This window comes from Sinohyriopsis cumingii, unplaced genomic scaffold (genome assembly GCF_028554795.1).
Source record: "Sinohyriopsis cumingii isolate HCF-2022 unplaced genomic scaffold, ASM2855479v2 utg000348l, whole genome shotgun sequence".
Classification (NCBI taxonomy): domain Eukaryota; kingdom Metazoa; phylum Mollusca; class Bivalvia; order Unionida; family Unionidae; genus Sinohyriopsis; species Sinohyriopsis cumingii.
Genome location: NW_028315888.1, coordinates 990805 through 1062893, shown reverse-complemented (window position 1 = coordinate 1062893; position 72089 = coordinate 990805). Strand labels below are relative to the sequence as shown.

The window sequence follows — 72089 nt, the reverse complement described above, 5'->3', positions numbered from 1 at the left end:
GATGTTTTTGATTTGTGTTGGGGAAATCATTTCTGCCAAAGCCACTTGCCAATGAGCTTCGTGATCTAATTGGATGGCCTGAGATAATTTGGCCGTGTAACAGCAGAAAGTGTTGTTGGGAAACACCTCCATAGAACTGTCACTGGGTAAGGTTAAATAAAATTGGTTGTTATTGTTCATAATTCCAGAGTTCTGTGGAAGTCCGAGGGGTTACTGGAAGTCAGACGTGTGTCTCCGCCCAAAATGGGGTTATTGTTGTTGGAGTGGTGACTGGCACTAGGACTGGACACAAGCTTCCCGTTGTTCCCGTTCGAGGAGAATTTGAGGGAGGGATTGGGAAGAAGGTAACCGATGCAACTGCTCAATGCAATGGTACAAAATTGTTTGTCTCCTTGTTGCAAACTCAGATTGGCAATGGCTGCACCGATGACACAATACATCACAAAGATTTGGCAGAAAAAGACGATTTGCGTTTTAGGCACACGTTCTCCACACCAAACCGACAAGGGTTGTTTCTGTTAATCTTGCAGAGAAGAACTGGGTGAAGGAGTGGTCGCCGTAGCTGCGTATGTGTGAAAGGGCATGATGGTCACTTCTTTTTATAGTCGACGACTTGCGAAGCTTCTATCCAAGGATCGAAATTGGGTGGATATCCTTTCGAAAGTACTTTGACTTCTTGGACACGTCGTTTGCCCACTTTACGGGTTCTGCGTTCGAGAATTCTTTCGGTGTCGTACGCGTCGTCTTCTTTGATGGTGACACGTTGTAACTCGGGCTAATATAACGTTCCTTTGAGCACATCTCCGTTCACGTATTCCAATTAATAGACGGCAGGATGACGGCCATGCACTCGTCCAGTGACACGAAACAATTCGATCGTCCAGTTAGGAAGTAACCTTTGTCGAAAGTGCGTTTGGTTTTGCCAATGCGCACCCAATCTCCTACGGCCAGCACTACACTTTTCCTGGGGACAGCCCTCGTTTTGGACGTACCAAACAGGGGATCAGACACCAGCACTTCGTTCTCGGGAGTCACCTCTTGCGGGGCACGTCCGATGCTTCGATGGTAAGATTGGTTGTACGCTTGCACCAGGTGCGGTAAGATGTCGATGTACTTCAGAGTGTGACGATGCGTAAAATATTTCCACATGCGTTATTTCAAAGTGCGTTGAAAACGTTCCACGATATTGGCTTTGGTTTCAGGATTCTCGGTGTTAAAAAATGAATGTCACGTTTCTTTAATTCTTTTTGGAAAGCTTGGTTCAGAAATTCGGTGCCTTTGTCCGTTTGTCATCGAAGAGGGTGACGACCGCTTTGTTTCTACACCGTTGCAGGGCTCGCACTAACTCGCTGCTCGATTTGGAAGTCAAGGGCACGACCCAGGCAAATTTGGAAAAGACGTCGATGACACAAAACAAATATTTGTAGCCATGATTGTAGCTGGCCAAATGAGAGACATTGGCTAAATCGGCTTGCCATTGATGATCGATGCCTTCCACTCGGGTGCGACTTCTGGCAAACTTGCGTCGAATGGGCTTGTGTAAAGTGTAAGTAGCTTGTTCTTTTAACCATCGTGGCACTTGAGGTAAACGCAGACTTTTCAGTCAAGTTTTGGCAGCAGGATACAATTTTTGAACTCCTGCGTAACCTGCAGGATGGGAGGGATCGTAGTAAATGCTGGCTAACACCTTTTCCATTTTTGTTTGTTTGTTTGTTTGTTAATAAGGCACCCACTCTTGGAGGATCCTACTCTTTTTCTCGTGGGGTGTTTTCTTGGATTGTGATGCTTCACGTGTGCGACCAACGATAGGTGTCAAAGAGGAGGATGTCTGAACAGGGGATATCGGTTCTTGTTTCACTTCTGTTTTCACCTTCTTTTTCTCTTATGATGAAGAAGGGATGGTCATCATCTTTTTAATCCATTCAATTCTGGAGGTAGGTGGTGTTGTTAACTTGCGTACTTTTTCTGGAGGAGTTTGAAACCCTTTCTCTTCTTTTTCTCCTTTTTCTGTCATGGTCACTGACAGTAGTGGTGGTGGTAGTGATGATGGTGCTGGACTTTTCATCAGGGTCTTAAAATATTACCGAGTGGGAAGACCTGTTTCGTCTAAAGCTTTTTGGTGAAAGAGTTGCGGTCGTTGCAAGAGTTGACCGTACGTTTGCGATTTTTCTGTTTCGGACAAATCTTGGCGATCCATCAAGGACTGCAATTCGTGTTGAGACTGGGACATCTTGCTCAAACTGGGACTGGGAGGTAAATGCGGGGTGCGTTGTTCTTGCCAACGATAGTATTTCATCCATCGTTTGTAAGGCACTAAAGCTAGTTTTCGTCTTTCCATGAGATGTCAGGAGTCAATTCTGAAATCTTGGGACCCCAAAGGGCCTTTTTATCTTGCTCCCACCAGTCCTCCGAACACGGTTCCCAAGACTCCTTTCAGTAATGGGCCTAACAAGAGGGGTAAAATTCCTTCTCGTTGGACCAACATCTTCTTTTAACGAATGGGGATTTTCTTTTGAACCATTTGGCGAAGAACGTGAAGATGTTTGCCTAAGCATTGTTTCTGCTGTTTGGACAAAGGGATCGTGCCTTTCAAAACGTTCAAACAACATTCACACACGGTATCGATGACCTCTTTGGAGGCTGTTTGAATGAGGTTTTTTTTGTAGGGGTGGAGAAGCTTTGGACAGGACAGATAACATGTCCCCATGTTTGACTAAACTTGGAGGCAGTCCTTTCCTTTTGTTTCCTTGGGGTTTAGAAGAGGAATGTTTTCTGGAAGGTGACATCTTTGCTTGTGGGATCCGGGACATTCACCAAACATACACTAACGTCGGTGTCTTAATACATGTCCTTTTATCTTTTTTTTTTTGACTATTGGTGACAATGTTTTTTCCAAAATGCCATGGAATCCTCTCCTTTGTTGACGCTTCTTTTTCTTTGAAAGACTGTATCTTTTCTTAGGGTAACGTCGATGCTTGGCTAAGAGCTTTGTCGGATGACGAGTCTGTCTTTATCTCTTTATTTTGTGACGATAGTGACGGTGTGCACTTCTTGGGGTGACATCTTTTGGAAGTTCACTGATACCCCTACTTTGCCGCAGGCCTTTTTATACTGGAACGCGTCGCCACTGATTGTCCTTACGTCGTATTAACTTGAGGGCAGGCATTACACGTCGTGCAGGGGTACGCAACGGACTAAATCGAGCCAGTTCTTGCTTGGACAAATCCAGCAAACTTTGTAACATGCCCGATCTCTCTTTGACTTTGATTTTGGGAGAAGGTACTTTGTGAGCAGCGGCCACTGCCGCTAAAGAGCAGGGTCCTGCCACTGGAGAAATTTTTGGTGTCATCAATGGAGAAGTTCTTGGTGTTATCAACGTCTCCAAGTACTTCTCAGTTCTTGGTGTCATCAACGGAGAAGTGAATGAACCTGAGGCTACCGGAGACGTGGTCACCGTCCTTGCAGGTCGTGGTTTGCGAGTGCAAGGTTGCGTCCTGGCCGAAGTGCCTCTCTTGCGACTAGTTTTCTGTGGGCTTTTCGTTTTCTGGGGACTTTTCCTCTGCTTTTTTTTCTGGGTGCTTTTCTTTTTCCGTGCTGGTGAGCGGTAAGAGGACGGTCCCGCCACTGGAGAAGTTCTTGGAGACACGGGTCTCTTTGGAGACCTGGTCTTGCCACCGTGGCTCTTTTTCGTCTTCTTGGAGCTTCGTTTGGCTTTTTCTTGGGGAGAACTTTGGGAGCATTGGGATCTCATCTTAAGAGAGAGCGAATGATGACACCTCCTAGAGTACCGCCTCATCCAGGTTTCAAAATGATTTGTTTTTTGGTCTGAGTGTCGATGCGGAGATCGGCTAGTTGGGTCAAAGCGACTTTGTGTCGATCAAAATATCATTTGATTTGATGAGGAATCTGAATGATCCCTTGTAGTAATTGACGTGCTGTCACCGTGAACCATCGTAAAACTTCTTTGAGACTGGCTTCTAAGACACGAGCCCGTATTTGTGGATGTTTTTCTCAACTGATGCGATATAAGGCACGAATCAATTTGACGGGAAGATGCGACTGAAGGGACGTCATGTTCAAGCTGTGCGAGACAGGCGAAAAGTGTCTAAGGTTTTTATAGATTTTGTGTGGGGTTAAGTCGAGGACGGAAACGTGTACAGGACAAGTCCTCCGTCTTGGCACCATTGGTGAAACAATTTTGTACGAAATCGCAAATCATCGTGGTGGTAGGTTTCAAATCGACGATTAAATAAGCGTGTGGAGTTTGAGTGACATCGTCGTACGCCTGAGTGAGCCAAGGCGTTCCTAACTGTTTGGCTAAGACTTTTAAACAAGACTACGTAATGAGCATTGAGACTGATGGTACGATGGGTTTTACTTTGTTGAAACAAATTTTGAGTGATGTAAACGACACTGGCATTACGATGATCCCTTTGCGTGGAAAGCAAAGTTTAATTTCTTCTTCTTCTCCTAACATGTGGTCGAAAATGACGAAATGGGTTTGACGGGAGTCAGAGACGAGTCCGTCGTCTTCTTTAGGAATGCCTTCCACAAACACGATGTAATCGCCTTGACATTCTCGCAAGAAGCTGTACGCAGATTGCCACTCTTTGTAACACCACACGATGCGTTGAGGTGTACGATCGATCAAATGATGTTTATGTTCGATCAAACGTTTGACAAATTCTGTTTTGCCTGAACCGCTAGGTAAAGCAATGAGCATGTTAAAGGGATGGCGAAGTACAATACCTCCCAACTGGTACGATCTAAGTGTTCGTTGATGACTTTGACAGTTGAGGAAGAGGGAGCAGAGGTAGCCATAGTGATAGGAATGTCATTTGTGACACGAAAACAGACAAGACAAGAGTTTATATACTTTTTCAGGACACGTTTATTGAATGTTTTAAACATGAACACGAAAGACAAAAATACACAAAAAGCCAATGGCGTAAGTACAACAATAAAAGGCACATGAAAACGATCAACGTGGAATAGAAACAAGTTTCTGTACAACATGTTTTGGGTAATGTTCTGACCAGTTCTATAGGGGGTAAGGCCACACACGTGTCCTCCCGAAAGGGTCTTTCAGGAATGTCCACGACAGTTCTGTCTGAGTGACGAGTTCTTCTTCTGTTACTGTCACTAACACAGGTTGAAAAGTGACTTATTTTGTTGGACGTTGAAAGGAAGGATCACAAATCTCGAGCATACTGGGCCACTTCTTGGGTCGAAGCCTCAAAACCCCCTTTTTTCCAGGCACGTACATCTGTCCAGTGGGGGTGTAAGTCTCAAGCTACACACATATACATCGTCATACACGTCTTCGGTAGCTAAAAGTTGACGAATCTTTTTTCCTGTAGAGGTCGAGAAGTATCCAGGCCATTTGGGTTGTAAGTACTGTTCGTAAAGAGTCCACCAGCAATCGGCTGGTAAACGAATTCCCGGAAAACAAGTCACTAAGACACACACCACTTGTCGACCCAAATTGATTGGATACAGTTCTTGTAATAATTGATGGTAATGATTCACTGTTTGAATATGGTCATTGAGTTCCTTCCATGGAATCTGTTCAATCACATGTGATAAAAGTCGTGGCATGACAGCCTATTTTTATACTCTCTTTGTTTCGGAAACAATACACGTACTTTCTAGCCAGAGATCTTCGTTCTCCAGTTGGAAATTAAAATGCTCCAAACTGTAACCTAAAATTCAAACCTCGTTTACATAAAAATATTTCAAATCTAAATTCAAACCTTTTGTCTTCCGCTAAGCAGATTCCAAGTAATAGACCTTTGTAATCCTTTCACTCGTCTTCCTCAATGCGTTGCTCTAAGTGAATCTCGAAGTAGCCAAAATGATGAACATTTCGATCATTCACAAACTCAAAGTGTTGAACAAAGTCTGACCACTGAAACAATTTCTGACGAATCAGTTCTCCTATATCATTCAGGTACCAGTGGTTCAAGCACCTGTGACGTAACGGATGCAATTGTTCTTTACCATTCACTTGTGTTTTGACCAGTTCTCGGTAAATGCGTTCTCTCAATTCCACAGGCAAGTTTCGAATGTTCTCTAACAAAGTATCCATGAATAGGTCATACTAAATCCTCTTTTGTCTGACACAATAAATGTACCGTTTGCACAGACATGGTTTTACTTCAGTGTCGAATTTAAATCGTTTAGTCACTTATTTACACATTACAATTCGTACAGAAGTTTCCTCTATCACTAAGTTGACATTGTGTAAAAGATGTTGGTAAGTCTTTAACTCTTCCTCTGGAATTCGATGCAGTAAGTTTACAATGTAGTACATAGAATCATCAATAGCAAACCAAACCTTTTTTACACCATAGGGTCGTTCATGAATATCTGTCCTATGGAACACTTTCAACTGAATCAGTCCTTGTAGAGCATTAAGGTACCAATGATTTAAAAATTGGTGACGTAACGGATGCAATTGTTCTTTACGTTTCACTTGTACTTTGACAGTTCTCGGTAAATGCGTTCTCTCAACTCCACAGGCAAAGCACGAATGTTCTCTTGTAAAGTATCCATGAATAGGTCAATCCGTACAATTCACAATCTTCTCCTACAGCAATAGTAATCCACATAACGAGTAATTTCTGGCCACTGCCACTCAGGGTAACGTCCAAGAATGCCATGGAAATATTTTTATGTAAACGGTCTAAAGCGATATAATAGGACGAATGCACACTTGACCCAGAGAAATCTAACAAAATGGTTGACTTTTTTTTCACTTTCATCTTGTGAATTTCTCGACACAAAAGTTATACAGTTACCCATTGAGATTTCACTCTGGCAAGCCCCTGCCAAACTTCCTTGTAAATCTTCTCTTGCAGTAATTTAGGTAATGATTCAATATCATTGTTGAAATGAAGTTTGAATACTGGTCTCGGTGATGTCCAACATTTGACTCCTAGCCCATCTGGTTTCTTCTTCTTCTTCAACGACATGGTAAGTTACTTCAATGTCTCGTTCCCACCAAGGGTAAGTAATGACAATTCGGCCGAATCTTGTGGTTCCCAGTTGTGAAGTGACACACCGCAACTGAAGCACTTGACTTTATCCCCTTCGCCTAAATAGAAAAATCCGGCTCTGGCTAATTCTTCAGGGGTTGGTCCTCGCAGATACTTAGGCCATTTTCCTTTGAACGATTGAAGATGATTTTCAAAGTCGCAGTATCCAGATAAACGCACAGGGAACGAATATTCGTCTTTAACAGGTTCGTTCCGATGAGGGAAGGGTGACATGGACAGGAGTTTGCTCAAGGCTGGATGACAACCGTCGGGAGGTAGACATGAAGGTTGACATCCACATTGACCATGAAACCCAATACAGTGCCCACGATGACCAGGGACATCGATTTTGCATCCCTCAGGCTTGTCACGTACAGCATCACTTTCCATGATAGGGATAGTGACACTAAAGTTCCCATGATGCTTTACGGCATCGCTAAGGTCACAACGTATAGCATCTCTCCCATCGCAAGGCTCACAATCGCATTCTACTTCAGAGGCCCCAAACTTGAATTGTGCCTGTCTGAACTTGTTTTGTATTTCTCTGAAAGTATTCATCTTTTTCACTTGGTCTTGGTAGTCACAAGGAACTATCGATCTTACCTAGGGTTCCTTTTTATATACAGACCAATACCGACGTGTCCATACGGTAGCGAAAAAATGATTGGGAAGTCGCACTCGCTTCTGGTACACGATTTGATAGACTTTTTCCAAGAGTCGACTGACGATTTGGTGAGTGGGTAAACGTACAATCTTGCTGGGCTGATAGGTGGTCACTTTAAAGAGTTCATCTTTTCCAGACTGCAAGGCTTCTTTCAATACGCCAAAGTTCACCATTCGACTTGTACGATAATTCGGAGTCAATCATTTCACTTTACACTTCGTGTTCACTTCTCCTTGTTTGTCCCGGTATTCGTAGCCGTAATTGTTAGGACCGCCACTTGCGAAACTTAGAATCTTGTCGTCATGGCGCTCGTCTGTCGAGGGTCCTAAACGGTCTCCTTCGATGCCAGGGTGCTGTTGACTTGGTGATCGATGTAAATGCAACTGTCCGGGTCAAAGTACAGGACACGTTCCCCTAACAGTTCTAAAGCTTCGTACAATTTTAAGCGAGCATGAGCTGTCACGTAAGCCGCAATGATGACATTTCCAAAGGGGTCAGCTTCTACAAAGTCCAGATCTTCTTCGTCATTCACTAAGATCAAATCCTCACGAACGACGTCCACGTGTTTGATTAATTTGGTTTTGTCGTGAATCATCTGGAAGTAGCGTGAAGGTTCTGTCAAATATTCCGTCTTGGGTAAACACGGTCGTTTTGCCATTTTACCCCACAAGCAATTTAACATCACTTTGGCAAACGATCGCTTGCCTTCGTTTTTTCTCGACGTGGTCCAAAGGGATGCCTTCTTGTTCCCAGTATTTCTCTTTGAATTGAATTTGGTCTTCGGGAGTGTGACACCAGGACGGATAGCCACTGGCTTCTTGCTTCAGTTTGAAATAAGGCATCCATGTAGTCTGCGAAAATGCCTTTCTGAGTGGGATCACCCTTGTGGTATTGTTGTGTCTTGGGAAAATGGCAAATATCGTACACTTCTAACAGTTGGTATCCCATGTCCATAGCTTTAAACAATTCTGCGCTGACCCAGTTTCCCGTCAAGGCGCGTTCTTCCTGGGTGTAATGACAAGGTTGGTCTTGGTTGCACGTTTCGGCACATGTACGACACAACGGAAACATCAGTTTGCCTTGACAATGGTGAGGTAAGACGGGATGCTACAAGTCGGTGGGAGGCAAAACTTTGCACTTGATCAAGCCTTCGTATTGTCGAATGTTGGTCAGGTCGATGTGTTCTGTCAACAATTGTTGGTGCCCTGCAGGAAAGCGACAATATTTGCACACGTAGGGATACAGCGAACACACGTCTAAGTATTTCATTTCTTCTCCTTTCTCTTCGTCGGCTTCATACAGCAAACAGGTGGCATTGGTTCTTCCTCCGTACAAACTATCCCTCGGATTCAGGGAGTCCATGAACTGGTAGCTTTACACAAGCCGTTTAAACTCGGGATCGATTTTCAAACGGTGATCGTACTCGTGTTCCCACATTTCCTCCACTTGGTATCCTTGCTGTTCTAACTTTAGGCGTCGCTGACAAGTGGCCTGGTACAAGTCTTCCATGGTTCGATGTAAAAACTGATTTTTAGTGCCACGGTTAGGGTAACAGACGGGACATCCGTGAAATAAGCAACCGTTAAACTCGTACACGATCTTGGGGTTTTCTAAGTCCCAGCCATCGACCGAATACGTTCCTATGGTCTTTTCGCCACCTCCGTTGCGGGCATGCTGAATCCATTTGTCTTCTTTGTCGCACAAGTAATGTAACCAGTGTAGGGCTTTGACCGAGTACTGACGTTTGACATAGTTGGTCGATGAGGACTGATGACAGCCACGGTGTTTTCAGGCATGAATCATTGTCTGTACACTAAGGAACATGCTTTGGCAATGGTGCAAGCTTCTTTCAAAGGATCGACCCCTCCGTGTTCCATGAACAGTTCTCGAAATTTTCCACAGCAACCTCGTAAAATGTCCACGTTGGAACGACAATACTTTAACATTTCTTCCTGAAAGTCAAAAGGGTCCGAGGCATGGGTCTGGTACCAAGCATATAAAGCTTCTCGTCATTCGGTACGCATGTTGTCGGGGTCATAATAGTTAACCTCAGGCAAGTGGGGTAGAATGGCATGTTGATTGGCTTCGGTATTGAAAAAGTGTGGAAAATACCCTTTAGTCATTTCTGTCATTCCAAACGTTTTAGGCATTCGACTCAAAGGCATGGCTAAATAGTTCATCGAATCTTTAAACTGTACTTTTCCCACTTGCATGAAAATGAGTTTGGCTCCGTTCAAAGTGACTTTAGGACGTTCGGTGCCTTGTTCCGTATAGTATCTGAGAAGAAACTGTCCATCGTATCCCGAGAAATTATGAGCCATCACCGTGGCATGACGATGACAATCTCCGTAACGTTTGATGTCCTCTTGGCTCCATGTCTTGTCAATGGGGTCTACGACCCATTGGGCAAATTCTAACATCTTATTAAACGTGTGCTTCCGGGATAATAATGCTATTAGAGTTCACATTGAGTAACTTGTTATCACTGTTTTTTTGGGTAGTTCTTTGCAAGAAGATAATTGGTTCTCAAGAATGGTGTCCTATACCAACATCGTGTAGTTTGGTCGTTTTGTAATTGGCACGACACCGGAATGTCTCTCTAAAAGACTGTGTCTGACGGAGTGTATAGATGATTTTGACGATTCGAAAGTTATATAGCCGTTGAAATTTATTTTCATCTTTGGTTCCGAGCCAGGCCTAACTATTTGCGGTAGAAAGACCAATGATTTTGAGCAGTGATATGAACTTAACGACATTTTAAGGATTCACTGCATGTTCAGATATTTAATCGCGCGGGTTTTGGAAAGGATTATATATGATTGGCCAATGGTAGACTAAATGCAGGTATATACCCTAATGTATCTTAATAGGTGTGATTCATGGCGGGAACGTAACTACAATACGTGTAAATAATGTGGAATTGAGACTGCCGTTCACATTCGGATCGTTGTCATTGTACTCTAATGGGATCATGAGTTATCATATAGCACACATATTTGTCGGATAATGACGAAGATGATGATGACTATCAGTACCTGTAATGTTATCATTCCAATGATGTATATTAAAGTTTGACACGCGTGAAGGTGTATCTTTTGTACATCCTTCTGTGATGCTAGTAATATTAAAACTTATAGATCAATCAAGTATCAATAGAAATTTTCTTGTAAAGGGATGTCAGTTTTGGCAGATAGAAACCAACGGATCCACGACTGTTTCAGGTGAATGGATGATATTACCCACCCCGTCATTCCATATTTTCCAGTGTGAAACGATTTAACAGTTTTCCCTATTTCCCTTTCCCATTCGTGCCTCGAGTTCACGTCTGTTCTATTGTTTGTGTCCAATTATTATGAAGACATGACGGCAAGTACTGCAAGATAATATACCAATTTTTAAAATATTTGACACCTTGAATTTAGTTTCTTACATACCATGAATATTGAAAAGAGATTGAAGTATTCCGTGAATGTTAAATATTCCTCTCCAAACACGTCAAGCGCAATTATGTTGTGACCTGCTCTTTTGAAATCATTGCTATATAAATCCAGGCAATGAATGTAAAGCCTAAATAATGTATCCGCTTTGAAAGCTTTGACAATATTACAATATTCTATTTTTATTCTAGATGTTCAGCCCGCTATACACTTTAATAGATCAAAGAAATGTGTCACCCTAAGATGCATAAGTTAATTTTATGCAATTCGGTGATTGGCGTCTTTCTATTTGATTATGACACAAAAGTGAAAACAGTCCTCTGGGCTATTTTTATAAATGCAAACTGGATAGAAGATTCAGTTTAAATGTAGTTGTTTGTAACGCAATGCGAACTAATTAAAAATTTGAATCTACAGTTTGGTGTTTCAGCTATATAACCAACTTTATCTATGCACTGAAAAAAGCATTAAAAGAGATCAAATACCGCTGTTGTTAAAATAGTTTATTGCTGAGAAGAAACTGTTAAGAGATTTTATTATTTATTCCAGCTGAAAGTCGATATATTTCAGAGATTAATTCGTGTCTGACAAACAATCACATTATTCACACACATTATAGCTATCTCGTCATGCTGAACCAAGCTTATAAACAGACATTAGCGTCTACCTTCATTTAGCCAACCTTTTCCCCAATAAGATTTAATCCTTTACAAAAACAACGCGAACGAACACTAAGCCTGTTAAAACGCTTTTAAGTTTATATAACTGCCCAAAAGTCATTATGTCCTTTGGCAGAATAAAAGATGGCCGAGCTCAGAACTCAAGTCGAAAATGGGCATAAACAACTATATACATCTTGAAACTACAGAATCATCTGTGTATTCCATCAGACACTAGCTTTCAGAAAAACATTTCAGTGTATTTTAAAATTACAGCCTGACCATACGTTGCAGATGTGTGCCCCCTCCAAATGTTTGGGGTTTTTTTTTTGTTTTATTTGGAGGTGGGGGGTATTTTGTTGTTGGTGGTGTGGTTTGTTTGAAGATCAGAGCGGGGTTGTTATACCAAATCATCTTTAGGACAAATGTTATGTAATCTTCCCAACATTCGCACTAACCCTGAAAATGTTATGTTCCGTCATATCGCTCTCATTCGAATACAGCCCTAAATCAAATATTGACGGTCCGTAAGTATACAATTAGCGTGTAATTAGTTGTAACACCCCGCCCAAGCAGTTACTTCTCTGTTGTTGATATATTGGTTGAAGACAAAATTACGACTTGTATTTTACAAGTGTTTCTGACCGGGGCAAACACAGGAATAGCTTATATATTCAAAACATTATTTTTGTATTTTCGGTATGTAGTAGCAGCCGTTCAACAGCAATGACTTCAAAAGTCACACATTCTTGGTCATATTTAAAAAATAATGTACATCCAGTTGATAAAGATTTTGACGAGGCAATACCGCACTGTTCAGGATAAATGTATCAGATAAAAATGTATTTATCGGCCAAATAAACAAAACAAAATTCAAATTCGATGAACGCATGAAGAAGATACGCATGAAACAGACCCATTACCTTATTTGTCATGAGACTGGTTAGTAGTCAACTTGATTTTATTTCATATATGTCAGGTATAGATCTGTTTGATTATGTTTTCCGTTATTCAATTTTAAAAAAACTTTATTTGCCTTTCAAATGATACAGAATATTACTTAGTTCCATACAGAATGTGAATGTGCTAATATTGCAGTTTTATTCAACACCAGTGTCATAGAGTAGAATTTATTTACTTAAAAGGTAATATTTTTGCAAACGTTTCGAAGACAAATACTCTCCTTAAGTAGTAATGGAGATATTTAAACGTTATTCAGTCTACAGACAATTTAGAGAGTTCCCAAAGCACTAAATATAATATTTGATTTGTCAAAGCCTGACGATATTCGCACCACAACAATATATCACAGCTTCGCTCACAGCTACGTTCAAGAATATGTATGCAGATGTTTACTATGTGTTTCGGCAGTTAAATTAAAATTAGCGTTTCCATATACAATTATCGGAACATTTATTTACCTTCTAACTCTTCCTATACTATATGTGACTCAATATCATGGACGATTATAAAGTAGATAAAATAGTTCGTTACTATATATATATATATATATATATATATATATATATATATATATATATATATATATATATATATATATATATATATAAAGAGATAGATATAGAGACAGAGATAGATAGATAGATATACAGATATATAGATAGATAGATAGATAGATAGATAGATAGATATATGTGTGTGATTTGGATTTTAAACGTAGCTTTAAAAAATCTTCAGTCATACCGTTACCATGTCTGCAGTGGAACGGTTTATAGTGATGTCCAGCACTGGGGCACGATGCCGCAGCCATGTAGCATGATGTCCCACCCAGTCACATTATCCTGACACCAGGCCGACCAGTCCTAACACTAACCTCTTATTGCTGAGCGCCAAGCGAAGCAGCTGTTATTACCATTTTGGCAAGTCTCTAGTATGACTCCTGCCGGGGATCGAACCCACGACGTACCGCATCTAACCACTAGGCCACCGGAGCTAAAGAATCTGATCGTAAATGCTCGTTTATAAAATAGTCCACTTAAGCATTACAGTAGCTAGTCAAATATATTTAAGTATAGAAGGTGTATCTCAGTCTCACATATGAAATGATCCGGTTAGAAATAAATAAAATTCTCATTGTAATGGACAATGTTTTGAAACAACATACAGAATATAAAGTGTTTTTATGGACATTAAATAACCCAAACTATATACTCAATTGAAACTGCTTGAGATAGGATGGTCAATTTTATGAAAATATGAAATTGAACATAAACTTACTTTCTAAAATAGCAAACACGTGTTAATATGGGCTGATTTAAGTGAATGATACTTTTTCTTAAGGATGATTTAAATAACATAAAAATGATCATTTGAGTTAATAAATGTTAATAAATTACTGAGTCCTTCTGATGTTAGTGAGGGGTCCCCGAGTGGCCGAGTGGTGCCATCTCACCTCCGTCTGCGTGGGTTCGAGTCCAAGGCTCGGCTAGCGTGGGTACGTGGGAAAGCCTGCCAGTAGGTTCTCGTGGGTCGGTGGCTCTTCCCTGGGGTTTCCAGGGTTCTTCCTGCACCAGTTATACTGGCCGCCATGTATAGCCTATCTTGTGCTGACAAATGGCGTTAAAAACTAAAACAGCAACAACAATGATGATAGTGAATAAAATATTTTCATAAAGATACCCACTTATTGTTATATAATTAAATTAATATATATTTTTTTTAAAATGTTGTAATTAGCATGTCCGTCATTGGCCAGATAACAATGCAGCTGGGATCTAGTCTTGAAGCTTCTTGTTCTCTGTTGATGATAAGACACGATAATGATAAACAATCTCACAAAACAAATTATTGATACGCATACTAAACGTAAAAAACATATGTTACATAAAATAAACATATTAGAGTTAAGAAACATGACACGTACATTAGTTGTTTGGGGTTTTTACAACATAAAAAATTGTTGTACGTTTCTATCCGTATAACCTACCTCTCTTTTGGATTTTAGACAATATTTTCTTCAAAATGTTTTGTATTCAACCACGTTTAATGTCAGACGCATAATCACCATTATTTTTTTAATTATTTTATTGTCATTAATTTTGCTTTTTAAAACAATACAGTGAAAATTCTACTGCACATTCATCTTTAAATTTAAACATTTTTCCACTGTCCATCGTCAACTGTAATGGATGATAGTTTGAGTCCTTAGATCTATCAAACCCCAAATCGAAATCTCTGTATCATTTGTCATATCATCATATAAATCTTCTGCCAATATACCCGTAATCAAGTTACAAGTTGTCGGTGTACCATACTCTATTAGAATGATTTGAAATCCCATTATCGCCTGTTATAAAACAACAAAAGATTTAAATGTATGAATATTCGTCTGTGTCGTTTGCTTATCGCCCTAATCGTCTTTCTTATGGCATCCTCATGTCACCTTTTCGACACTTTGTACAATCTAACATTCTCAGTTTTGTATTATTAGTTTTGATTGTCGTTCTGCCGTATAATAATGTGACTAAGTCATATTATGTGTGGTCAGAAAACACAATACTCAGAACGTACAGGGAGTAGCATATCTTCAAATATTTCTAAGCCAACATGAATAAACATGACCAAATCTTGCTCATAGTACATTGGCACGTGACCATAGTCTCTGTGCTTCTTCCACATATATATTATATATTGTAGCACTTGATGCTGAATGTTTTGTTATTTCAAGGCTATATATTACAATGTGGGTAACATATATTTGTCAAAGCAACGCGATAGAACAACCCCTTTATACGGAATGTGTGGAATCACAAGCAGAGCTTAAGTCAAATCTATGAAATCGCACAATATAACCCGTGTCTTCGAAAAACAGGAATAAGTCCACACAGGAGCATTATACTTGAACTAAAACTGTTCATTTCATCAGAAAACTTTCCCATAAATAGTAACAAATCTCAAATTCTTAACACGCTTGACATAAAATAATTGATACAAGAAACAATGGAAAAAGTTTTTAAACAGTAAATGATAATTAAAAAGCTACAACAACCTTCAGTCAACAGTCCATGTCTGTTAGGGAAAGGGATAACATAATAAATGCATTTGCAATTACGAAAATGAAAATATCACCATGGACTATTCTTAAAGAAGCAATCATTCGTTACTTCACTAGAATCAGAATATCAAACAAGTACCAATTTAATTCAAGTGGTATTCCAAATAAATTCTGATATTAAATGTTTTGATTTGTTTGTATTTTCTAACGTGCTAATGTGCAAATGGCACAAAATGTGGGTATGTGTTACGCCTTTGAAATATCAAAATAATATAATCCAAACAGTCCTTGTCTGCATTCACTATAATTTCAAATAAATGTTTTAGCTATTGAATATTATTAAGCATTTTGTTACTGCAGTGAACAAGAATTTGAAGAAAAGCTCTAACCAAATTAAAAACTGAATACAACAATAACAATATTCACATTGCAACCTTTCGGCGATATCATATGTTCCATGTATATCGGTTTTAAACGTGAGTATATGTGCAGGAATATGGTAGATCTTCAAATATATTTTTTCTATCAAAACCGTTATGACATATAACCGTCCATAAAAATAGTGCGAAATACCATAACCTTAGATCTTGAAGGTAGAGAGTTAAAGTTGGGCCAACTTCGAAGTTAAGTAGCTTGTGATCATGATCAGTATGATTTAATAGTTAATGAGAGGTTCACCACTGGATCAGGATCAGACAGCCGCTCTCTTTAATGAGAATTATGCCTCGCCAAAACCTGTCCTCCCCTTTAATCAATCAGATAGAGGGTGTCCGATTAACAGAACCATTGTCTCATGAACCGAACGTCCTTATGTTCTCCGGATGATTTACACCAGAGTCAACATTGACTTAAACATTGTTAATGTTCTTTGTCAGGTTCATAATCAATTTAATCATTGAAAAGTACCCTAAATGTGGATAACATTTCAATCTAGAAACGTGTGTTATTTTATATCTTGCCCAATCTGTTCGCTAAACAGTATAATACACTAGTGAAATATATCTCCTCTTTTCATTAGTAATGTTCGTATTAATAATAATGTATAAATGGAGTGGTACGGTTTTATTTTTTCAAAGCAGTAGAGTTACAAAATAAGTCTCGCCAACTCTTGTTTCTTTGGTAACTGTTGGCCCATTCAAGCCTTCGAAATTATGGATATATTTATGTATTTGCTCAGTGAAGTCATTCATTAGACTTAAATGTGAAAAGATATTACTATGTGATCCATCTAAATTTCCATGTTTGCAGATATATTCACTTCTTATTTAAGACAAAAATGTATCTTAAAATATACACAATAACAAATACAGGAATCTTATTTTAATAATTATATATTTTTTAACACTACACATACTTATGCACAATCCTGACATGCTTCATGCAAATGAAGACCTAAAGATAACGCGTGTGTGTGTGTGTGTGTTTTGGATTTTTAACGTAGCTTTAACAATTTTCCAGTCATATCGCTACTATATCTGCAGTGTGACAGTTTATAGTGATACCTAGCACCGGGGCATCATTCCGAAGACATGTATCATGATGTCCCACCCAGTCACATTAGCCTGACACCAGGCTCACCAGTCCTTACACTAACTTCTTAATGCTGAGTGCCAAGCGAGGCAGATGTTAGTACCATTTCTGTAAGTCTTTGGTATGACTCGACTGGGGATTGAACCCATGAACTCCCGCATCCGAGGCTGAGGCTCTAACCACTAGGCCACCAGAGTGGTCCATAAGGAAAGTAGCGAGAATCATTCTTGATGAAAATTTTTTCGTCCACCAAACATCAGCGACTAATTAAAATGCGTCTAAATCAGCAGATACATTAGTAGGAGATGTACACACATATTAGCTCATTATCCTTGGGTGAAAAATATACCCAGTTTGTAACAACATGACAATGTCTTTTTAAGAACACGTTTATTATTATTATTATTATTATTATTATTATTATTATTATTAATACAGATGTAATAATCATACGCGAAATGCAGTAATGGTGAGTTGTCGATCGTAGACTATATTTTTTGACTGAATCTGTATTGGATTTTACAATGCGTGCTTGCTCGAGCACATGTGAATGTGAAGAAAGATATTGAAATCGAAGCAAAGATAAAGAGAGAAAAATGTAAATTAGTTTATCTTCCCATCTTGTGCGTTCGCGCTAGTGGGTCAAGTGTGAGCGAGGCTCAGAGAGAACACTATACTGAGAGTGAGATTAAAATAACAGTAAGTTGATATTTCGAGTGTGCATGTCTGTTTACTCATCAATATTGTGAAGTCTCATAATATGAGTTGTGTACACCCCAACTTTGAGATGAGAGTAGTAAACATGTTATTCCTCATTTATAAAAAAATACCGTACAATCTTAGAATTTTTTTAACAGTTTATCCTAATATTGGCATGTAAACATGTGGGAAACATACACTCAACTCAGTCATTTAGACATATCAAAGTTGATACGTGAATACGATATATACTTGGACATATCAGCGTCGTTGGGTACTTATGACATCGAGGACCTTTTGATGATGTTGCGTCAGTAAGTTACCTTTGATACAATTGCATACAGAGGATAGAAAATCAGTGATGTTGTTTGACAGGGCGGTTGCTTTCATTTCATAGTAAGACCTACTTAAAATATAATGATTTCTGTGTTTGAACTTTGAACTTTTTGGTCATTGTTGACATGAACTTAAGTCCTAAATCTAGATATTTCCTTTCATCAATACTCGTCAAGACATTACTAAAATATTTACTAAATCGTTACCCTGAATGTATGTACTATTTTGAGATATCAGATACTTTTTTAAAAGTAAGCATGAAGTTATGATTGTTGACATGATTGGATCACACTGAAATATTAAAATGGTATTAACATGTTTTTAGTAATCATCATAAATGTTTCAGTGCCGTGTTGACTTATACAAGGTTTAGAGAATAATTTAGGTGTAAATATGAGAAGACAAGTCTGTTAAGTTGGTTCAGTTACTTAATACTTTATAGTCATAGAATATCATGATCCAGAAATGTTCTTTAAATATGACATTCTTGAGGACATCATACAAAATATCTAATAAATCTCAGTAGCGTCTCTTTGTCAAAATTAATTGCGTTTTTATTTTATATCAATATTTATGATTGCCTTTCAAATTGTATAAGCGAGGGAATTTCGATATTAATCTTCTCTTTCGTGCTATAGGGGCAATTAAATTAATGTATAATCTATTTAACATTTCGATGAAATAAATATCTTCATCTACAACTATATCACATTGTTATCTTGAATGTACATGATGACAGTAATTTGCAAAGGTTTGTTAGAAATAAAAACATGGCTCAAGATGCGCGTGCATTGAAGAATGGGTATTTGCGCACATAATCGTGGCGTGTGTGAAAAAAACTCGTAATTTAGTATAATCCTTTCCCGTTATATCTTTTGTACCGTTCTTTGTTGGACTTTGTTCCTACACACGAATGCATATAACACCGCTTGAGTGACATCATTTAGGTCATGTGAAATTAGTCGTGAGGGAATATGGCCTCGTGTTTGCAGGCAAGGCGATGAGTGACGTTTACCCGCGAACCTGTGTTCGAATCTCCATACATTACGAATAAAAAAAGTCCCCAACCTTTATGATAGTATTATTTGTATTAAAAAACATATGTGAATGTATGGTATGTATGTATGGTAGGTATCTGTGGTATGTATGCATTGCATGTATAGTATGCATGGTATGTATGGTATGCATGATATGTATGGTATGTATGAATGGCATGTATGGTATGCATGGTATGTATGGTATGCATGATATGTATGGTATGTATGTATGCTATGTATGATATGTATGGCATGTATGGTATGCATGGTATGTATGTTATGCATGATATGTATGGTATTTATGTATGGTATGTATGTATGGCATGTATGATATGTATGGTATGTATGTATGGCATTGTAAGTATAGTATGCATGGTATGTGGTGTGATGTGATGCGATTTTTATTTTTAACGTAGCTTTAACAATTTTTCAGTCATATCGCTACGATGTCTGCAATGTGGCAGTTTGTAGTGATTTATAGTTATTTCTAGCACTGGGGCATCATGCCGCAGACATGTAGCATGATGTCCCACCCAGTCACATTATACTGACACCAGGCCTACCAGTCCTAACACTAACCTCTTAATGCTGAACGCCAAGCGAGGCAGCTGTTAGTACCATTTTTTAAGTCTCTGGTATGACTCGGCCGGGGATTGAACCCACGACCTCCCGCATCTGAGGCGGACACTCTAACCACTAGGCCACCGGAGCGGTGCATGGTATGTATGGTATGTTGGTATGTATGTATGATATGGTATGTATTCATGGTAGGTATATATGGTATGGATGTATGGCATGTATGGTATGTATGGTATGTATGTATGGTATTGTAAGTATAGTATTATGGTATGTTGGTATGTATGTATAGTATGGCATGGTATGTATGTATGGTATGGCATGGTATGGTATGTATGTATGTATGTATGTATGTATGTATGTATGTATGTATGTATGTATGTGTGTATGTATGGTATTGTATGTATGGTATTGTATGTATGATATGCATGGTATGTATGTGTGGTATGTATGGTATATATGTACCGTATGTATGTATGGTATGTATGTATGGTATTTATGGTATGGTATGCTTGGTATGTATGGTATGTGTGCTATGTAAATTATGTATATATGGTACGTATGGTACGTATGGTATGTATGTATGGTATGTATGTATGTATGTATGGTGTGTATGTATGGTATGTATGTATGGTATGCATGGTATGGTATGGTATGCATGGTATGTATGGTATGTATGGTATGTATGTATGGTATGTATATAAGTATGTATGTATGGTACGTATCCATAGTATGCATGGCATGTTGGTATTTATGGCATGTATGTATGGTATGTATGCATGGTATGCATGGTATGATGGTATGTATGGTATGTATGTATGGGTATGTATGTATGTAGGTATGCATGAATGCTAGTATGTATGATATGTATGTATGGCATGTATGTATGTATGGTCGGTATCAATGGTATGTATGTTATGTATGGTATTTATGTATGGTATGTATATATATTGGTATGTATGAATGTTGGTATGTATGGTATGTATGGTATGGTGTGCATGATATATATATATATATATATATATGGTTTGTATGGCATGGTATGCATTTATGGTATGCATGGTATGAATGGTATGTATGTTATGTATGGTATTTTTATATGGTATGTATATATGTTGGTATGTATGTATGTTGGTATGTATGGTATGGTATGCATGGTATGTATGTATGTATGTATGTATGCATGTATGCAGATCAGTGTGTATGTTGTTCATTATGATTAACATTGTGTTAACCTTCATGTGGCTGTGCATTATGAGACAGCAGATCAATACCTAACCAAATTTGGTATGATGTGTGTACATGGGTGGTACATGGGTGGGACAGCACACACATAAGCACACATATGCACATACACATACACACACACGTGTACTTTACATAGATCCTTACACAGACCCATGATTTAACCGTAATTTATAACGCTTGGAAATCTAAAATATAAATTCTGAGCTAATGTTAGCTATTATTTTAAGGTTTGATTAATAATGCATGAAAATTTGCTGAATTGTGTACAGTTGTTTCATTTTGCAACGTATGTCATATTGTATATGTGAATGTAATGTGTAGCATATTGCGCATGTCAATGCAGAGTGTAGGGTATTGCAAGTGTTAAAGCAAATTTGTAACACATTCCACGTGTTTGTGTCATTTGAATAATTTTCGCTGTGTTAGTGCCAAATGTGGCATGTTTGATATGTCAACTCTGCTTGTAGCATATCTTGAACAAAAACTTTAATGTATCATCGTTTATTCTACCTCACGATTCGGTGATTTTATTTGAACTGTGCAGGTTACCTACCTGTTTGGTGTAGGTATGCAACGGAGTTTTACTTTGTTTCCTCCTACACCAGTTTTTCAGAAGTTTCATGAAACAATACGTTGAAAAAATGGAAAGTTAGAGATTTAAATTTGTCACTCACTTCTCCTAATTTCCTTGAAATATTTTACGGATATCAGAAAGGCTGTATGCGTGTTTTGCGTTTTGTGCAATAAAGTATTCATTGTATTTTTCTGTCGCGCTTTTATAGAAATGTATTGAAAAACTTCAATACATCGTTGTTTTTCCTTCCCAGCTGTTCTAAGAACACTTGATATATGGTTGAGGTAAATGTATAATAACGTTTCATTTTAGTCCTCTGTGCCAACATTGGGGAAATATCCGAACTAAAGAGGACTTTCCAGAATTCAACATGCATTGCCTCGTCTAAATGTCACTTGGTTTTCAGAGAAAATGAACGTGGTTGATAAGGATTTGGTGTATGAGCAACGAAATTTCTTTTTTCCTCTGGCCCAGATTAAAATAAATTGTTAAAATGTATTTGACGAGATAAGAGGTTGGGATGGGCGCACATTAAACATCAGTTATCATTATTGGGTGACCATGATAATTATGAATAAATATTATATTTACGCACGCTTGAGTAGAGTCCAACTGCAAACAATATAGACCCTGATTAGCTGTCGCAAAATGCGCTTTCAGAACAGTTTGTTCTACTGATTACTCCTTACAAATTCAATCGACTCTTATATGCAAGTACACTGGCCAAAGCAGATTTAGTTGTGTGCAGTTTAGATTTGGAATAGACATATAAGAGCATATTTGCGATGCTTTGAAATAGGGTGTCGAAATAAGTTATCAGAGTGAATGAATTATTAATAGACATGTGGGTTTACATGTTTGAATTGAGTTTATCCAAGTCAGAACAATTAGTATTGTCAGCTCTTACAGTTTGTTAAATATCCAGTACAAATGAAATTTGGACATAGGTGTAAAACGTTAACTTTCACATTTAAGTCCTTTTAGATTTTAGTCACTGTTGTTGGACATCTGTGTTCCGTGAACAAAAATAACTTCCGCCTTTCCCTTTAATTTTAGCATAACCAGGTATTCTATGCTTTTTAAATTCCAAACGTTTGCTTCATTTTGGAGTTGATTTGAATTTATTTTTTTCATTCAAGACTTGTTTGTGTTTCATTAGAAATTCATATGCAAACAAATACACACTTAAATTTACATAATTGTTTGCTTCATATTTAAAAGGCTAACTTGTATTTTGCTTAGCTTTATGTGAAAAAATATGGCAGAATTAATTTGAAACATTGTATGATTTGTGCAATCTTCCGCTACTTAACTTAAGGAAATAATGTTTACACGAAAGTCATACGCATAGATTATGTATTACTTTTGAAATGATTCAATTGTTATCAGATGTAAAACAGCAGAAATGGTAGACTTATTTTACCCAGTGGAAGTATACTAGTCATGTACCTATGTAATCGTGTGATCATCGGTACAGTGGCATGGAGAACTTAACTGTCGTCTTTCCAACATTCACGTTGTACTGAATGCCCTCCATTTTCCAGTATTCGAGAAAAAATTCGTTGTCAAGAATACATCATGTAACTTGTATATACTGTGTATCATACATGTGTTTTGTAACTTGTATGTATCGTGTACTTTATTACTTTTTTTATTGATTTATCTAAACCAATTAAGTTTTATGAATTGAGATCATCACTCTTTGAACAAAAGACCCTGAAGTTTAATATTAAACAAATGTTGTTATTATTGACCAGAATTAAAGATATCCATTTCAAGAAAGATTTAAGTGTAGACTAACTCATTTGCATTGTTTCATTAACGTGCAGTTATGTGAATACGAGTCTATACATTTCCCTGTTTGGAATTACTGCTGCCTAGATGTTGTCTCCATCTAATGCGACAAGTTTTAGAGTTTAACTCGATTTCTGTGCTTTTCAATCCAGTTCTTTCATTTTCATACATTCATTGTGTCATTTCTTACACGTTTAACAGATTCTCAATTCTGGTCTGAAATTTATGTGAGACACACGATATATGACGTATTCTTTGTGAATTGTATACCTTGTTTTCTCACCTAAACATATGCCAGTAAGCATCTAGCTGTATTTGTAAATTCCAGTGTTCATCTTTGTAGAGCATGGGTGATGATATTGGTTAATCTACATGTTGATATGTATCTGCATACAAAACAAATCCACAGTGAATTTGGTTTCGTCATATTTTCTTCCCCCATTTGTGATTTCCGAAGATCTGTGTTTTTTATTTTTATAACTTCGAGGCATTTTTCCCGCAACGTAATGTTCAAGCATTAAAACTCTTTTGATTCTTTAACGATCGTATTTTAAACAAACTAATTATTTATCATCCATTCAGATAATTCTCTTCAGGAGTACCTCCAACTTATTTAAAAGCTATCCACACAAGATAATTAGAAATTTCAATTTGATATGAAAGTTTGAGAAATTTAGTGACAATGTGGCGTGATTAATAAGAACTATAGTTGTTTTCTTTGACGTCATCCAATCCACATACAACATAGACCATGATATCCAGCACCATTATTTGACGGCAATTTTCGGTGTGTGTTACCAGATGAAACTAGTGATGCTATCATGAGCCTAAAATTTTATAGCGGATACACCACTTTTTATACTACTTTCTTTATAATATAACAATATTCATGCTAGGAAGACACATGACGATGTATCACGGCCCAGGTTAAAGCTGAATATGGCTTGTAGACTATTGCTTTATACAGCTGACAAACAAACGTGTAGACTAAAATTCACAAATGCGGACGGCTGCTTAGCTACGGCAATCATATTTTTATTTGTATTCGGCGCTGAGGTATAAAAAAGCAAATTTATATGGCGGTCAGATCGAGGAGTTATCAAAAATATACATAATATCAAAATATATTTCTGCCGTTATTTTCGTTGTGCCAATTCCACAACGGCAATACATTGCTATTAAGATGTAAAAATGCAACACCACAGACTTGCATTGATTGGAATGTACTAGTGCTCAGGATATAGCATATCATAGAATCATGCAGCACCACAGATTTTGCATTGATTGGAATGTATTAGTGCTCAGGATATTGTATATCATAGAATCATGCAACACAACAGACTTGCATTGATTGGAATGTACTAGTGCTCTGGATATAGCATATCACACAATCATGAAACTCTTTATTGGAACATCCGTATTACAGTGAAATTTAAAACAGGATTATTGTTTTAACATTGTCGTCGTTACATGAAATCCAACATCAATACACCGAGATGAAAAATGATATAAGTGATTGTATGTGGCATCCAAAATTTTGTATACATAAGCGAATAGGCGTGGCCATTTACCAAGAAATCGGGCTGGGGGCTCGGATTAAAAAGAAATGTAATCCCCGAAATAGTTTAAAATGTTCTTGCGTCCTGCTCTAATTTGATTTGTGAAAAATCTACTGTCATAGTTGAAACAAATTATCTTGAGGTAAAATGAATAAACCAAAATTGCAGTTAAAATCAACATTCTGGGCCATAGGCCTGTCCTGCCTACACCTAACCATACATTATATGGTCTTTCATGTTGACACAATGCTTTACATGTTAAAAGTCGCATTTTGTAGAAATTATTAGATATTTTTATAACAAGACATTTAGAACATTATATACAATTAACAGATCAAGATGAAGATAGATTTGTGTATATTATGACTGTATGTTTTGATCAACTGTTCTTGTTTTGTTGTTGCCTTAACAAAAAATGAATAGTCATAGAAAAATAAAGTGTCATACATTTATGATATTCAAAATCGTGAGATATTTCCGTTTGGCAACGGACGATAAAATAAATCAACTTTTGTCTCTTAAACAAAAAAAAATTCCGAAAGGATTATTTTCGAGATCAGTATTTAATTGACCTATCAAATGTTCTTGTTCTAAAGTTATATCAGTTTGTCAAAAGTGATCACCAGGGGCCATTTTATACAGTTTAATTATTATGTGGTGAGTGCTTATGCAGGACCCATTACTCCGACGGCATTACAACAAAATAACCTAAATGTATTTCTTAGGCATAAAACACTATATTAGATCCAAACTAAAGCACTACTACTCTTTCCCGTATTTTGTTGTGACCTGTAAATAGGTCGCTGTATCTCTGCCGAAGTTACACGTAAATCTTGAATATTTTATTAATGGAGTAATATCTAGGAGTACAGGTAGCTGAGAGTATTCCCAAATGATGCTAACACAATTTTGAGGAACTTTGAAGTGTGTCATAACAACATGAATATTTGTTTATCTGATCTAATTTATGAGGATGCCTTTGTGGTTTAGAGATTTGTTTTCCCCACACAGTAATGTTCCTTTATTGAATTAATGAGGATATTTGTACCAACGAAAAGTATCAATTCTTAACACAGGCAAATTTTGCTATAATAAAGTATACAGTTTTGCTTGAAAATCTACCAAGAATATCACAGTCTCATTGTCTTAATATTTTATCAGAATCAATTAGTTCGAAAAAGAACATTAAACAAAATAGGTTTTAACATAATTAATGTATTTAATATAAACTATTTAGTGCTTATTCTTCACGTTTTTTTCTTTGAATTTTTAGTACTACGCTTCCTAGAGAAGGGAAGATGAAGTATTCCAGTAACAAATAATTATCGGTAAGCATGCACTGTATTGTTTTTTAATTATTCTAAAAATATTAAAACTTCTAATAACAAAATATGTAATAATCACACTTCCATCTAAAAAAAACGTTTTATTTTTATTTTTCAGGTTGATTTAAAACTATAATGTGTTTATTTCTGCAAGAAATACGCAAGCAAAACTTACTAATTATAAATATATATGTTTAATTTTAATAACAACCCAGACCGAGTGTACGTTTTACCATTTTACATTTTCAAATACAAACGACGAAACATATAACGTATGAAAGATGTCAAAAATAAATACAAACACACGTGTCTATCAATACAGATAATTAATGGTTATATGGTCAAATAAAATAATGTCTGAATGGAGCTACATCCTCTTTTTCCTCTTTTGTGAGAGCTTTATTCGCTTTACAATCTGATTTAAATTAGATATTCATTATCATACTTGAAGATCTGACTGCGACCGCTTAGTGGCAATGTTCTGGTGACCTATGTTATTACCATAATCGTTAAATTTATCAGACAGCAGAAGAAGTCTTTCATCTTCGCGATTGGGAGGCTGAGCAGAATGGATGAAGAGCATCAATAGGCGCTGAACGATTTGATTCCTGTCCAGATTGTTGAAAGCTGCATTTACTTATGCTAATTAAAAGGTCAACTGAACATGACCCTTAAGTGGTCGCTGTTTGATCTTCAAGTAGAGGGTGGAGACCTGATTTTAGTCAGATTGCACACTTTACAACATTTCCATACTCTTATACTAAGCGCAACAACCAATGTGGGCAAAAGCATCCCAATTATGTGCATTAAATGTTATAAAATACCAGCCTTCGTTGGAAATGTATAGATTCGGGCTGTTATCAAATAAATGTGCCAGAGAAGCAAGATCAGTGCAGTTTAGTTTAAATTATGAATATGACGATTCAAGAGAGTCCAAAGGACTATATGGAATAAGGGCCATTTTGTGCCCCCGTTTTTATGGGGAAACAAATTCTTGTAAATATCACAACTCTGTGCCGTGTTGTATTATTCGATGTATAAATCACCCTATTCTGCATTAAATATGCACATAAATTTCTTTTTTCATACCAAAACACGACCTTTTAACATGGTCTGGTATGGGAAATTTAAGAGAAAATGTTATCTTTGAGCAACTTGAAACTAAAAATAAGATATAAGTGCAGGCTTGATCAGACAAGGTATTTACATTGATTTATTCATTTTTAAAAATGTTTTAGGTTCTCATATTAACTCATGTGTTCACGTTTGCGCTAATCACTAAAAATTAAAAAAATTCTTGAATTTTGCTGTCTATATATCATTGTCGTTGTTTTCCCTATTGCACCGTACCTGCCGAAGTATCGCCACGCATAAGCAATTAGACCCGCATTTCTAGAGTGCGCTATATTATTTCCTCCATTATTATATTAGAAAAATTCCGGGAATAATAACAATTCAGATATTTTTAAAATAATGTTTCCATTCTTTCTCTCTATTTTCATTATATCTAAATTGCATTGGGAACAGGATTTTTCGAAGAGGCGTTGAAGGGGCATTTGGAACTATATATAAACAAAGACTACGTGGATTAAACATTAAACGAAATTGTATTTTTACGTTGCCAATGTTTGGCAAAAGGATGCTTTAAATAATATGGTAAGTACACTTATATTATTTATTTTATACATTAATAACATGGTTTTTCTTCAGTTCCATCACGATACCGTTTGCTATCTTTAATTCACTATTACAGCGCAGTTCCGTAAATGTCATCTAAATCAATCTGTCAATTTTCTGATGGAAATAACGTTTACAACCTGCGTACTGTTTCATTAAATTTTGTTAACTGTGTCTTTATTCATATAGTAACAATAATAATTCTTTAAAATTCTAATATCAAATGTGCAAACAACTACTAGTCTGCAGTCATATAAAGCAGCATGGAAAAAGTGTTATGTGCATAATGTACATCGAACACTTCAAACGTTCAATTTGCTCTAGCGGTTGAGCATTTATTTCGAAAGCTATCACACCAAGTTCGAATCCCCCACAATCATTTATTTTTTTTTATTTTTTTTTCCTTCCTCCTTTTTAAGAATTAATATCAACAGCTGTGAATTTATTTTGAAATAAAATTAGTAACAACGCCGCAAAACCAACAAAATATAAAATAATGCACAAAATCAATTTCAATTTTATTTCAAGCAAGGTAACATTTTTATCAATATGTTTTTCATCTAAAAGGGTGGCAAATCATGTCTGCATCAGAAAATAATGGTAGTGAAACCCATGTTGTGAAGCGATTATTCTTCCATATTTAGATAGTATACCTTTCATACAAGTATATTTATATTCAATTTTTTCATACTGAATTTTTATCCCATTTTCCGATACACTCGTACATAACAAGAACAATCCTTTAAAGAATAGCATAACAAATTTAAAAAGATTACTACACTAATGATGTTTTTAACAATTGCTAAAACAATTAACAATTGCTAAAATTTTAACAATGTCCACAGTCCCGATGGAAGCCAAGTAATTATGATTTTGTAACTGAAAATAATATTTGCAATACTTCTACGCCAAAAACCTAATAGTTCAATCTATGTATCTAATTACTGCATATTTATTGTAATAACATAATGTCTTTATTTCATTAAAAGAGCACCTCAAAAGCTTCTAAACTTACTAATCAGGTATAATAAAACAAAAAAACTATAATGCCATAAAATTTACAGGTGAAAATCTATTAGTCAAAGTAAAACTTGCTTGAATAAAAGTAATATCACTAATACTACTACTAATAATAATAAATAATAACAGCAGTAGTAAAATAATAACAAAATGTAGCCCACATGCCTTTTTTGTTCGGGAAATAAACAATGAGGGGTACTTACTAACCATAAAACATATCGCATAAAATATATTCTGACCAAAGTGATTTAGAAATACAAAATGCTGGCCTCTGTTATATGTCATAAATGATTACACAATAAAACTATTATACAAAAACATGAATTATGAAAATTAATACATAATAAGCTGAGTTGTTGATTTTTATATACTCTACATACAATCTGTTTCAGGCTACATCACTACAAGAAATGTGTGGGTGGAAGTTGCAGGCTTGAGTACCAATATATAATATATATGATTGCCTAAGTGAATAGTTGCAAAAAAATGAAAAGTAACCATAAATGAATTATATAAGACTTTATGTCATATGTGACAGTTTATTAAATGGTCTAAAATAAATTAATTTCTACAAAAATCTGAAATGCCTAAAGCATATCAATGTTCTTGGTGCTACAAAAGGGTAAAACCATCAGCTAGAACAAAAGTACTTACAGGCATTCTAGAAAAGCATACAGAGGAATTATTGCAAAGGTCTGTAACACAAGATGATGTTTGCTCTAGTTGCCGTAGTAAATATTACAGAAATCTCTCAGTGACACGTTCACCCAGTCCACAACATGATCCAGATTTTCAGCTACCAACTACTTCAAGTGCTGCCTTAAAAAGCCCACAAACAATTCAACTTCAAATTCCATCAACACCAAGATCACACAGACGTTGTGTTGTATGTAAAAAACCACATGGGCATCGAAATCATCTTGTTAATGTCCCAATCTGTGCCATTACCCTGTCTTTTGTAGAGTGTAGTATATTTATAAATTCATATAGTAGATGTTGCAAATTTCATTTGGAAAACTCATACTTTAGTAATGAAGCTTTACAATATATCAGTCCTTGTCCTTGATGGTACACACACACACACACACACACACACATACACATACACACATATATATATATATATATATATATATATATATATATATATATATATATATATATATATATATATATATATATATATATATATATATATATATATATATATATATATATATATATATATATATATATATATATATATATATATATATATATATATATATATACAAAAGAGCTCTGACTATAACTTCCAACGATGTTCATATAGTTTACATAAAAATCAACCATTAGTTAAGCCAATGATGGTTGTGGGAACTGATGGTTATATTTTATCTGTTCTAGGCCCATATTTAGCTGACCATTATAACAATGATGCAAGCATAACTAAACACATTGTAAGAACAAATGCTGAAGATATTACATACTGGTTAGAGGAGGGTGATGTTTTTGTTGTAGACAGGGGTTCCGCGACTCTGTCGATTTCCTACAGGAACATGGATTTAAAGTTGAAATGCCAGTTTTTCTACATAAAGGACAGAAGCAGCATTCAACAGAAGATGCCAACACGTCAAGACTGGTCACAAAATTACGATGGGTAGTAGAGAGCGTTAATGCACGAGTAAAAGGGTGGAAGTTTTTGATAAAGTAGTGCCAAATACACTTGTTCCTCATATAGGTGACTTCCTTAGAAGTGTCTGTGCATTAATGAATAAATTTCGACCACCCCTGGCCAACATGCATCCATCAGCTGCTGAGACCGCAAAAAGGATGGTTGAAAAAGCAAAGGAACCGAATAGTGTTCAAATCCTGGTTCAAGAGAACAACTTGCTGAATAAGCGCAAAATCTACTTTAAGATGGATGCATCAACTGATAAACTGACTGATTTCCCCATGCTCTCAGTTGATTACCTGCGTTACGTCACTATAGGCATTTATCAAGTCAAACAGGCTCCAAGCTATACAAATGAACAACTCACATATGAGGGGCTTTATGATGTTAAGGTATGCATGGATTTTCTAGGCCTGTTAATTGCAAAAATCCAGTCTCGCCACTCCAGAAAGAAAACACATTCACTGTGGATCCAATACAAGCCTAACGATTACACAGATTCCATCAAAGGATGGTACTGTACTTGCAAGGTTGGTGCTCGGGTTGTAGGGTGTTGTGCACACGTGTCAAGTATCATATGGTTTCTGGGCTGCAAAAGATGGGAAAATGATGAGTTGACAAAGAGAAAATCACTAACTTGTCATCTTAAGGATGCATCAACTGAGGAGTGATTGTTGCTACACCGAGACCACTACCTTCGTCAATAATCATCTGGTTCCGTTTTATATATATATATATAGTTTAAAGTTTATCCTGAGTTTATCGTGGTATAAATTGTCCTGCTTGATCGTAGATGGGGCACTCAACTTGAAAATCATGTATTTCCTTAACTTGTTTGCACTTACTCTTTTTACTTGGAACTAATCTGGAAGGTGCAGTTATTATTGAAATGACAGGTGAATTGTGTAATGAAACCTGTCATAGAGTTCATTGTATTATGTGGCAGTGCTTGTAATGGATTTTGAGCAGATCCAGTACTAACATTTACTTGATGTGTACTGCTTGGGTTTGTAGTGGTCATTTTAACATTTTCTTGAGTAGTATCGCTTGAGTTTGTTGGGGTCATTTGAACATTTACAGTTGCATGAGATAGCATTGCTGAAGAGTATTGAGCAGACAATGCTACATTTGAACATACATTGGAAAGAATGTTTCTCATTTGTTGTTTATGTAGAGTGCTGGGCCTTGTATATTGTTTCAATGATAGTTCATTGGAGTGGTCAGACAAAGACACAATGTGCCTAGCACGAAGGTCGGCATCTGTCATTGCATTCAAAGTTGTGGCATAAAGAGAGTGAGCAGTATATCTTGCAGATATATGGGCATTTTTGCATATGTCAGGCATAAAACTGCTAAATTGTCTCTGTCCAACACATCTTGTGGTGTACCATATTTGACAGTTGGGGATTTTCAAAAGCATTTTTATCAATGTGACAAGACAGTGATTCAGCTTTGGATTAATGCGTGTAAGGTAGTATTTTACTGACCTGACTGGGCAGTTGTGACCACCAGGTGCATACATTCTCTTGTCAGAAATTTCCTCCTTAGCATTTAAGTCTTCCTGATTATTTGTTTGCATAGTTTGAAGGGTCAGAACGATATATTCAGCCCGTTTCATCAAACCTGATTTCAAGACTAGTAGGTGTTAATTGGCTATGGAATTCTAATCAACGTGTAACAGTGGATGGAGAGGTATAACTGAATCCTGTATCTGATTGTGATGGGATTATTTTGCATCATGTACTGATTGATTGCATACATGTCTGATGAAGGAATAATTGGCTTGTGTTGAGTTGATCTTGATAAGCCATTCTTTGTGTTCAATTATAATTTTTCATTTAACATGTCATTTGCTTTTCTACACTCAGGGTCTGTAACAATATTGATTGGACGATCACATTCAACCTGAATGTAGCAATTAATAGCAGCCAGGACATGCTTTAAGTGTTTTTATGGTATTCATCAGCTTTGGCTTCAAGGAGCATTCTCTTTCTTGTTGCGGTGACATTGGGGGCTGCTTCGGCATAAAACATGGCCAGCATTTGGGCCGAATGTGCAGGCTCAGCTGACTTAAGATCAACCTCTGTATTCTTCTCTTTGCACCATTCTGAGATTCATGTCTTTCAGCTTCGCAGTATCTAATTTGTAGCATTTGAAATATTTAGATCATTTGGAAGAATTCATTCATGCATATCTCTTTTTCATCATTTGTATTTACTAGTATACATAACAGATTTGTTACATTTTTAGGCTGTCACAAGTATTACTTTAAAGATAAAGTACATTTTATTCACTGCAGAACAAGTTAACTCTCATTTTTTTTAATGAATGATTTAAACAAATTTTTGTTTCTTTTTGCATCAAAATAAACAACATATTGCCTTCTCATACTCTTCAATTATTTTGACTTTTTTATGTTTGTATTTTACTGACTACATGTAGTTTGTTTTTCAATACATTTTTCTTTCATGGCTGTGCAGTCATGGCAGGTTCGGTCTATAGAAAATGGCAAAGGTGTAGCTGACTACATCAAAGTTTCTTGTGATGTGTTGCCTGTATAATAAGCATTGGAAATAGTGTTAGTGTATAATTTTTGGCCACCTTCCCTGGTGTCTCTATGAGGGGTCAAAGGTTAAATGGCAAGTATAGAAACAGTTACCAATCTCACCCTTATGATAGCAGGTGTATATTAGTCTTATTATGTAATGTTGTGGTTGGATTGATGTGGATGTTACAAGCATCAGGATTTGCCATTAATTGTGTTTAACTACTAACGCTATGTACATATTATTTTTTCAGGGCATTTCATTTGAAATCTACTATTGTGCTTCATTGCCATATTAATAAAATGTGTTCTCGCCATTATAGATTTCACAGCTAAAACATAATAAGATGCATTTTTGGGGTGGGGTGAGGGGTCCATTTACCCATTACCATTAATGTTTTACAAACTTATGCAAAAAATACTAATGTGTTGGTGTAAGGGATATTAAATATTGCTTGGCATTCACATTAATATATGGACAAATATATAGTTCATAAACGGATCATATATTGAATGGAGGCTACATCAAGGGGTATGGAAGTCAAGGTATTTATATTTATTTCTGCTATAGATTGAAACGTGTGTGTGTGTGTGTGTGTGTATGTGTGTGTGTGTGTGTGTGTTATATTGCCATGAAAGTATAAAGATAAAAATACATAAAGAACACTTGTCATTTCCAGTAAAGGTAACAAACCAATATATTCGGTGAAGTGAACATATTGGTCCCTGTTAGTGCCTAAATATATTCATAGCATTCAATAATATCAAACAATAATTAAAATAAATCAATAACATGAAACATAGTTCAATAATTTTAATCAATATTTTATGTTGGAACATCTTTTCTTATGTCATGGTTAAGTACCTTTTTTGTCAATGTAAGTCAGGTGTAGTATTCAGTGGACGTATAATTATATATACACTTTATAATATATATATATATATATATATATATATATATATATATATATATATATATATATATATATATATATATATATATATATATATATATATATATATATATATATATATATATATATATATATATATATATATATATATATATATAATTTTGGCTACGATAAATCCATATGGAATAGTTTTAGAAATAAAATTGTATTTACAGATCTTTATAACCCAAAAATAATAATAATAATAATAATAATAATAATAACATGAATGCATATTGCAATATTTAAAACTGTCTAAATAGTTCTTGCCAAAGCAGTATCTGTGAGAAGTAAATGGAAAAAATGACTACTTTTCATGTCTTTTTATAAAGTGTTTTGACAGCCTGTAACCATGGCAACATAAAGATGTGTCCGGCCCATCTAACTTGGGCTCTCTGCAGCAACGTAAAGTTAGATAGGATTTGCTATTAGTTTTGGTTAACTGCTACCGTTTGGTAATATGTGTTTAGTGAGTGCATTTATTTTATCAGATGTTTCGTCGTCTCTTGCTTGCATCTATTTCTTTTTAACACGTTCCTGAACCTCCAGTTATATAGAAAGCATTACGGCGAGATATTCGGAATTTTTTGGAGTAGGAATACGACAAAACACGTCGGCCTACATGTATTATAGTACTTACAATATTTAGGCACACAAATTGTCTTTGAAACCATTGTAAGCTTATAAAACTCAATGAGATAATGTGACTAGCTTTCCGTCAATGCTATATATGAACACATATTCATATAACGTTATTTTATTCGTTAAAATGTTTCTATACGTTTTTGAAATTCTTCATTGGCCCCACCGAGGGCCCCAGTTTTGAGTCTACAAAGAATTGAATATAGGCATACATGTGCATAGGAGAGAGAGAGAGAGAGAGAGAGAGAGAGAGAGAGAGAGAGATTATAGTCGTATATAGGTATTTTAAACGATGAAAGGGTAGAAAAATATTTATTTTGACTCGTTTTTCATCGAAGTTTATGTGCAAGCATGTCCCTTAAAATTCTTTAAAGCTGCATTCATTCTAGGAATCTCCGAATCTTGCATGATGTAAATCACCATCTTAGCCGACTCTTAGTGCAGGTAAACAGCATTTGCAAAACGAATAATAAAATGATTGTGTTTCCATTAGTTCGTTATAGGTATATGTGCTTTATAAACGTGTACATCCTCGCATTTCACAGACAACAGCAAGCAGTTAGTGTAATGCAGCATTCCCGCGTTGGTTGAAAAATAGACGCAAAAGGTCTAGAGAGTACAAAACATATAGTCTGTTTCTTGCTTGTACTCTCCAATACCATTACTTCTAAAACATATTTCACAGTTTTCAGAAGTTCATTAAAAGTGCTGAATCAATAGTTTTTTTTTTCTTATTTATGTCCATATTATATCTTTTTGGATGAATATATAGTTTATAACTAGATTACAGTTTACCTATAGACTACCTCAATGGGTGTGGGAGATAATTGATTGATTTTTCTCTTCTAAAAATAGAAACACAGTAGTGTATGTGTTACATAGCATGAAAATATAAGGAAAAAAGTACATAAATACATAAAGAACACATGTTCATTTCCATCAAGTACCTTTTTGTCAACGTATTTTAGAAAGTTTTCAGTTGACGTATAAGTTCGATATTCTATTTTTGTCTACAATGGACCATTTTGGAATAGTTTTAGAAACTAAACTTTATATACAGCTTTATAACCTCTTAAATAATAAAAATGCATATTGCAAATTTGAAACTGAGTGAATATCTCGTGGAAAAGCAGTATCGATGAGAAGTAATGGACAAGATGATTGCTTTTCATGCATTTTCTGATAGTGTTTTGACACCCTGTAACCATAGCAACGGACACGTGAACACAAAACTGATGTCAGAAATAAATGTAATCTACCTCATATGTACATTATACATAATATAAGGACATTAGGAGAGGGGGCAGAAATTGGCCCTTATTCCATATAGTCCTTTGGCAACATATTATAGGTTAATACATTGTTGTCTTAAACCCTGTTAAAAATGTGTTATCTATATGTGATTTAGATATATTTGATTTAATTTAATCGTATGCTTGATAGTTTTTCAATTATTTTGATGAATTATGGTAGATCGTGTTGGTCCCTTACCAAAGAACAAGTCAGGTTACTAATACTTGTTGACCATAATGTGTGCGTCAACAAGTTTCCAGAGGCAAATCCTATGAGGAATATTAAAACATTGATATAGATTTTTACTCAATTTGGTCAAATTTTAGGTCTGGAACTTTTGAGCTAATTATGCTTCAATTTGGCATTCAACAGTTCAAGTCAAAAGTGAAATTATGGTTTGACAGAACTACAAGGGAGACAACTTTTAATCTGGTAATGGGGTTCCGTCTCGCTTGCTCATTCTTCAAAATTTTCTTCCGATTAGATATTACGGCTCAAACAAATTTAAGAAGAAAATGAAAAAGTTAAATTATAATATTAGTGCTCATGGGATTTAAATAATTATAGGAGTACCAGTATATTGAAAGAGATAGCCGGGTTTAACATGCAATTAATTTAGTTGTACCTGTCAAATTCAGTGAAAATTTAATTGCAGGAATATCATCATATTCTACTGATATTTGAGTGACACATCTTCGGAATTCAGACATTATGAAAGATTTAGACAATAGCAAGAAAGAAATGAACTTAAACAGTTATTATTTGAATATGAGCACGTATTTCCTGATGTTCTTACAAGAAAGAACAAAATTTTCCATGACGTTGAAATTTTAAATTTCAAACCTGTGAAATAGCACTCGTACAGGTTGAACCCTCTCAAACAGAAATACTTGAAAAAGAAATCCAGTCTTCGCTGGAGAACAATTTCATTGAGCCTAGTAAAAGTGACTGACATCAGGCACACCAAGGAAAAATATATTTTAATAGCAGACACACTTTCCCGTCTATACAAATTTATTAATTAAAATACATTTTGTATAATTCATAAGACTTCTTTTTAGTCTCGTGTATAATTAATATATGGTAAAAAGAGAGCTTTGTCATATAAGTCTTGTTTTTTTCATGGGGAGAAGTGTTAGGTATATTTGATTTACGTAATATTTGATTTAATTTAATTGTCTGCTTGTTAGTTTTAAAAAAAAATTGTTTTCATTTCCCTTATAGGTTATAGCAATGTAATTTTGTTTATGTGAATTTGACATATTCCAGAATTTAGTTTGACTTGACTGTTTAGTCGTTTACACCTAATAATATAATTTTATATCTAAAAGCTGACCTATTTACCGGCCTTGATTGGCTTCCAAGGAAACTACATTTTTTAGTCATTCTTAATGTGTGATTGACGACAGTGAAATCAAAGCTGACTGGTAAAACATGACTTTAGATGTAAAAAGGTTCTAAGATGTTTTCGAAATTTTGGATTTACCGGAGGGTTGACTCTCATCCGTGAATCTGTTTTGCGTCTCAAGTTAGTATATAACTTTTGTCTTTAGAGAATTTAGTCAGTTTGGGTTTTTTACCTTTAACACTGTGAGTTTTTTTGTTGTGACCAGCTGAGTTGAAATTTTATTTTATGGAATTATGAATTATTTTCCCTTGAATATTTAGTGCTCATACAGAAACCTTGGACAAAGACATTTATTGATGTTTTATTCGGAATTTCAACACCGGCTTATTTTATTATTTTATGTGGTGCAGTAAACAACTGCAGACACATCAGTGCTATGCTGGTTATAGTATACGTCATCGCCTTCAATTTTGGATTTTCGTCGAAACTCGAACCCAAATTCATTTGAACATTATATTACAAGGACTTAAAATATTTCATTCCTATAATATTCTTGGATTATTTTTGGATTTGATTCTTAAAACCGTAAGTTCCTTTCTTTTCCAATTTTACCTTGTTTTCCTAGAGAAATAAATTATTTCATAATTTTAACAAATCTTGCTGTCTTCATTCACTCTTTTCTTGTTACCGTTTATTAGAGCCTAAACACGTAACAAAGAAATTAGGGGCTCGTCAGGGATATTTGAGTTCTGGCTAAACTATTTCAGAAAACTTTGTTCTTTCAAATAATAATTCCTGTAGTATTGAATTGTTTTAAATCCCAAGTATTATGTTTACAATTTCAAAATCCTGTGTGAAATAAGCAAGCATTTTCTACAGTATCATCAACAGTAGACAATTGTTTAAATTTTGCACAGGAATGGTTGGAAATTATGTAAATGAAAGTGCAATTAAAATAGTTGGAATTAGATATACGACAGTTCAGTTTCAGATAGAAAAAGATTCAAATGGAAAGAGATATGGAAGTAAGATGAATACAGTTTCGGAAAGAGGGAGATGAAAAACAAATGCAGTTTTAGAAAGAGATGGAAGCAATGCAAATGCAAATAGAGAGTGAAGAAAGTGAAAGACAATGGCAAATGCAGAATGAGAAGGCTGAATGGGAATTTCAAATTCGGTTAAACAAATTAGAACTTGCAAAGGAAAAACACTACCCTACTTTAATTGTTTTAAGTAATATTAACTTTGTGCCTCCTTTTCGGCATGGAGAATTAGATAGATATATTCCTTATTTCGAACAAATTGCTGAGAGTTTGAAGTGGTCAAGAGAGTACTGGATTCTGTTATTGCAATGTGTACTCACTGGTAAAGCTTGTGCTATTTACATTTCACTGTCACTAGAGTAGAGCACCGACTACGATGTAGTTAAGGACTATATTTGTATGGGTTATGAGTTTGTCCCAGAGGTTTATCGGCAAAATTCAGAAACTATAAAAAGGAAGCGGAGCGGACCTATGTCAAATTTGATAAGCTGTGCACTTCTGGAAAGATTATAAAAGATTACAAAAGTCTCAGACAACTCATATTGGTTGAAGAGTTCAAGAACTGTCCATAATGACATTAGAATTTATCTTGATGAGCAGAAAGTCGAAACCTTGGAAGATGTTGCTTGTTCTGCTGACGAGTATTCTTTAGCTCATAAAGTTCCTCTTGTAAATAAGACTTCCACTCAACAGTCTTCTGACCGAAATGTATTTCAGCCTAGTACGAGCCATTTTAAATCTTAAACGGCACGACTTCTAAGAACTGAGCTTCCGATAAGCATGATCAATGATCATTGTCTCATTCTACGTGTACTTAGTGCAAGAAGAAACTCACGCTATTTCTGATTAACACAAATTGAAAAATAGGCGTCAGAATCAAGACAGACCTGTTCCAAATGCTCTTATTTCTAAGAGGTCATGGTAATGGTCATGTATTAAAATCAATACATTTGTCGGGTCTAATACATCCCAGTCTGATTTTATTATATAGAATTATGAACCATTCATATCAAAGTATTCTATATCACTTTTGAGTCATTCTGCCAATCATATCCCTATTAGAAATTATAAGGGACACAGGGGCTTCTCAGAGTCTTTAATTGTCAGGTACTTCGCCTTTTTCTGAGAGCTCTTCTCCTAATTCAGGGAGTATAGTATGGCTTTGTTAATGTTTCTCTCCACTGTGTAAAGTTGTCATCATACTTAGTCTCAGGACCCGTGAAAGTCGGTACAGTGTCTGTTTTACCTGTTGAGGGCATGCATTTATTACTAGTCAATGACCTATCTGGATACAAGTTGTGGTTAATCCACTGGTAACTGACAATCCATATTTCGATCAGAAAACCGATCCAATTGAAAAAGAATTCAGTGATTTATACCCAATGTTTGCGATTACCAGAGCTATGGCAATGAAACGTCTTGAGAATGAAGTTGATAAGAAAAATATTCCTTTAGCTGACACATATAATGGTCAGGCTTTTGATGAGGTCACTTTATCTCGTTGTTTGGATCAATCAGAACGTATTTATTGTTGTCAAACACTGAAATATTATTTTCTGTGATTCAACAAAGAACTGTTGACACATCAGTACGATTTAATTCGTAGGACCGTTAGGTGTATTTCTTCTCATTTGTATCGTCTTTTTCAATCAACAATTTTCTTTTTAAAGTTTACAAAACTTGCTGTCTTCACTCTCTTCTTGTTACCTTTTGTAAATGCCTAAATGTAACAATGGTAAGGCTATACCTTATTCATTTTCTTTAATGCCAATTTCCGTCCAAATCCTCTCCTTTTTGCCAGCTTTGCAAATCCTGAATCTGATAATCGTTTCTGAGTGGCTTCGTTAATGATGTGGATTGATTATGTCGAAAGTGACGCAACTGCTTTAGATGGAACGAATGTTACTAATCGTCCTAATCGATCTGGAATCGATTTAACCACCTGCTATCCCAGTTGTTTCAGTCAAATCGTAGTAGGTCTTTTAATATTATCCATTACTGACCATGTAATTAGCTTCATTGGTTATTGAAAACTCAAACAGTATATAGCCCTGAACAACCACGTCTGTTGTTTTAGACCTGCTTTCATAACTCCCCCAAAAGGAGTCACAAATTAAATTAAATCGGGTCGTTGAAGTAATTCTCACAATGTCAGGCGCAATATTATAACCCACACGTAAACCTCGTTTATCACCTGGGATATTACCAGGCCAACCTAAAAGTAATCTTACTGACGACCGTGCAATATCAATCCCATACGTTTGAAATCATATTACAATGACAGTTTTATTGTTTCCTTTTTATAATTGCTACATCATAAATGTTTTTTTAATCTTCTTCTACACTACTTTGGTTGGCATTGCTCTTATTTTTCTCACAGGCAAATTGTATGCGAACTTGCTAATGAGCAATCCTAATTTAAGTATATCTCATATCAATATTAGTATTAATGTTATTTACATTTCAGTCCAATAACATATAACATTTAACCAGTAATGCAATATTTCACTCATTTAAAAACCATGTTATTTTCGGTGGGGGGGCTCACTAAAAAGGAGCACGAGTCAAGATGAACGTTCCATAGAGAAAACATTCTTTACAGGTGGAAAGATAACAATAACCCTGGACAGTATTAAAATGCTGGAGTTCGCGTTAGCTTCCAACCGACAAAGTGTATACGTGTTACCTGCCTCGGAAATATTTATGACACACTTTTAAATCAATTTTAACTTTGATGATCATTGTATTACTTATAAGGCCAGTTTGATATTTGTTAATAAAAAAAAAATGAAATGTCTTTGTAGTTTGTATTTCTACCTCTTATGTCTTTATTTCCATTGAGAGTTTTCTTTGCACAAGCATTATGAAGTTAGTTTTAGAACTGAAAGGCAAGGTGTCAGGATAATGTGACTGGGTGGGACATGATGCTAAGTGTCTGCGGCATGATACCCCAGCGCTAGACATCACTGTCAACTGCCACACTGCATACATCGTGAGGATATGAATTAAATATTATTTATTCTACGTTAAAAATCCAAATCACACACACACACTTTGCACAAACATGCAAATACTTTTAATACTTCATATATGTTGCTTTATGTATTCATTTTGTTTTCGTTAGTGGCAATTTTCACATGAATGTGTCCCTACTTAGCTTGATATCGTAATCAAGGCCGTAAAAAAACGGGGAACAAAATATGAAAAGTGTCATACGTGAATATTTTTGAACGCCCACATTTCTCAGCTCACCTACTATCAGCCTCTATCCTCAAGACAGCAAATGTCAAAACATACTGTGATATTAAGTCCAGGCGGAGTTTTCTCATAGTGCGATGTATTTACGTGTCTGATGTATTGGGTAGTCTGAATATACAAATCTGTGTGTATTACAGTGCTAAGATTAATTGGCTCGTTTCCACGGATACCACCTTAAAGATATATACAGAACAAAACAGCACAAAAACAATGACACACAACAAACTCTTGCAAACTATTAGAATATTTATTTAGATTGATACGCCATTACCATGAATCGACCATACAAAAGGACAAATTCGCTTATTTGGTCTAGTTTCTAATTTAGTACTTTAAATTTTGGAATCATACGTAAATGGAACATTTCATAATGTCAAAACAAAAAATTGAGACCATATTTATATTTGCTTGCCCTAAAATTACTTGTTCAGGCACTAGTTGAGTTTTATGGTAATAGCCGGACTCTTTGCTTCTAAATAATAAAGTCCACTTGGAATTTCTAGAACATATTTCTAGTTTCTCATAATGCAAACAGAGGTACAGATAATATTTCTAATATAAACTATAGTGAAATACATGTACTTCCCTGCGTTAAATGTACTAGGAATTAAACATACAAACTGGAGTAAACTCCACAATCATCATCGAACTACTTGTGGGATGGGTGAACGGTCCTTCTTAAAATGAATGGAATTACAAACTGTTGTATTTGCCTTTACTTGGGATGCAGCTGTTAAGTACTTGTCGTCTGTTTACCCAAGTCAAATACAGTCATAGGTAATGTCAAGAACATTCGATAGGCCATAACAAGGATCACCAAACACACGGTTGTCAGCAGTTATTAAACAATTGTTGGCTTGAGAACAAATAGCACTTGCTTTGTCAGTGACATCGTTTATGATACATTTCTCATTACATCTTTGCCTATGAAAAAGATATACCCATCTGTAAAAGGGGATTACAAGTTTAGAACTATCACAATATGCATGGTAATTCGCATAATGTATGACCACCATATCTGTGCTGCAGGAAATGTTCACAGACGATCCCTCATGCAAAGTCTGTCTCATGTATTCCCTTGCTCTGCCTTGTTGTTTTGCCTTGATGGGAATATCAATATCTTGTTCGACCTGATTAATGTTTGCAGAATGTAGCTCCGGAAACAGAAATAACAAGCATAGTGCAAGAGGAAAAGAGAATCTGACTTGAAATGTTCCCATCATACTTTCACGAAACACAGCAAAAATGTAAATATTAATTCAGGAACAATATCCTTGTTTTGTGGTGAATATGTTCTGTTCTCACAAGTGCCTTCAAGTCGATGCTCTCTGATACTGAACACGGATGGTTTTAAGCATCAGTTTGAAATATTTATATAGGTATACAAGTGACGAATAACCAAGCTCCACCTACATACCACCAGTTGTCACTCACGTTTTGTTTCTTAAGTATTCTACTGGACCGCGAGCCACTCTTACGTCCGACTGTTTGATTTAACATGTGATAGATGTATATGGTGCTAAACCTGTCAGACCTCAAAGCCGTCTGACTAGATGATAGTGTCGTACTTGGCCAGTTCAAAAATATAACGTGCACATGTTCATACCGCAATAACATTACTATCATCTGTGCACCAGTTTTCATGATATGTCCACTAAATATTATTTGCAAAGGTGTGGTTTAATTTGAAAACCAAAATCTTTGTTTGACCTAATGTTGTTGCAAGTTAGTATCCTTGGTCATCACTGTCCTAACGGTTTGTTTAGTTTACATGACTGAGTACGTCAGTTTTAAGCATTACTGCTGTCCTAACGGTTTGTTTAGTTTACATGACTGAGTACGTCAGTTTCAAGCATTACTACTGTCCTAACGGTTTGTTTAGTTTACATGACTGAGTACGTCAGTTTCAAGCATTACTACTGTCCTAACGGTTTGTTTAGTTTACATGACTGAGTACGTCAGTTTCAAGCATTACTACTGCACATATACATCTACATTTTGTTTAAATCTATTTCCAAATGGACGGACTTTCTAAAATGAATATGTAAAATAAAAATATATGTACCTATTTGCTGACAAATTAGGTGTGCAGATAGAAATATAATTTTCAATGGAATATAGAGTGTAGGGTTATTACACTTTTGTACCTTTGTTATCTAGAATTATCTCCAATTGACTACTTCGCGACATTTAAAGGCAAGTGACTTCATAGTAACATTTCTTATGTTACTTCCTATTCATTTCCTTGCAATGTGATCGTTTCGTTTCCACATAGATCAAGAATCGATGCGTAGGTCACTACGACACTCTTTAGAAATAAACCACGAAAAACTACATATTTGTTTATTCATCATGCCAAGTATGCGTTGATTAAATTTACAAATCAGCAGATTTGATATCAGCGGTAAAAAAATATTTCGGTTGCCCGGGGACTACTAAATACTAATACATTGCAGCGATTGAATGTCCAGTTACTGAAAAAAAAAATATTGTTAAAATGATTCAATTTAAAATTGTATTCTATACACATTTTCACTAGGAGTTTCCATCATCAGAAATAAACACTCGCATATACAACCAAATATATCGAAGCATTCGAGTAATGGCAATTCAATGCACGGTAAAGGTATTGTGTTTGTTTTTAAAATGCCATCATGCGATAGCAAATATCTCCAATAAAAGAACAGAATATTTTAAAGCATTCGGAGCTTCATTTTACATCAGACATTTAACTCATTTATAAGTGACAAGAGTTATTGTTGATTAAAATTAGTAATATATTGCGAAGGCAGAGGAATAGACTGGACAACAAGATATGCAAACGGTGATGCCTAGGAATATTGTCCTTTTGGTAAGAAATATTATGGACCCTTCTGGGCAAGCTGGATAATTGCAAGGGTGATTGACCTATTAGTGTTGATCACGCTTTTATCACGTTATTTGTGACTAAAACATTTTGCTGTCTAGTACAAAAATGCAAGGTAAAAAAATTATTTTGGGAATCGACAAGGCAAATAAAAAAAAGACAGAGAGAGACAAAATAATCTACTATTGCTTTCTTATGTCAGTTAATAATTGCAGAAAAACAACAGCTCAATAATAATAATAATAATAATAATAATAATAATAATAATAATAATAATCTTTTGTGCTGTATTAAATTAGCAGTTTCCATTCTAACGATACCGTTGTATGAATGCTATAGACGATGAAATTGTACTGAAGTGAGAACGACTGTAAAAGTTGTTACGTGGAGCTATATTGGAGCTTGACACATTTGGGGACGGTAATATGTATTTTTAATTAGCTGACACCGGTTTTGGGAAGAAGTGGCACCGTGGGAAATGGACATTAGCGATTAGGGGACCAAATCTTTGAATCTATTGGAATTAACATGACGGGAAACTTGGAGTGATGTGGAGTCAAGATGAATATAATATTATTTGTGGATGAACTTGTTGACGAACAATACGTTCACGAGTCAATGTGGTCATACTATAATATTTGCTGTGTATATTGCATTGTAGACTTTTATGGGAATTTTATCAGGATGTATAATTAGCGAAATGTATGTCGAATTAAGGGAAAAGAAATACACTTTAATTCAATAAGTTATTGTCTGCTAAATTTTCTTTTGTTCTGCAATCGATCGAAAGCGATCATTCTATTCATATGATGACTTTATCAGACAGATGTACATACATAACGAGAGGAGGAATACTCATTGTGATAACCTCAAGGTATGTACTATTTGTATTTATGTCTCCGTTTATAGCTTTGTTAGATTGTAATGATTATTTCGTTGATGGGAGCCGGTGATGTGAAGATATTATTAGAACCGAATAATCAACAAATTGCAAGGAATAGACGTCCTAATGTACAGTAGTAGGAGACGACCTAGGCTCATATGATCAGCCATCTCAGATATTGTTCCATTAGAAATCGTCTGGATTTTCTTAATTATACTCATTCAGAAGGGTAAAGTAAGGATATTTATTTGCATACAAAGCGTGAAATACCGATCTGACCTCAGCCTTAGATCCCCTTGATGTTGCCCAAAACCATAAAGATATTCCCAAAACATAGTACCAAGTTAAATGGCGCTATTCACATCTGACTTGTTTTGAAACGTTTCAAACTACATTAATTTTCTTCCATCATGGATTGTTATGTTTTAATCGTAGTTTGGACTTAACCTGGTCCAAAATCATGTCCTGACTAAAGACAACTTTTTTATATTAGTAAGAAAGTAATAAATAGATACCCTTTTTATAAGAGAGTGAGTTAAATATTAGGATCATTAACTTCGTTTCAGTGAAGGACATTAAGTGTACCGTGCATTTTTTTTTTTTTATTGGCAGCATTGTTCTGGAATGGCTAAATTCCATTAAGTCATAGTTTTCAAAGTATGCTAATTGCGACCTTGCCCAAGTAGAGAGCTTTGAAAGCTTATTTATCTAGAAATATTGCAGGATTGTTGACTGGCCTATTTCTATACTTAGAGACTTTCAATATTTTCCTGTAGGGGCTATATTCGAGTAAGGGTGATGTGACTTAACATTGCATTTTTAGGGTTAGTGCGAATGTTTGGACGTTTACAGCAAACTTGTCCTAATATATAATTTGGTATAACAACCCCGCTCTGATTTGTCAAAAACCCAACAACAAGAACAAAATACAATCCAACCCCCAACTCCCAACCCTAACAACAAAATTCAAACATTGAGAGAGGGCACGCATCTGCAACGTATGGTCATGCTGTAATTTCAAATACACTGAAATTCTTTCTCAAAGCTAATGTCTGACGAAATTAACAGATGATTATGTGGATACAAGAGGTCTAAGGCCGTTTATGTCTATTTTCGACTTACGTTCTGAGTTTGGACATATTTTATTTTGTCGAAGGACATAATTCATTTGGCCACTTATATAAATTTAATGGCGTTTTAACAGGTTCGCTGTTAGGTCAGACTTTCTATCGCGCTGTTTTTGGAAAGGATTAAATTTTATTGGGAAAATGGTTGGCTAAATGAAGGTATATGCTAACGCCTGTTTATACGCTTGGTTCATCATGAAGATATAACTATAATGTGTGTGTAGAATGTCTTTCTTTGTCCGGACACAAATTTATACTTTGAAATATATCGATTCTCAGCTGGGTTAAATAATAAATCTCTAACCAGTTTCTTTCTCAGCAATAAACTAGTTTAGCAACAGCGACTTTTTACCTCCTTTAATGTTTAATTCTGTGCAAGGATAAAGTTGGCAGTAGTGAATGGGGATACCCTAGCGTCAATGGGAATTAGCATTACAAAACCCCCTGGGACACTCTAGCGTCAATGGAAAATTAACATGGAGAAAAATCGTGGGACAATCTACCGTCAAGGGAAATTAACATGGAGAAAAATCGTGGGACGGTTTAGCGTCAAAGGAATTTAAACAGGGTGGGACTTTATAGCGTCAAGGGAAATTGAACATGGGATTTTTTTTTTTTAAATTTTTTAAAAAAGGGGTAGGCAATTGAAAGGCTATCTCTTTTCGAGAAATATGGCTGGCCCTGAAAAGGGTCTTTGGGTTTATGTTAATATTAATATTTACATAGATGGCATCTGTCACATCTTCTTCTTCTTCTTAAACTCCTTCTAACTGCCGGTCCATACACAAGTACCCTCTTGAAACATCCTTGTCTTTCTATGTAAACTCTCCTCATCCATTGACTAGTATCTGTCCTATCAACAACAGTCCACTTGGACCTGACATACATGAGCATGTCCGTCCTAAACATCATGGAAGACACAAGGGGGGATGACTCAACTGTGGTCCACATCTTGAAGCGACGAGAATAGGTGAATCAATGCAGTGAACTGCGCTTATTTATAGGTACAAGAAGGATTGAAACGGAATGAATTCATTCACCAATCCGAACACGCGTTACAAAATTCAGTCAGCTCGCATCCAATCCGAAGAGAGCAGTCTGTGACGTCACGTGGTCTATATAGATTAGTTAGCGCTTGTGTGCGGTCAATCTATGCGACAGTGATTGAACATGACGGAAACTCAGAAAACGATCCATTGGGGTGCACCAGCAGGGGAGACTGCCCAAGGGAAACCGGACTTACTTTCAGAAGAGGTACATTGGGATTTTGTGGATTTTCTTACCTCGCAAGAATTTGCTCCGGAACCTTCCTTACCTTCTTCATTACCGCAAGTGGAGAATTTTAGACAGAGACAGAAAGAAGAATTGGAGAAATTTATGCAACGACAAAAGGAAGCGGAACAAGCTTTTCTCCAACAGCAACAGCAACAGCAACAAGAAGAGGTAAGAAAAAAACAACAAGAAGAAGAAGTAGCAGCAAAGAAACAAGAGGGTGAAAATCAAACGGCTACGGTACTGTTGGACATTTTAGCGGAGTTAAGAAGTCTGAAACAAATGTATCAGACTTCTTTATCACGACCGAAGAGAATACGACCTTCCCGAGCTAAACACGCCAACCCTGTGACTAAGCCTATCGTACCACCCTTAGTGATTTCAACCCAATCATCAGAAGTAGGCCTCGGCCGTAGCAAAAGGCTTAAGGCAGTTAAAGTTGATTGATTAAACTCACCCCTACACCAAAAAAGGCCCTTTTCAGGGCCACCCACTTCTCTCGAAAAGAGATAGCCTTTCAATTTGCCAATAACTCAAAAATCAACAAAAAAACCAAACCATTTTACCCTGATAGTACGTGTCTGTGTATGAGTGTGTGAGTGTAGCTTCTTATTTTAAAATCAAAACTCAAAGACACTTACCTTATATCATTCATGTATTCTTTTATCCATTTTTTACAATCCAATTCACAATTCACCACAGAACACTTTAATTAAAAGTTCATTGACTTCTTATTTCTCCTTGTTTAGTCTCTCTGTCTTTTGAATTTCTTCACCGTTTTTTCCTCATTTTCTTCCCTTCTTCTTTTCTTCTCCTGTTTCTTTGCCTCTTTTAAATAGAATTGTCTTCTTTCTTCCTCTTCTTCCTCTGAAGAATCCATCTCTTCTTTTGAAGAATCCCTCTCTTCTTCCGAAGAATCCCTCTCTTCTTCTGAAGAATCCTTCTTTTCTTCTGACTCCTCTTGTTTCTTTTTTGGGCAATCTGGAGACCAATGTCCTTTTTCTTTACAATAATAACAGGTATCTTGACTTTTGTCTTTTTTAGCCCCTGTTTTTTTTTTTTTGACGGTCTGGACACTCTGAAGACCGATGCCCTTTCTTCTGACAGATATAGCAAGTATCCTGACTCTTATCTCGAAAGGAAGGAGAGTAGTCCGTCGGCTGGTCTGAAGAGAATTTTCTAATGACCCCTCGCAAAGCTCTGACGAAACGTTCCATCTGGGTAGTCTCTTCCATCGTTCTCCTCGGTTTGAGAGTGAAATGAATAGTGAAAGGACAAGACACACCCTTTTTATATACGCTGGTTTGCCATGACTATAAATTAGTCTATGGTGTTTGAACTTGAGTCATTTGACGTTTTGCACTCAAGATGAAACGATCCTATTCATTCGAGAAGAAAGAAGAAGAAGAAAGTAAGAGGCAGAAACGTGATCTATCGCCTCGTACCAGGGCTGAAATCTTGGCACAAATTCATGCCAGTGATTTTAAAGAGGACATGAGTGAACCAGAATCCGAACCCTCTAAACCAAGTTCACCACCCTTAGTCAACCCTGAAAAGTACTATTCGATTCGAGAGACGGAAAAGCGCTCCTCTAGAAAATTTAGAACCACGGCTTACACCTACACGGTGAAGTTTAAAGATTTCAAGGCCGACGTACCCTTGGAGAAAGCAGAAGGGTTTATCACCGAGATGTGGGATTCTTTGCTCACCTCACTCAAGCGACAATGTCAACCCAAAGAAGACGATCGCTTGACACTATCCATAGATCACGACGGTTTGAAATCCCCTGTTTGGATCGAGTTTAGCAGACCCGCAGAACTAACCCCTTCCAAAGTCATGGACAAGATTCAACACGTACAACAATCTAATGACCAGTTTGACATCACCGATGGTAAAGCCACACTGAAAATGGCTCACGTCTCTCCTCCTCAAGGGACTGGACGCAAAAAGATGTTATTGGTGGACGACCTTCGCAACACCAAAACAAGTCTCGTCCGAATTAACAACCCTCAAGACCAGATGTGTTTAGCCCGTGCCATTGTGGTGGGACGAACCTATGCCAACAAGAACGACACGGTAGAATGGAAAAGAACCTGGAAAACTATTCAACAATCCGACCGAGCCAAACAACGAAATGAAGCAGAACTCCTGTTACAACAAGCCGGACTGTCCAAAGACACACCCTGTGGCATTCCTGAGATGCAAAAGTTGCAAGATGCCCTAGCTCCACGCTACACCTTGAAAGTGCACCCTCAAGAAATGCGTGGAACTCTGTTGTTTCGAGGCCAAGATTTTAAGGACGGAAAATACATTCATGTCTATTATCACGATGAACATTTCGATACCATTACCAGTATCACTGGATTCCTGGGATACGGTTATTATTGTGAGAAATGTGACTATGGTTATAACAATCGAGAGCAACACAAACATTGTGGATGGAAATGCTCAGGATGTTTGGCCTCTCCACCCTGTCTGAGAGAAGAACCAGTGCCTTGTTCAACTTGTCTGCGCACGTTTGTCAGCCCTACCTGTTACCAACAACACTTGAAAACACAAGGTTCACAGAAGAAATGCGCTTGTCAACTGCTGAGATTGTGCCCTGCGTGTAGACAAGGCATACGTACCAATAGTACCAAGGCACAGGTATGTTCAGGAAAGAAAAAATGTCACATTTGTCACCACATCGTGGACTTGGAACACCAATGCTACGTGCAAAAATACCAACCCCCACCAGAGAAAGAGGACGGTCACAAGAAGAAAGGCAATTTCATTTTTTCGATTTCGAATGCATGCAAGAGACTGGCATTCACATTCCTAATTTCTACGTGGCTCATCGAGCGTGCGAGAAGTGCATTCAAGAACCTATCTTCAGTCATTGCCCTCACTGCAGCAAGATTCCTGGAGGGCGTGAAAAAATCTTTCGGGGACCGAACACGTTAGCCGATTTTGCCCGATGGGTCTCAGACCCCATCGACAAGACGTGGAGCCAAGAGGACATCGAACGTTACGGAGATTGTCATCGTCATGCCACGGTGATGGCTCACAATTTCTCCGGATACGATGGACAGTTTCTTCTCAGATACTATACGGAACAAGGCACCGAGCGGCCTAAAGTGACTTTGAACGGAGCCAAAATCATTTTTATGCAAGTGGGACAAGTACAGTTTAAAGATTCGATGAGCTATTTGGCCATGCCTTTGAGTCGAATGCCTAAAACGTTTGGAATGACAGAAATGGCTAAAGGGTACTTTCCTCACTTTTTCAATACGGAAGCCAATCAACATGCCGTTCTACCCCATTTACCTGAGGCTCACTATTACGACCCCGACAACATGCGTACCGAACAACGAGAAGCTTTCTACGCTTGGTACCAAGCTCACGCCTCGGACCCTTTCGACTTTCAGGAAGAAATGCTAAAGTATTGTCGTTCCGACGTGGACATTTTACGGCGTTGCTGTGGAAAATTTCGAGAACTGTTCATGGAACACGGAGGGGTCGATCCTTTGAAAGAAGCTTGCACCATTGCCAAAGCGTGTTCCTTAGTGTATCGACAACGATTCATGCCTGAAAACACCGTGGCTGTCATCAGTCCTCAAACGACCCACTTTGTCAAACGTCAATACTCGGTCAAAGCCCTACGCTGGTTACATTACTTGTGCGACAAGGAAGACAAATGGATTCAGCATGCCCGCAACGGAGGAGGCGAAAAGACCATCGGAACGTATTCGGTCGATGGCTGGGACTTAGAAAACCCCAAGATCGTGTACGAGTTTAACGGTTGCTTATTTCATGGATGTCCCGTCTGTTACCCTGACCGTGACACTAAAAATCAGTTTTTACAACGAACCATGGAAGACTTGTACCAGGACACTTGTCAGCGGCGCCTAAAGTTAGAACAGGAAGGATACCAAGTGGTGGAAATGTGGGAACACGAGTACGATCACCGTATGAAAACCGATCCCGAGTTTAAACGCCTCGTGGAAAGTTACCAGTTCATGGACCCGTTGAACCCGAGGGATAGTTTGTACGGAGGAAGGACCAATGCCACCTGTTTGCTGTACCAAGCCGACGAAGAGAAAGGAGAAGAAATCAAATACTTGGACGTGTGTTCGCTGTATCCCTACGTGTGCAAATATTGTCGCTTTCCCGTAGGGCACCCGCAATTGCTGACGTAACACATCGACCTGAAAAACATTCGACAATACGAAGGCTTGATCAAGTGCAAAGTTTTGCCTCCCACGAACCGGTACCATCCCGTCTTACCTCACCATTGTCAAGGCAAACTGATGTTTCCCTTGTGCCGTACTTGTGCCGAAACGTGCAATCAGGACCAACCTTGCCATCACAGCCAGGAAGAACGTGCCTTGACGGGAACCTGGGTCAGCGTAGAATTGTTCAAAGCTCTGGACATGGGATACCAACTGTTAGAAGTGTACGAAATTTGCCACTTTCCCAAGACACAACAGTACCACAAGGGTGACCCTACTCAGAAAGGCATTTTCGCCGACTACGTGGATGCCTTTTTGAAACTGAAACAAGTTGCCAGCGGCTATCCTTCCTGGTGTCACACTCCCGAAGACCAAATACAATTCAAAGAGAAATACTACGAACAAGAAGGCATCTCTTTAGACCACATCGAAAAAAACGAAGGCAGGCGATCGTTTGCCAAAGTGATGTTAAATTGCTTGTGGGGTAAAATGGCACAACGACCGTGTTTACCCAAGACGGAATATTTGACAGAACCTTCCCCCTACGTCCAGATGATTCACGACAAAACCAAATACATGAAACACGTGGACGTCGTTCGAGAGGATTTGATCTTGGTCAATTACGAAGAAGATCTGGACTTTGTACAAGACGACCCTTTTGGAAATGTCATCATTGCGGCTTACGTGACAGCTCATGCTCGCTTAAAATTGTACGAAGCTTTAGAACTGTTAGAAGAACGCGTCCTGTACTTTGACACGGACAGTTGCATTTACATCCATCACCCGAGTCAACATCACCCTGACATCGAAGGAGACCGTTTAGGAGCCTGGACAGACGAGCATCCCGACGACAAGATTCTAAGTTTCGTCAGTGGCGGCCCAAAAAATTACGGCTACGAATACCGGGACAAACAAGGAGAAGTGCACACGACGTACAAAGTGAAAGGACTGACTCTGAATCATTGTACCAGTCGAGTGGTCAACTTTGGGGTATTGAAAGAAGCCTTGCAATCGGGAGAGGATGGAAACTTTAAAGTGACCACCTATCAACCGAACAAGATTGTACGTTTACCCACTCACCACATCGTCAGTCGACCCTTGGAAAAAGTCTATCAAATTGTGTACCAGAAGCGAGTGCGACTTCCCAATCACTTTACGTTGCCGTACGGTCACGTCGGTATTGGTCTGTATATGAAAAGGAACCCTAGGCAAGATCGATAGTTCATTGTTCATTGAAGTAACTTACCATGTCGTTGACGAAGAAGAAACCAGATTGGTTAGGAGTCAAATGTTGGACATCACCGAGAGCAGGGTTTTGAGGCTTGGACACAAGAGGTGGCCCAGTATGCACGAGAGTTATTCAAGGAAAAAAGTTACTTTTCAACCTGTGTTAGTGACGGTGCCAGAAGAACCCGTCACCCAGGACAGGACTGTCGTGGACAGGCCTGAAAGACCCTTTCGGGAGGATACTTGTGTGACCTTACCCCCTACTATAGAACTGGTTAGAACTTTACCCAAAACATGTGGTTGTTGTACAGACACTTGTTTTTATTCCACGTTCATGGTTATCATGTGCCTTTTATTCTTGTACTTAAGCCTTTGGCTTTTATGTATTTTTGTCTTTCGTATTCATGTTTGAAAAAAAACATTCAATAAACGTGTTCTGAAAAAGTATATAAACTCTTGTCTTGTTTGTTTTTCGTGTCACAAGTGACATTCCTCACACTATGGCTACCTCTGCTGTCTCTGCTCCCTCTTCCTCTACTGTCAAAGTCATCGACGAACACTTAGATCGTGCCAGTTGGGAGGCTTTGTATCTTCGCCATCCCTTTAACATGCTCATTGCTGGACCTAGCGGTTCAGGCAAAACCGAATTCGTCAAACGTTTGATCGAACATAAACATCATTTGATCGATCGGCCCCCTCAACGAATCGAGTGGTGTTACAAAGAGTGGCAATCGGCGTACAGCCTCTTGCGAGAAAGTCAAGGCGATTCCATCGTGTTTGTGGAAGGCATTCCTAAAGAAGACGACGGCATCGTCTCTGACTCCCGTCAAACCCATTTGGTCATTTTCGACGACATGTTAGGAGAAGACGAAGAAGAAATTAAACTGTGGTTCACGCGCAAAGGGCATCACCGTAATGCCAGTGTCGTTTACATCACCCAAAATTTGTTTCAACAAAGTAAAGCCCATCGCACCATCAGTCTCAATGCGCATTACGTGGTCTTGTTTAAAAGCCCTCGAGATAATTCGCAAGTGCAAGTCTTAGCCAAACAGTTAGGAACGCCTTGGCTGACTCAGGCGTACGACGATGCCACTCAAACTCCACACGCCTATTTACTCGTCGATTTGAAACCTACGACTCCCGAGGATTTGCGATTTCGTACCCACTTGTTTCACCACTGGTGCCAAGACGGAGGGCCTGTCCTGTACACGTCTCCGTCCTTGACTTCATTTCACTGCCCATAAAAAAAATCTATAAAAACCTCAGACCCTTTTTCGTCTGTCTCACACAGTGTGAACATGACGTCCCTTCAGTCGCATCTTCCCGTCAAATTGATTCGTGCCTTGTATGGCATCAGTCGAGAAAAAGATCCACAAACACGAGCTCGTGTCTTAGAAGCTAGTCTCAAAGAAGTCTTACGATGGTTCACGGTGACGGCACGTCAATTACTCCAAGGAATCATTCAGATTCCTCATCAAACCAAACGCTTTTTTGATCGAAACAAAGTCGCTTTGGTCCAACTGGCCGATCCCCGCATCGACACTCAAACCAAAAAACAAATCATTTTGAAACCTGGAGGGAGCGGTACTCTAGGAGGGGTCATCATTCGCTCACTCTTAAGATGGGATCCTAATGCCCCCAAAGTTATACCCAAGACAAAAGTCCAACGAAGCCCCAAGAAGAAAAAGACCAGGTCCCCAAGGAGAACTTCTCCAGTGGCAGGACCCTCCTCTGACCAGACACCACCACCCCGGAAAAAGAAAAGAAGCCCCCAGAAAAAGAAACAGAGAAAAAGTCCCCAGAAAAAGAAAAGTCCACAGAAAACTAGTCGCAAGAGAGGCACTTCGGCCAGGACGCAACCTTACACTCGCAAACCACGATCTGCCACGGCAGTGACTGCGTCTCCGGCATCCTCACGTTTGTCCACTTCTCCGTTGATGACACCAGGAACTGAAGAGTACTTGGAGACATTGATTACACCAAGAACTTCTCCGTTGATGACCCCCAAAGAACTTCCCCAGTGGCAGGACCCTCCAATTTAGTGGCAGTGGCTGCTGCTCACAAAGTACCTTCTCCCAAAATCAAAGTCCATGAAAGATCGGGCATGTTACAAAGTTTACTGGATTTGTCCAAGCAAGAACTGGCTCGATTTAGTCCGTTGCGTACCCCTGCACGACGTGTCATGCCTGTCCTCAAACTGATACGACGTAAAGACAATCAGTGGCGACGCGTTCCAGTATAAAAAAGGCCTGTGACCAAGTCGGGTATCAGTGTTTTTTTTGGTGCTCCTGAAGACTCAAAGATGTCAACCTCCAGAAAACCCCAAAGAAATAAAAGGAAAGGACTGCCACCACGTTTAGCCAAACATGGGGACATGTTATCTGTCCTGTCCAAAGCTTCTCCACCCCTACGAAAAAAACTCATTCAAACAGCCTCCAAAGAGGTCATCGATACCGTGTGCGAATGTTGCTTGAATGTTTTGAAAGGCACGATCCCTTTGTCCAAACACCAGAAACAATGCTTAAGCAAGCATCGTCACGTTCTTCGCCAAATGGTTCGAAAGAAAATTCCCATTCGTCAAAAAAAGAAGATGTTAGTGCAACGTGGAGGTATTTTACCTCTCTTGTTAGGCCCCATACTGAAAGGAGTCTTGGGAACCATGTTGGGAGGACTGGTGGGAGCAAGATAAAAAGGCCTCGGAAGTTCCAAGATCTCAGAATCGACCCCTGACAACCCCATGGAAGGACGAAAACTAGCTTTAGTGCCTTACAAACGATGGATGGAATACCATCGGTGGCAAGAACAACACACCCCGCATTTACCTCCCAATCCCAATTTGAGCGAGATGTCCCAGTTACAACACGAATTGCAGTCCTTGATGGATCGCCAAGATTTGTCCGAAACAGAAAAATCGCAAAAGTACGGTCAACTCTTGCAACGACTGCAACTCTTTCACCAGAAAGCTTTAGACGAAACAGCTCTACCCACTCTGAAAGATTTTAAGAGCTTGATGAAAAGTCCAGCACCATCACCAGTACCAGTACCAGTACCAGTGACCAAGACAGAAAAAGGAAAAGAAGAAGAAGAAGAAGGGTTTCAAACTTCACCAGAAAAAGTACGCAAGTTAACAACACCACCTACCTCCAGAATTGGATGGATTAAAAAGATGATGGCCACCCCTTCTTCCTCACAAGAGAAAAAGAAAGTGAAGACAGAAGTGAAGACAGAAGTGAAACAAGAACCGATATCCCCCGGTCAGACATCCTCCTCCTCTTCAACACCTATTGCCGGTCGCACACGCAAAGCATTGCAATCCAAGAAAATACCCCAAGAGAAAAAGAGTAGCATCCTCCAAGAGTGGGTGCCTTATTAATACACCAACGAACAAAAAAAAAATGGAAAAAGTCTTAGCCAGCATTTACTACGATCCCTCCCATCCTGCAGGTTACGCAGGAGTTCAAAAATTGTATCGTGCTGCCAAAACGCGACTGAAAAGTCTCCGTTTACCTCAAGTGCAACGATGGTTACAAGAACAAGCTACCTACACTTTACACAAACCCATTCGACGCAAGTTTGCCAGAAGTCGCACCCGAGTGGAAGGCATCGATCATCAATGGCAAGCCGATTTAGCCGATGTCTCTCATTTGGCCAGCTACAATCGTGGCTACAAATATTTGTTTTGTGTCATCGACGTCTTTTCCAAATTTGCCTGGGTCGTACCCTTGACTTCCAAATCGAGCAGCGAGTTAGTGCGAGCCCTGCAACGGGTGTTGAAACAAAGCGGTCGTCACCCTCTTCGATGGCAAACGGACAAAGGCACCGAATTTCTGAACCAAGCTTTCCAAAAAGAATTAAAGAAACGTGACATTCATTTTTTTACCACCGAGAATCCCGAAACCAAAGCCAGCATCGTGGAACGTTTTCAACGCACTTTGAAACAACGCATGTGGAAATATTTTACGCATCACCACACTCTGAAGTACATCGACATCTTACCGCACCTGGTGCAAGCGTACAACCAATCTTACCATCGAAGCATCGGACGTGCCCGCAAGACGTGACTCCCGACAACGAAGTGTTGGTGTTTGAGCGTCTGTTTGGTACGTCCCCGACGAGGGCTGTCCCCGAGAAAAGTGGAATGTTGGCCGTAGGAGATTGGGTGCGCATTGGCAAAACCAAACGCACTTTCGACAAAGGTTACTTACCTAACTGGACGACCGAATTGTTTCGCGTCACTGGACGAGTGCATGGCCGTCATCCTGCCGTCTATAAATTGGAAGACATGAACGGAGAAGTGCTCAAAGGAACGTTTTATATGCCCGAGTTACAACGTGTGACCAAAAAAGAAGACGACGTATACGACATCGAAAGCATTCTCGAACGCAGAACCCGTAAAGTGGGCAAACGACGTGTCAAAGAAGTCAAAGTACGTTGGAAAGGATATCCACCCAGTTTCGATTCTTGGATCGACGCTTCGCAAGTCATCGAGTATAAAAAGAAGTGACCATCATGCCCTTTCACACAGCAGACGCAGCTACGTCGACCACTCCTTCTTCACCTAGTTCTTCTGTGCAAGATTTACAAAAACAACCCTTGTGGGTGTGGTGTGGAGAACGTGTGCCTAAAACGCAAATCGTCTTTTTCTGCCAAATCTTGTGGTGTATTGTGTCATCGGGGCAGCCATTGCCAATTTGAGTTTGCAACAATGAGACAAACAATCGTGGACCATTTTATTGAGCAGTTGCATCGGTTACCTGCTTCCTAATCCCTCCCTGAAATTCTCCTCGAACGGGAGCCCCGGGAACCTTGTGTCCAGTGCCAGTGCCAGTCACCACTTCAACCACAATCAGAACCCCATTTTAGACGGAGACACGCCTCTGACGTCCAGTAATATCCCCTCGGACAGCCACAGAACTCTGGAGTTATGAGTCACCAAAACCAATTTTACTTAACCTTACCCAGTGACAGTTCCATGGAGGTGTTTCCCCACAACACGTTGTGCTGTTACACGGCCAAATTACCTCAGGCCATCCCCTAAGATCACGAAGCCCATTGGGAAGTGGCTTTGGTAGAAATGATTCACCCTACACAAATCCAAAACATCACCGAAAAGCAAAACACTTTTGAGGTCGAAATCATCAACCAACAATTACAAGAAGCCATGAATGACATCAGGTTTTCAGGGGACACAAGACCATCCAACAATACACCCTTCAATATCTACACCTTGAAAATTCCGGCAGGGTTTTATTTTAGCGGCCAACATTTGGTGGACACCATTGCTTCCAGGTTCGAGTTAGCTTTTGGCAAAGCCCTGAACAGAATCAAAAAAAGTGTCACCCAGGAGTACCATAAAGTGGCTCGTCGCTTACTGATGAAATTTCAGGATAGCCAAACGTTGTCCATCAGTTTTAATCGTGACTTGTTTGATATTTTAGGTGGAGACACAAAAATGGCTCCAAATTGTAAACCAAAGATCAACAGCAATACGGAATTTTACAAGTTTTTTCGATTCCCTGTAGAACTGAACCAAGGACTGAATTTGATGTTTGTGTACTCCGATGTGGTGGAGTACAACGTGGTGGGACACACCTCCGTACCGTTACTGCGTGTCATTCCTTTCAAAGTGGATAGTACCACGATCAGTGACCAGGAAGGTGGAAACACCTATCACGTCCACCGGGAATTTGTCCATCCTCACTATTTGCCTGTCAGCAAGTCGTATTTGGACACGATCAACATTGCTATAAAAGGAGATCTGGGACAAAATATTCCATTCACCAAAGGAAAAGTCACGGTGAAACTCCATTTTCGAAAACGGTTCTCTCACGACTCGTAAGTCATGTATCCAGTGTACCGAGGGGTTGCTCGACAGCGAGGACACGGCTTAGGAGATATGTTAAAATCGGCCTTTCGTTCGGTGGCTCCAGTATTGAAACCGATGGTGACACGCGGATTGCACGCCTTGAAAGATGCGGCACTGACGCAAGGCAAAGAATTTCTCCAAAATGTCATCATCGACAAACAAAACCCTAAAGAAGCCTTCATGAGGGCAGGCAAAAATGTCTTGCTGCAAACGGGCAAAGACCTTTTGGGCCGACAAGACACACCTATAAATGCCCTGCACGCTACCGAGTCAGGCATTCAGCAAGGACAAGGCAGAAAGAGACGACGAAGAAAACACCCTTTCACCAGACTTCAAGCGAGAAAGGCCAAGAAAAGAAGAACCGTTCGAGACTTAGACGTTTTCGATTATTGAGAAAGAACAAAAAAAATGATGCACCGAGAGTCTTGCGCTTGTTCCAAGTCGGAACTGGATCTGTTTGCCATGCCCCCCACCATGATGACCATGCAAGAATCCCAATGGGTGGAATTTCATCCCGTCTCCTCATTGGCCGATTCCGCTCCCATCGAGTTTGAAATCAAAGGACAGCCCGAAGATTACATCGATCTGAATAGCAGTTACTTGTACCTGAAAGTCAAAATTCTAGATAAGACTGGAGGTCCTATAGACGATGAAGCAGTAGCTCCCGTCAACAATTTCATGCATTCCTTGTTCAGTGGAGTGGACTTGTACTTGAATAACAAACTGGTCAGTAGCAGCATGGATACTTACCCTTATCGTGCCTACCTGGAAAATCTCTTGACGTACGGAATAGATGCCAAGAACACTCATCTCAATGCCTGTGTGGTATGGGAAGCTGACGAACCTACCAAGTTTGAAATATTGGAAACTGATGAAAAGAAAGACAACAATGATGGATTTCTAGAACGAAGAAAGAGAATCACGGGAGCCGACACAAGTTTAGAACTGATGGATCGTTTGCATTTGGACATGTGGTTGCAAGAAAAGTATTTGCTGAACGGGGTGGATGTCCGCCTGAGACTGAATCGTAGCAGTACTGCTTTCCATTTGATGGCTGATAGTGACGGTTACAAAACCAAAATCCTAGAAGCCAGACTCTACGTACGCCGTGTGGAAGTGTTACCTAAAGTGGGAAACGACATCAGTCAGACGTTGAGTAGAACGACCGCCAAGTATCCCATACGACGCGTGGAAGTGAAAACCTTCACCATTCCCAAGGGACAGCGATCCATGATCGAAGATGATCTGTTCCAAGGACAGTTACCCAAACGTTTGATCGTTGGTATCGTCGAGAATACAGCCTTCAACGGAGCTGCCGAAAAAAATCCTTTCTACTTTCAACACTTTGGCGTGTCCAAAATCGAAGTCAGTCGCGATGGCAAGACCTTGTGTACCCGACCTTTCGAACCTGACTTTACCAAGAAGAATTACTTGAGATCGTACTTGTCCCTGTACGAAGCCACCGGACAGTTAGGAACCAACACCAGTCACGGCATTACGTACGAGGATTATGCAGGAGGCTATGCTTTGTGGGCTTTTGATTTTACTCCAGACCAAGGCAGCGACGAGGGACATTTCCACCCTACAAAATCTGGCCAGATTCGTGTGGAAATTCAGTTTAAAGACCGAAACCCTGATGAAACGGTGAACGTCATCCTGTATGCAGAATTCGATAATACGATAGAAATCAACAGTTTGAGAGAAGTCATCCTAGATTATTAGAAACCATGGAAGACTGTTGTCCCTCTTTAGCTAGTGGAGAAACTTTAAAGATGGAATGTGAGGAGACTGTGGAAAAATTGTTGTGTTTTGAAAAAAATTGTTTGATGTTATCATGTTGGATAATTGTTAAAAATGTTAGAGTTGTTGTTTAGTGTTAAGTGATTTTTGAATAAAAAATGTTGTGTTTTGAAAAAAAATGCCTTTGTCTTTTGTTTAGCTATAAGAATGTTGGATTGATGCTCTTTCATTTCTTACTATCCCTCTCATGACACTCACTGAACGTTGCGAATCGAAAAACCGTGTGGGGGATGTTTTCCTTCACGTCCGCGCTTTGACTTTAAGAACCGGTTTGTTTCCAGTCTAACCATCCATTGTCGACTCATCCTCCTAAGAAGATGTGTTCCAAACTAGCTAAGCTCAACGAAGCCTACGTGAATTTGCATAGGGTCAGACACAGTCTGATACCTAAGCCAGAAGAAATAGAGAATGTGAGATTGTTAAAAATCACTGAAGACCTGATAGAAGAGCTTTTCAGAGAAGAAATGAACAGGGAGAAAGAAGAATGGACAGAGAAGTACAGACTTCAGAGACAGCGGCAACAGCAGCAACAACAACAACAGCAGCAACAAGAACCTGAAGCTGACAGAGGCTTTGTCGATTGTCGTATCGACACCAAAGAGTTCTTCTTCTCTTTCCGAAGAAGCAGACCTATCGCCAGAAAGTCTATCCTCAAAGGACATCGCATTCTTAGAAACTAAAAAAGAATGCCATAGCAAAACAAAAAAAAAAGAAAAAACAGCCCTTTTCAGGGCTACCCAATACTCTAGAAAAGAAATAACGATCGATTTGCCAATGTGTATAGGTAGAGTAGTGTGAAAATAAACATTAACTCTTTTTAAAAAAAATGTGAGGGTATGTGTTTGTGAGTTTGTGTGTTTGTAAGTGATCAAGTAAGTTGGTGTGGATAGTAGATTAAAATGATGTCTTTATTTGGTGTTTGAGGTGTATATTTGGAGTTAGATTGGATTGCTTTGCGTATGTGGATAGTCTATTGAAGTGATTTATAAAAAATTTTAAAATAGTGATGGGTAGCATAAAAAAGTGAGTGAGTGTTTCTTTTAGGTCCGCACGTTGTTGTCTTTTTTTTTTTTTTGGTCATGATCTAGGTAAGATCAATTTTATGTTTTTAGGGGGATGTTTTCCTTCACGTACGCGCTTTCACTATAAATTGAAACTCGTTCGGCAGTCTAGCTACCCTTGTTGATTGATCAACACAAGAATGAATAGTAGCAGAATAAGCAAACTTCTTGAACTCCAGATACATCTGGAATATGTCAGCCGCCTGGTAAATGAACTGGCTGCGGAGGCTATAATAGAAGAAGAAAGAATAAAGAAGGAAGAGGAGGAGAGAAGACAGAGGGAAGAGGAGGAAAAGAAAAGAGAAGAGAGGATGTCGTTCAATATTCCCGAGACAGAGGATTGAGGTGCTGAAGCGAATCATCCTCCCTCTTCGCTCCCCAGAAGAAAGGTGAAAGGAGACTGGGGAAGAAGATGCGTGTGTGGCGCCAGGCCAGGAAGGTGCAATCATTAGATAGTTGCATCTGGAGTTAAAAAAAAACAGCCCTTTTCAGGGCTACCCAATAATCTAGAAAAGAAATAACTATCGATTTGCCAATGTGTGTGTAGGTGAAAATAAACACTAACTCTTTTTTAAGATAGTGTGAGGGTATGTGTTTGTGTGTTTGTGCTTGTAAGAGCTAAGGTATGTTTGTGTGAATAGTAGATTATGGGTTACTTTATTGTTTCTTAGCGTATGTGAAGAGTATAGTTAGGGTTTTGTAAGCGCTCACGTACGATTGTGTGGATAGTAGATTATGGATTTGTTTATTGTTTCTTAGCGTAAGTGTTTGTGTGTTTGTGTTTGTGTGTTTGTGTTTGTACCCGCTCACGTACGATTGTGTGAATAGTAGATTATGGATTTGTTTATTGTTCTTAGCGTATGTGGAGAGTATAGTTTGGGTTTTGTAACCGCTCACGTACGATTGTGTGGATAGTAGATTATGGATTTGTTTATTGTTTCTTAGTGTATGTGTTTGTGTGTTTGTGTTTGTACCCGCTCACGTACGATTGTGTGAATAGTAGATTATGGATTTGTTTATTGTTTCTTAGCGTATGTGAAGAGTATAGTTAGTGTTTTGTAAGCGCTCACGTAAGATTGTGTGGATAGTAGATTATGGATTTGTTTATTGTTTCTTAGCGTATGTGGAGAGCATAGTTTGGGTTTTGTAAGCGCTCACGTAAGATTGTGTGGATAGTAGATTATGGATTTTGTTTATTGTTTCTTAGCATATGTGGAGTTTATAGTTTGGGTTTTGTAAGCGCTCACGTAAGATTGTGTGGATAGTAGATTATGGATTTTGTTTATTGTTTCTTAGCGTATGTGGAGAGTATAGTTTGGGTTTTTATTATATGAAATGAGAAAGTATAGTTTGGGTTTTATTATATGAAATGAAAAAGTAGGGGGATGTTTCCCTTCACGTCCGCGCGTTGTTTGGTCATGATCTAGGTAAGATCAATTTTACGTTTTAGGGGGATGTTTTCCTTCACGTACGCGCTTTAAGTATAAGAACCCACAGTATTCGTCGTTCAAACCATTCTGCAAAGAATAAAAAAAGAAGATGGCTTCTAACCAAATGGACAAAATACAAACATTACAAGACGTTTTAGACAACTTAGGAATGATGGAGCAGATGTTAATAAGACTGGTTGAAGACCATTATTCCTATAGTCCCCATCGTGTAAAGATGGAAATTAATAACTTAAAAAGGTAAAGGACAAGATTAGTGGTGTCATGAAAGAGATAAAGGAGGAGAAGGAGGATGAAGAGGAAAGAATAAGAATAAGCAAATGGAACGAAAAGATTGAAAAAGAAGAAGAAAATGAGAAGAGGAAGAAAGAAGAGGAGGAAGAGAAGAAGAAAGAAGAGCAGGAGAAAAAGAAAGAGAAGAAGAGAAAGAGTGTTGGAGATAAAATAAGAACTTGGTGGAGAAAAAGAAGAAATTAGAAGCAGAAGAAGAAGAAAACCCAAAGGCCCTTTTCAGGGCCAGCCACATTTCTCGAAAAGAGATAGCCTTTCAATTGCCTACCCCTTTTTTAAAAAAAGTTTAAAAAAAAAAAAATCCCATGTTCAATTTCCCTTGACGCTATAAAGTCCCACCCTGTTTAAATTCCTTTGACGCTAAACCTTCCCACGATTTTTCTCCATGTTAATTTCCCTTGACACTAGATTGTCCCACGATTTTGCTTCATGTTAATTTTCCATTGACGCTAGAGTGTCCCAGGGGGTTTTGTAATGCTAATTCCCATTGACGCTAGGGTATCCCCATTCACTACTGTTGGCTCTATAGCTGAAACAACAAACTGTACATTCAAATTTTTTACGTATTTCGCATTGCGTTACAAAGAAAAACTGCATTTAAAGTGAATCCTCTATCCAGTTTACATTTATAAGAAATAGGCTAAAGGACAGATTGCATCATTTTGTATCAAAATTAAATGGAAAAGTGAGAGTCACCACCTTGCACATAATTAAATTATGCATCTGAGGTTAACACATTTCTTCATTATCTTAACGTGCATAGCAGGGTGAACATCTAGAAACCCAAAGGATATACTATTTTAACATTGTAGAAGCTTTTAAAGCAGATATAATATAGGTTTTACATTCAATGCTCGCATTTATATCGCAATGAATTCGAAAGAGCTGGTCACCAAATGCTTGAGCTTAACATGCTTCGAGAGGCATATTTAACATTTACGGAATACATCGACCTCATTTAAATATTCATGGTATGTAAGAAACTAAATACTAGATGTACAAAAAATACTCTTTCTCTCCTGTCAAACTATCACAGATGACTTTGGAGTGATAACATTACCGGTAATGATAGTAATCATCATCTTCATTATCCGAATAATAATAATAATAATAATAATAATAATAATAATAATAATAATAATAATAATAATAATAATGTTGATGTTGATGTTGATTTTGTATGCAACGAAATATGTCGCAGTTGGAATATTAATAGCAGTAAAAGAAACATAAAAGCTGGAAGAACCTCAATAAATAATCTGATGATCGGAAGTAGGAAGATGGTGCTGCATAAGATATCAGGAGATGTGCGTAATTCATAATATTTGACGGAGCAATATGCTACCCAAATAGCCAACACACAGATGTAGATTTAATAAGAGTGATCAAAGAGTTAATGCCATGAATTATATGCTTATTAATTGAAGCAAACAATCTGACCAGGTCTAGGTAAGTGTAATATTCAGCAATTCTACAAACCATACTGGCTAGTAAAGAGCGAATCTGAGTTGAAGAACTTGTATATCTACTTTATTCGGACAGTCACCAGAGGAAAGCAATACTAAGCACTCAACCAATTTAGGAGTCATAAATCTGAATCCATACACCGTGTAAGTATCACGAAGCTCTACTAGAGCTCACGTAGTGCAGTCTCCTTGGAAGTTTTTAACATTTTCACTCAGAATAATGTATTCTTACCTCGAACATGCTTGTTGTCTTCAAGTTTGTGTCTGTATGTTTATGTGTGAGCTCGCATGTGTAACTGAGAGCAGAGAGAGAGAGAGAGAGAGATTGAGAGTTGTGGACTAAAGATGTATCCATCTTCTTCTATGGCATCGAAATAATTTTACTTCTGAAGATGACTGTGTAAGAAAAGTCTTTATTCCCGTGTGTCGAATTTCCTCAACAACCTTCCTGGAGCAGTACAATAATGTTTTAGAGGGCAAGGCAGCATTATGTAACTTAAAACGTTTTAAGAATTTAGACCGATTGTTTTCTGATCTATGTAAATGGCTAATGGATTATGAAAAATGGTGACCGCTGCCCACGCGATTTTATAATACATAAAAATCTGTTATATGGTAAATTGTTGCAACTGTGGAAACTTAATATATTTTCTTTAATTTAGAATTGTATTTTATTTATACTTAACGATTAGAGCATTCTTTATGTCAGTAGAATACTGCTGGGATATGTGGTCGATGTGATAATTCGTCATTCAGTTCGAGGTGAATGACAACGATCCGAATGTGAACCGCAGTCTCAATTCCATACTATGTACATGCCTTATAGTCATGTCCCCACCATGAATCACGCCTATTAACAGACATTAGAGAATATACCTGCATTTAGCCAACTATTACTCCAATCAAATTTAATCCTTCCCAAACCCGCGCGATTGGATATTTGAACATACAGTGAACCTTTAAAATATCGTTAAGCTTATACCGCTGCTCAAAATCATTTGTCTTTCTGCAGAAAATAGTATGGCCTGGCTCAGAACCAAAGTTGAACATAAACTTCAATGGCTATAGAACTTCCGAGTTTTCTAAATCATCCATATTTTCCATCAGAATAAGGCTTTGATATAGACTTTCCGGTATCTCACCACATACCAAGCGACCAAACTACACGATGATGGTGTTGGACACCGACCTTGAAAATCGATTATCTTCTTCCACAGAACTACGTATAAAAACAGACATAACAAGTTGCTCATGATGAATTCTAAGAAAATTATTTTCCAGGAAGCGCACTTTTAATAAGATCTTGTTACATATTCTGTCTTAGAACCGACACATTTCTCTGGTAATTTCGTTTTACGGTTCAGAATCACGTTATTAATGCGCCTTATGCATGTTGTTGCTCCTAGCCAAGCTTATAAATATAGAGTATATTAATATAAAGACTTGACCTTTGCATTGGGAAATATTTTGATAGTGTAATTTGAGCTTAATTTAATTTTAATGTCAATTATATGAAAATGTCGTAGAAATGATAGATACGTAAATTCAAAAGGTAAGTAAAACCAATACGGATACTGAATATGATTAATATTTGGATATCTAAAATTGTTTATGATTCTTTTAAGCGATCGACATGAATTGATTTAACTCATTAAAGTTCATACTCTATGACACATAATATAACCGTATACTATTATTTGGATGTATAGTGATCTCTGTTTCATAGTCGCACTTATTAATCGATGTGGTGTGTGATTTAATGCCATTTTCAGGGTGTCATAGGCTATATATGATGGCTAGTGTGGTGGATGAAGAAACAGGCAAGAACCATCGCCCCAAGGGATGACGCTATCAATATTCATGACATTCATACTTTTGACGAGCCCTGAAGTGAAATTCACGCAAAGAAACTAAGATGGCACTGATCTGTAAAAACTTATACTTCTCGGTAATCAATTAGCCAATGTACGAACCTGGCGAATGAAAATAACGAGATAAAATAACTGTACTATTATCACTTTCTCTGGTATATTGCAGCCATATTGGTGCTTGAAAAGAACATAGGCGCACGAAAGGTACTTTAAATAAATTTAAAGAGCACGCATAATCTTGGGACAATCTTTACTACATTTATAGCCATAACACCTAACAAGAAATTTATACATTACTTACACTGCGAATAAAGTTCCTGTGTACCTTCTTCCACAAGTGTTATCTTTTCACTGTCTATTAATTTTAACTTATTTCCATTTCCTTCGCCACAATCGTATAACAAACCTTGATAAAAACAGAAACTTACATTCATTGCAAATTATTTTGTACTCTTCTAAAAATTACTTGCATTCTTTACTGAAATACGATATATTATTCGCTTTACACTGATGATCGATCGTACCGAATAATGACATGTGAGGAAGAGAACTAGTGGATATTTTCTTTGATGCAACAAGAGATTACTCTTAATAAATGTAACGTACTAATATACACATGTTTAAGATTTATCCAATTTAATAAGTAGAACACAAATAAAGCTTCAGGTATACAGGTTTAATCATCATTTTTGAACCACTTTAATCAGAATTAAACACGAATCTAATCTTTAGATCTGTTTGCAGAAGACCTTGTGATGAATAAACCGTATGTAACGGAATCATTAGCGCATTCAAATAAACATGTGATCACGGACACAGCTACGGAAGGACACGTTTCTACTCCAGGCCACAAATATCATTATCGTATGACGCAATTACATTCAAAGTCAAAACAGTAAAACAATTCGTCTGTAGGAGGCTTCTACAACCCGATCAGCATGGATCATACCAAATAATTATATCATCCTGTCAGTGAACGCGAATGGCCAAATATATTTACATGACACTTTTATTATTATTATTATTAGTATTATTATTACTATTAGGTGCAGCTGTTGTATGATATTCTCTAATCAAGAAATATATAGCACTTTGCGTTGCAAATCCGTGAGTTGTATTTCGTACACAGAATGATCAACGTGTCATCAAGTTAGCCAGCATGCGTGATGAAAGCGATGGTGGAGGCAATGAAGAAAGATAAAGGGGGAGAGAGGGGGGAGGAGCACACACAAATAAGTTGCTTTAGTTTCTATTTGAGGCATACAGACAGTTTAAAACCAAAATAGTTCAGATCTGTGAATATGTTTGTGTGAGAGGAGCTTGCAAGTGTTTGTCTATGAAAACAGAGTTAGATTTTTAGTCTAAATTCAAAAACTATTCTACTGACAAAGAGACTTTTAAAGAGATTATTTGAAGATCAAAGTCACAAACGCAATGTTTGTAAGGATAAATTCTTGTCCAGACTCGAAAGAAATATATTAAAACGGGCAGAACAGGCTGCTCGGTCTCAATTTTATTAAGCTTATTGATGTGGGACATTCTTTTAATGTCATTTTATTTAATATTCTTGCTCAGAACCGATAACGTTCTAGCGTTACGTTCGTGCTACCTGTTCGAAACCACACCTTTTACACGCCTACTGGTCATGTCCCAAGCATGAACCAAGTTTATAACAAATATGAGAATGTATAACTGCAAATCTGAAGAAATCCTTTACAAAAACACCCCGATAGCTGTATGAACTTACATTGAATCTACTCAGTCGCCATACACTTTTTTATCAATGTCCACAAATAATGATCTCCCGGCCCAGAATAAATAAATCCTTGCTCAGAGCCAGAGTTGAATATAGACTAAAACGTCTATAGACATGTTATATCCACGTAATAATTTATTCCATCCATCAGAATTTATTTTAGAGATAGTCCTAGTAGTAGTCTTTACTCTTTCAACCAGATTAATTAAACATTGTATTTTTATCAGGCCGCGTTTCTCCTGCTCTATAGAACCAGCTTCGTTCTGGTATAAAATCAAATATTTCCTATTAAGCACTATGAAGTTTATTGCTGAGAAAGCAATGTTTAATACGATTTTGTTATATATTCTAGCTCGGAACCGATATATAGACTTGACCAGAAGAAGGTTTTGAGAAAGACTGTTGTGAATTTGTCCATTGACAACAATTTACCTGTTACATTTGTATGGCACAAAAGCAATCATAAAAAGTAGACATAACAATCTCCTCATGCTAAATTCGAACAACGTTATTTCCCGGAACACACTCTTAATAAGTCTTTAAATTTTCTGTCTTAGAACCGAAACATGTATGTGATGATTTCGTCTCACGGCTCAAAGCCATACTTTATATGCCGATGGCCATGTTCCGTCTCACCTCTAGCTTATAAACGTAGAGTAGTTCATCGATGCACAGAGCCAGCTTCTATCGTGTATAGGCAGTCTACATTACTTGAGCCAAATCCAGTCACAGACACTTAATAAAATGTATAGTGTTTTTCCTTCATCACATTTGCTCTGTCTGAGGATAATAACAAACTGTCAGCAACATTTTTATATCGAGGTATGGATGTTATCGTCTTGAATTATTGATAAAAACATTTACATGAAAATATATACATCGATATATTTTGATGTGTGTAGGAATCGGCTTAAGTTTATTTTGATAGCAAGTATATGAAAATGTCATACAATCGATTGGCTCATTACAAAATCAATAGGTAAGTAAAACTAGGTATACTGTATATTATTGAAAATAATAGTCTCAAGATTGTTTATGATGCCATGAATGATGGACACGAATAGGTTTATCTCATTAAGGACAATACTCTATGATAAACGATATAACTTTATAATATTATGTGACTGTGTACTGATCTCTGTTTTCATAAATGCACGTATTAATGTGTTTTGTGATTTTGTGATTTAACGAATCGTATAGACATATTACCGTTTCAAAAGAACGTCGTCACACCAAAGGAACTTTAAATATATTATAAAGGACCAATATTCTTGAGGCAATCTTTACTGCAATCCTATCTTGAAGATATGAGAAAAAAGTATACATGACCAACATTTCAGTTCACTTTCCTCAATACCTTCTCCTCCAAATGTTATCGGTTTATAGTACTTTTCATATGATTTCAAAATTTCATACGCAATACTTGTATACAAACCTTGGTCAAGAAACAACTTTACAGGCATTACTAACTAGTCCTAACTCATCTGAAAAAATTACACGTTAATTTTTACCAAACAACGATATCTTACTCTGTTTAAAATCAGTATCGATCGTTTGTACGAAATGACTCTAAATGAATGTAAATTACCTATATTAAATTACACGTTTTCTTTCAAATATTTAGAGTTTATGAAATTTCATACGTTGTACGCAAATAAAGTTTCATGTATAATCACCTTTCTAAACAGTTTAATCAGTATTAAACACATACTAAATCTTTAAATCTGTTTGCAGAAAACCTTCTGATAACATGGTGCGAATTATTTTGTTGTTGTATTTTGATTTCTTACTTTATCTAAGGACAGGCTTATTTCAACTTCTATTATTTGTAACATTATGTCATTATGTCATTACCATGTCAATGTATGATCAGTGCATTATGTTTTCGTTCAAAAACTACCTCTTATTTTCTATATTTGTATATATTATTTAAATTATTATTATTATTATTATTATTGAAATTGAATATTTGTGTGTATATGTGCAGGAATATGGTAGATATTCAAATACATTTTTTCTGTCAAAACCGTTGTGACATTTAACCGTCCATAAAAATAGTCCGAAATACCATAACCTTAGATCTTGAAGGTAGAGATTTAAAGTTGGGCTAACTTCGAAGTTAAGTTGCTTGTGGACATGACCAGTATGATTTAATAGTTAATGAGAGGTTCACCATTGGATCAGGATCGGACTGCCGCTCTCCTTAATGAGAATTATGCCTCGCCAAAACCTGTATTCCTCTTTAATCAATCAGATAGAGGGTGTCCGATTAACAGAACCATTTGTCTCATGAACCGAACGTCCTTATGTTCTCCGGATGATGTACACCAGAGTCAACATTGACTTAAACATTGCTAATGTTCTTTGTCTGGTTCATAATCAGTTTAATCACTGAAAAGTACCCTAAATGTGGACAACATTTCAGTCTAGAAAAGTGTGTTATTTTATATGTTGCCCAATCTGTTCGCTAAACAGTAGAGTACACTAGTGCATGAAATATATCTCCTCTTTTCATTAGTAATGTTCTTATTCATAATAATGCATAAATGGAATGGTAAGGTTTTATATTTTCAAAGCAGTAGAGTTACAAAATGAGTCTCGCCAACTCTTGTTTCTTTGGTAACTGTTGGCCCATTCAAGCCTTAGAAATTATGGATATATTTATGTATTTGCTCAGTGAAGTCATTCGTTAGATTTAAATATGAAAAGATATTACTATGTGATCCATCTAAATTTCCATGTTTGCAGATATATTCACTTCTTATTTAAGACAAAAATGTATCTTAAAATATGCCTATTTTCAGCTGTGTGAATATACACAAGAACAAATACAGGAATCTTATTTTAATAATTATATATTTTTTTAAAACTACACATACTTATGCACAATCCTGACATGCTTCATGCAGATGAAGACCTAAAGATAACGTGTGTGTGTGTGTGTGTGTGTGTGTGTGTGTGTGTGTGTGTGTGTGTTGGATTTTTAACGTAGCTTTAACAATTTTCCAGTCATATCGCTAC

The 72089-nt window shown here is 37.4% G+C and overlaps 1 pseudogene; it reads left to right on the top strand.

Moving 5' to 3' along the window:
• Positions 1–30218: 30218 nt before the first annotated feature.
• On the top strand, positions 30219–31512 carry LOC149774353 (uncharacterized; annotated as a pseudogene).
• Positions 31513–72089: the final 40577 nt, after the last annotated feature.